This window comes from Pleuronectes platessa, chromosome 5 (genome assembly GCF_947347685.1).
Source record: "Pleuronectes platessa chromosome 5, fPlePla1.1, whole genome shotgun sequence".
Classification (NCBI taxonomy): Eukaryota; Metazoa; Chordata; class Actinopteri; order Pleuronectiformes; family Pleuronectidae; genus Pleuronectes; species Pleuronectes platessa.
Genome location: NC_070630.1, coordinates 12,386,815 through 12,457,281, shown reverse-complemented (window position 1 = coordinate 12,457,281; position 70,467 = coordinate 12,386,815). Strand labels below are relative to the sequence as shown.

Sequence of the window (70,467 nt, the reverse complement as noted above, 5' to 3'; positions counted from 1 at the left end):
ATAACATCTTTTATGAATTAAAATGATATAAGAAGAAGATTGGAATTAGGCAGCTCTTGTATAGCCAGCTATGGGATTTAATAACTACATGGGGGGAAAAAAAGTAAATAAATAAGCATGCACTCAAATATGCACCTTAAGTTTTCATGTAAGTTGTTATTCCTAGTTGTTGTTTTTTTGTGAAAAACACAAGGTTTATTAGAATCAACAGTGTTTGACCATGGCTGGTTGGACCTGTTTTGCTCTGACAGCACAAACACTGTGTAAACTGTTGATTATCAAGCATCCAAAACAAGCAATGACAATCAAAGCTGGATAAGATGATGTAAGTCTGAATACATTGAATTCTTGCACAATTCAAACCCCACTTCACATCTTGCACAATGTAATAAATAGCCACAACAGTGATCAAGTGACCCAACTATAAAAAAAAAGAAATCGGATTATTGTGGTGCCGGGAAAAGTTGGGCTTTGACGGAGAAAGGCCAGCATCCAAATGCCAAATGTCTTATCTGACATTGTGAGCATACAAACTTGGACATGTTGAACTCTTCTGGGTCGCTCGAAAAAACGTAACTGCATTTCTTGTGCAGAAAGAAAAAAGGTCTGAGTCGGCTGCAGTTGCTATCTCTTAAAACAGTATTCTCTTCTATTTGCAGCATTTTTTTTTTTTTACTGTTGGTCTATGACACTCGTTATCACTGTACTTTATCTTAAAGTGGTGTATTACTATTGACATGTCCTTTAATCAGTAAAAAAAATGCTGGTACATTTTACGAGTGTACAGCAGTTTGTGTGTGTATGTGTGTGTTGTGTCCTGTCATCACTGTGACCCTCCACGTGTTGACTGTTGACACAGGCAGAGTTTGGGCAGCCGCTCTGATAACAAGGACCTTTATAAGTCAGACGAGAGGAGACGTCTCCCTGCAGATCTCTGATTGTCAGTTGCCGACCAGACACTCGCTCGCGTATTGATCTTCTCGTCTGAGGCTGACAAGGGATTTTTAGGTTTCCAGTACCTTGTTCCTTCTAGTGGGAAAATTCTTGTGTATTTCTCTCCATAGACATATAAAAATGCATCGAAAAGCCGTGATCTTCGCCCTGTCATTCTTGACAATTTCAGGTATATATTACTCCACAAATGTTATGTATTTGCTTTATTTTTAAGTGATCATTTTTTTTTTAAATGGCTTATTCTTTGTTTATAGCGTACCCACTGCACCGTGACACCAGGGAAGCAACCTGGACTGATTCAAAAGCAAACCAGGCTCATGGCAAGACAGACCTCACAAAGGATGTGGAGTAAGTTGACCATATGTAGCATTTAGAATTCTGAAGTGAATGTCTGACATCTTTATAAAGGAGTGTTTCTCTCTGTCTTTACAAAGTAACCTCTACAAAAGTCACCTGGACAGCAGCAGCCTTTACAACAAGGAGGATGACCACAACACAAACCCTATGGTAGAAGAGATGCAGCGCAAACTCATCATGGAGTCAGAGCGTCTGCGTACTCGTCTGCGCCAGGAGCTGGCCGAGCTGCATGTCAGGTTGTCCCCATCTCCAGCCCAGCTCAGCTCCACCCTGGCCAGCCTCAGGGAGCTCTTGGCTCCCTTCAGCCAGCAGCTTCAGAGCTCCCTCAGTAGCATCACCCAAGAGCTGTGCGGCCAGCTGAGCCTCTACCTGCAGGACCTGGATACAGCAGATGCCCGGGCAGAGACAGGCAGTGCGGCTCGCCACCAGGAGACCTTCCACTGGATGACACAAGCCCTGGACGGAAGCAGTTCCAAGCTGGCCAACATCATCACTGACTTCCATGGTAAAACTGCCGGGGTGATTGAACGTTTCACAGAGACCAGTGCTAACGAGGAGGAGGCAGCCAGGTCAGACGTCTGGCAGGTGATGAGCTCCAGGCTGGGACAGGAAGTGAGTTCACTGAGGGTGGAGACACAGAACATGGCGGGGGCTCTGAAAGTAGGGCTCGCTGCTCTGCTGGAAACCTCAGTACCTTCTGAAGCTGAAGTGACAGCGAGTGTGGAGCGGTTCTGCCGGAAGGCTGCCTCACTGAGCCAAGTGTTTCAGATCCAGATGGAGAAGTTGTTTCAGGAGCCGGAGGAGCAGAGAGCCTCCAGCCTGTCTCCCTCCTCTTCCTCCTCTTCATCCACGCAGCCTGCAGGCTCTCTGCAGGAGGACTTTTCAGTTAAACTCTCAGCTCTGATCCACGACATTCTGCACTCAGTGTAGAGACAGTCCCCTGAGCATTATTATTTAAATATGACTTAACACGGTCCATTTAAAATGAATCTTGTACATGATTTTTTATTAGTTGCCACTGTAACAGCCAAGTAAGTAGCATGTAAATATTTTTGAATGTATGGATGTGATTGATGTATATGTTTCATTTTGTATTTGAAGGAGTGTGTCAATATGTGTTTACTGTACCATGTGAGAAGATGCTGCCTGTGAAGAGTAAAGTTATTGCTGAAATAAATTACATGTTATCTTTTTAATTAAAAAATCAGCCACAGTGTCAAACCAACTGTGTATAAACTTTATTTTAAATCTGCACAAATTATCTATTTCATCATCAATTTTGCAAGTAAGCAATTAAGTCAAAATCCTGACACTTATACAGTTGTAGAAAAAACTCAAAGATATTATCAAAACTATACTTGTATAAAATATCAAAATAACTGTTCTTCCATTGTAAAGTTTAAGGTTTTTATGCATATTTCAGGCTAAACTCTTCATTAATTATGAGTGAACAACTATTGAGTTTAGATGACTATAGGCTAAAAAGAAATATTATACAAAATACCTGAGTCATAAATTGTTTTGCATATTTATCTGACGAGAACATGTGGTTATTACTGAAAAATCACAATCAGCGCTTTAAGAGGTTTGAGGTGAAAAGGCAAAGACAATTTGCCGCTCGATCTGTCAATCAAAGGCACGAAATCCTCCCGCCCAGTAAAACTTCTTCAGGACAAACCAGCCGCCCAGAACCAGTAAGGCAGCAGCCGCTGAGCCAAACACCACCCCGACCGCCAGGCCCGTCATGTCCACCGCCTCCTTCTCTGGTGCCAAGTCATTACCTGATGCAGACAGGGAGGGAGAATGGAGAGTCAACCATATCTTTCAATGATGGTTTATTTCTGGATATATGATGTGAATCAAGTGTACTCACTGTAGGCCGCTGCATATGGCCTGCCTTGGGTGAGGGAAGAGGAGAGAGTCATGGGAAATGTTTATCTTTGTGCTGTTCTTCAATAATCGTAGAATATTTTTAAATAATACATAATATATATAAACAGCTCATACTTTCAGGAGCAGTGTAAAGAGGTCCGACTGAAACAGTGGCGGATTCTCTGCTTTCTTCACCGAAAGGAGTCACAGATCTTTTTCTTCTGTTGTTGCAGGCCTGAAAAACAACAAGCTATGTTGATCAATGTCACATAGTTTAACATAATGGTTTTCGAATGCACATTTTAAGTTTAAAGCAATCCCTCCATCCATCCACTATCTATACCGTTCATCCTTTGAGGGTTGAGGGAGCTGGAGCCGAGATTTCTAGTCTTGATTATCACTCAAAGCGCTTTACGGTACTTTTTTGCCAATAAACCATTAACACGCATTCTATGTGCAGCACTTTCTCTATCACACATCACAGCAGAGCGGTCAGGGGCAATTTGGGGTTCAGAGTCTTGCCCAAGGACACTTCAGCCAGGCATCAAATCACTGTTAATCCGGTTATTGGATGAACCGTTCTACCTTCTGAGCCATAGCCACTGGGTCAACATGCAGAGACAAACAACCATCCACACTCAGCTTTGAGTTTCTAATCAAGCCAAGCACATCATGCATGTCTTTGGGCTGTGGGAGGGAGCAAGAACATACGGAGAACTCCCCCCCACACACACAGAGGGAGAAAATGTCGGGATTTGAACTGGGACCCCTAAAATCTCAAAATCTAAATAAATAAATAGTTTCCTTGAGTCAACTTACAGACACCAGCTCTTGACATTTGTTGGGCTCACAGAGTCTCAGTATGCAGTGCAGATAGCTGCTGGACTTTTCCTGTTCACGGTGCTGTACGAAGCGGAAAGCCTCATAGTCGAACCTGGCGACCATGGAAAGGCCATTGCTTGTCACCTTTGACCTCTGGTCCACTGAACAGCTGGTGGAGGGAAGAGTTATTTAGTTTATAAGTCAAAACAGCCGTCCCAAAGCCGTATTTGTACTGAAGGTGTGTACTTCCGTACCCGACGAAGAAGTTGTGCTGCTCGTTGAGCGACATGTTGAAAGCAGTGGGAGTGCTGAAGCAGTGATCCAGCAGGACATGGAAACTGAAAACAGGACAGTGTTGTACAATGATTGTACTTTTTGCCACAAGAATACGCTGTGCTCACTTTGACATCAATATTTGTTTTCTGATAAACTTGTTGACCAGCAGCATCCCCTCATCCAAATGGACTTCACTTACTTTCCTGTGAGGTTGACGGCCTTGACCTCCACATAGATCCTGGTTCGCAGCTGGAGACCTGCTGAAGGCAACACTAACGGGTGGAGGTAGTCTGAGTCCTGGAGGAAATAAGTTGTACATTAAAAAAAATGAAGACAGACAGCTCTTGAATGTATAAGTTGAAATCAACTCATCTACTTACATTAAAAACAGCCATTTGCAATGCATTAATGAACGTTCCATTGTTATCGTTGGTCGCCACCGAGACAGAGGAGCTGGAAATTCATGGAAAAGGTGAAAATGGCATTTAAGATCTTCTTGTCTAAACAATCGCACAAAGTACTTGTTCCTATAATTACTCACGCCACAATCTGTGTGTTGTTGATGAGGTACTCCAGCGGGTAGTTGCAGGAGAAGTGATAGTAGAGATCGGTGGAGTAGCTGATCAGCCCCTGGTCAGATCTGGGTGTGTCAATGAAGCCTGTGATGACAACTGCCTGGATGTTTTGGAAGCTGGCGAAGGGGCCTGTGGGATCCGGGGTCTTGTCCACAATCTGGACGAGTAGGAAAAAAGACACACGCATCGAATGGTTTCTTTTTACGGAGCCAAATACATCCGTATACCGTCATTTTCCTCCTTCATCTCTGTCAGCATCATATAGCGTCTTCCTGACCTGCAGAGACTGGCGACAGGAGTTATCCAGACTGTGGTTGACAGGGAGAAGGTAACGGATGACTGGGGGGGCCACGCTGGTGTCGACGGAGCCCATGCACGCCATGTTGTTGTGGGCCCCGTTCAGAGCCAGGTTTGTGGTGTTGAAGCCGGCCCACTGAGCCGTGCACAGGTTGATCTCCAGGGTGATCATGTTGGTTCCACAGTCGACCATCAAGTCTGAGCTGTCTGTGAAAGAGAGAGAGAAACCGAGGAGATATAAAGAGTAGAACCGTTTGCTATCATTCAACAGCTGAGATGAAATGAGATTTAAAAAATCTAAATAAAGAAAGTCACTGTTGTTTATACGTTGCTGTTTTGATAACTTTATGCTGATTGTGATATAAATTGAATCTGATAATGTACATCTCCATTGGTTTGTCCTCATAGATACATTTGATGAATTTGTCCAGGATGTTAATATTCAGCAAACGATCGGACAGTGAAAATCCTAGTGAACCCACCTGGTGTCCTGTCATACTCGGAGGAGCAGTTGTAGAGACACAGAGCAGGATGCAGGAGTGCCACCAGCAGAGGGAGACAAAGATAAAGAGCCATGCTGATTCTAGTGAGTCCTGTATTCATATGGAGAGAAAAAAAAACGACATCAACAATAAACAACAATGACATTACGCTAAAACATAATTTATAAGTTAAGCTAAAGCAAATGCACCAAAATACTGACGATTACTTAGGGGGAAAAAACATGATTTGGTGAATGCATGATTTTCTACTATTCAGCATCAAATTGTGTTTTGCAAGTTGTTGTTTTGCAGAGCTGATATAGTTGATCTTTCAATTTTTGCACAAATCCATGAAATAATATGCTTTAAAATCAGCACATCATTTTAGACCTGAGGAGTGACTTACCTTGCTGGCACCTGAGCAGTTCTTTGTCACATCGTGTCATGCAATGTGTCTTATATACTGTTAGACAATCCCGAGATACATAAAACCATAGAGGTGGGACTCTCAAGTCTTCCCTGTAGCTAAATATAGACACCAACACACACACAAACACACACACACAAATACGCACACACATACGCACACAATTACTCACTTCTCCATTAGACAGCAGCAGCTCCTGGCAGGGTTCAATGTCAAATCTTTACCTTCTTAATGTGTCAGTGGGTTTTGGCACAGACCTTGATGGTTACTAATAACTGCAGTCTCACAATTTCTTTATTTAAAATAATTATCATTAAAGATGGTTGAGGCAAAAAAGCATCAAACTTGGAATTTAGGTTTATATTTATTTTTTATTTACATTTATATTTATTTACATTTTGCAAATTGATGTCAGACACTGTACTTTCTAATTAATGTTGCAGATATTGTCACACCTTGAACAGAATGTAAGGCCCTATGAGACTAATTGTATTTTGTGAATATGGGCCATACGGTTAAAATTAGCTGTGCAGGTCGTTGATGATCTCGAGTAAATGTGAGAAAAACAATCAGAGAAAGAGAGTTGACGGAAAACGTGCAGGATAAAAATCAGTTTATATGCTAATCTGAAGTAAACTGTATTAACCACCACTTTTATCCAAGGCCCTGTAAATCAGACCGAATTTATTTCAAATCATTCTTCAAAACCAAACCCTTAAAAACGTTTCAGTCTAATACCAGATGTGTATTTGTGTGTGTGTTGCATTGAATAGTGGTGTCATGTCTCGAGAGCGATCCACCTTGAATAGATGAAAGGTGACCGTGCTGGCCACAAGCTATGAAGCGCCCAGCCAACCAGGGGAAACCTTTGTTAATTTCCCTTGCATGACAAACTTCCCCTCTATTTTCTCAGCATGGCGGCATCACAGGTAGTCTACATAGCTAAAGGCCACGACTGTTACCACTCAACTGACAAGTCCCCATTGTCCCTCAGAGCTGCAGAAAGAAAAGAAGCGTCAGTGATGCTCTCAAAGTGCCTGTGGTGAGAGAGGACATTTGTCACACTATCCAAGAATATGATCTTTTCAATCCTGACATGCATCTGAGGATTTAAGCAGGGCGCCTGTTTGGAAACATGCTGTTGGCCTTTTTTAACTCTGTAATCACGGCCATTTTGTTTTCCGGTTATCCTATTTCTCTGCAGGGACAGAGATAAATGGAAGTTATGTAAGAGTGGCTGGACATGATGTTCATATGTCCAATGGGTGATGGATCAGAATGAACATCGAATAACCCTTAAATAATCCTGTTAACCGTTGATAGCACATAAAATACATATAATGCATTTATAAAACGTAAATGTTATCATTTGCCTGCAGTCATAGGGATTTCAAAATACAAACACAAATGGGTTCCTTCAAGTGGTGGCAAATTGTCCTGATAAGCTAGAGAACGTTTTTTTTTACCTCCAAACGGTAGGTTATATGTTCATCTACGTTTCTTTTTTGATAGTTAGCAAGATTATGCAAAAACTACTGGACCCATTACAAACTTGGCAGGATGCGGTGTAGGTCAGGATGGAAATGTAAAACATTTTAGAGTTTTTGTGACATTTCTACTGATTTCAAAGGGAATATTTAAAGGATCTTGATTACAACAATCTCTCAATATCTATGAGGGTGTGCAATTCGGTGAAGTTTCATTGAATTTAAGGGGAGTGTTGGTCCTGGGCGGCGTAATGCGGTCCACTCAGTGCCATTCTAGATTTTAAATGCACTGTCATGAATCTAAAAACATGGCAGGTATTTCTGATATGCATGGTTGTGATTGGAAAGCATTTAGCACATGATGGCTACATGGCCATACTTTAAATACAATAGTACAGACCATGATATACATTACTCATAGAATCACCATTTAGAAGATAATTGAAGATATTACTATCATTATCATGACAGTGTCCTGTTGTATGTAATGATTAGAAAAAATCTTTGCTGGTTCCTTTCAATAGCTACTGACACACAATGACATTAGAAAACAATGAAGACAAGGCCCAGGGGAGGACACAGATTAAGTATTGGAGGAAAGAGGATACACTGGGAAGCTGGTGAGGAGACGGAACTGTACTCTGGGCATGTACAGTGAAGCAGATCATCAGCTAATGACCCCTCAGAGTGTGAAGATCTCATAAACTCTGGTAAATATGTTTCATGCAACAAATTCAAAGATGCTGAGTTATTGTCTGTTCCGTACAAGAAACTATTCGCATACTAGTTTCAGTATTTTAATTTGTGCAGCAGTGATGAGCCAATCACGTTTGCTCTCATGACATAAGGCTGTTAAATTCTTGCTCAACAAATTTAAATAAACTTTGCAGATAATATATTATCAGTTTCTGTATTATTAAAGAAAAAACATTCAGATGCTTAATTAAAAGTGCCAGCAATATTGTTAAATAAAACTTTATTTTTAGCAAAAGTTGCTTGGGGAAATCTAATATTAAGTCTTAAAAGCAAAAGTACTCATACAGATTAATGTCCAGTTTGACTGATACATAGGGAGAGCGGGGTAATGTGGGAATTTTTTTACATTTGCTCCCCTCTAGGCGAGCTAAAATGATATATCAGTAAAATGTACACATTTCCCATTAATTCAGGATGTTTTCTAGCAATGGAAATGATCAGAATGTCTTCAGGACAAAGGGCAGTGAAAATATGATTGTTTTAAAAAAAGTGGTCTTGTGTCCCACTTTACCCCAGCTACGGGGTAAAGTGGTCCACTTACTTTTTCCGCTTTAAAACTACCATAACGACACATGCTGTAATAGATAAAATCCTGACAGCTAGATTGACAACCACTAATATCGGACTAGTAACAGAATCATGGGGATTGGTCAATTAAGCACATTTATGATTATTATGATTCATGTGATCTCTTGCACACCCTAGCTTACCTGCACAGGGACAGGGATATTGTTTTTCTCTGCGTATTCAAATGCCAGTTCACGGAACTTAACTGGAGCAAGGCCATGGAACTGGTCAGCTAGTTGTTTCAAGTGTTTGTCAAGCTCCTCCTCCATCTCATCTGTGAATATTCTCTTTGCCTCAGCTACTGCACCCCAGGCTACTGATTTTACTTTCCCTTTCTCTTTTTTATTTATGAATCTTTTGAGGGTTGTCTTGTCAATATTTCTATCCCTTCCAGCTTTTCTTAAGGACTTCTTTCCTTGCATGACCTCAGCGGCTGCACTCTCTGTGGGGTGTTTGGCCCCAGGTTGTCTTCCTGGTGTATAGTTTGTTGGCATGATGGCTTTTCTACAATGTTTATGACATTAAAAATAAAACATATATAATGTAATATAACACTAAAATATGTTTAAGACTAAACTTAACTTGTGCTTCATGGTGGGGTAAAGTGAGACACTGTCCCACTTTACCCCAAAGCATTTGTCCCACTTTACCCCGAAGCCACAATTTTAGAAAAACAACATCTTTGAGCAATTCAGGCTAATCTTCAGCTAGCATCAATCACATGGTTTTATATTTTGGAAGTTCATCAACATTTATGATTTAAGTTTTTCTACCTGATTCTATTTGTTTTGACACAACAGTTGATTAAGTTCAAAGCAGGAAAATTTGCTTTTACATGCAAAAAACACATTTTTGTGAAAAAACATACAGCACCAGCACCAACTTCTCCTTCATGGCAAGGGGGGAATGGGAGGGGCTTGAAAACATAATAGTCACATGACCACAAATGTGTTCCGTTGCCTAGATACAGGGGGTGTTTCACATATCCCGATGTCCCACATTACCCCGCTCTCCCTATCACCTTGGCTTTTTCACTTGCATCCTCATTGCTATTATTCCTGTGCTGACCCGTTCCTCTTGTCCATCCCTTCTCATTTTGCAGTTGACCCTGCGTTAACTCACATATAATAAATAAAACTTGAACATCAACTTGAACTTCATATGTCAATGGGGCTAGGCCCCTTGAAACCAGATTCCTTTCGAATGAATCCCTTATGGTGGGGATGGTTAAGGAGAAAAACCTGTATTCTGCTACCCTAATTTTTTTAAATGTCAGGACATTTCTTTATTTCCTGCATTATGTCAAAACATGCAGAATGTTCTGAGAGGAAACGTCTCATTTGTGGAAATGTTATAAACTTCAAACAGGAGAAGTTTAAACTAAAATCTACAGTTTTATAAGCAGTCACCAAAGTCACACAGTTCGGGAATAATCTCAAATATGTTGTATTTTATGAAACATGTTTTTAAAGTCTTAATATCAAGATAAAATCTAAATAACTACAGATTCCTGTAAGTTCACTGTAGCACAGTAAAAGCACAATATTTCCCACTGAATTATAATTGAGTAGAAGACTAGGGCAACATAAAGCAGAGGAACTGATACAGATTATATTACATCAGAGTTATATTAAGTACAGTTCTTGTTTCATGAGTCGTTTGGTGTCATCTGCTGGACAAACTCAGACCAGGCCTAGTTCTCTCAGTGTAATAGACTCGTGATTCCCAAAGCAAGATACACCCCCTCCCCTGCAGTGAACACACAGCACAGTCAAAGTCTTTGTATGTTGTGGTTTCAATAAAAAAAGGCATCAATTCTAATGGAAATTTGTTTCTTCTGAGTAAACTAAGACACAAAATCTTGCACCTCGTGCCACTAAATGGATCAATGCTGCATCACCAACTGCTCCAAGGATCCTGTTTTACTCAATAATGCTTTTATTGTCTTACATTTTTGTTAAATTAAATGACAAAGAGTGGGAAAAGAAGATCCTGTATTGTCCCTAGGCCAACCCTCTGGTTACTCTTGCAGTGTGTCTTCCCTAATCCTGAGGGAGATGTGTTTATATGTTAGAAGGGATGTAAAAAGTCTGCAGCAGTTTATACAATTTTTCAAATGCTTATGAAACATTAGAAGATCCGTTATAACAGAACAGCTGTATAAACAGGCCAGCATTAAAATCCTTCTGTGAAATGATCTGTGGTGCATTTCTGTTTGTCGCACACACAATCTCTGAGCCTGTTGCCCTGCAATAAAGATACTGATGATAGGATAAAAGTTCAACAAGGGCAGTGTTCTGAACACACACAGTCACACCTCGTCATCACATGACAGACGTCTGCGCGCACCGGCCAATAATCAAATTAATTATGGAGGCTTTCCAAAGGAAAAAAATCATTCAAGGTTACACATGACAAGCTTCCAAAGGCGCCGTCTAACAACTAGACGCCTGCACGACAAACACACTTATGTTACCACTGGAGACAGAAGCAGACAACAGAGCTACACACAGAGAAAACCCCAACAGCCTGTCTTCTCTCAGCTCCCCAGAGAGGAGCGGGTGTTCATTATTCTGCTTCCAAGGTCATCTGTTGACGGCTGTCGTCAAAATCATGCAACACAAGAGAAAGATAAACTGCAGATTAAGCAACACCATGTTTCTTTTTTTTTACTGTAAAACAGCAGCTTCAAACGGTGATGCCTTCATTCCCACTCATCACCCTGATAGTCGCTCCTTAAATTGTTAGAATTATTCCCGGAAAGTTCAAGTGCAATGTTGAACTGTTGATCGGTTAAAAGGACTCAGAGGGTCATTCAAAATTCAGCGTGTGTTTCCAACGTTCAGCCAGGAAACATTTGAAAAATTAAGAATTCCCAACAGAGTTTGGTGAAGTTGGCACATTAGGAGCTCTCTGAAAAACCTGTAATCACTCACACATGGAGCCCAAAATAATGAATGTCATCTCATCCTTCCTGCAAATCTTTTATTATTTTGCTACATACTTTCTTTTTTTCTTCCTCATTATTTTTCTATATTTATACAAATGTTGCCATTTTACTTTAAATTGTTCAGTGCTGTTTTTACCCATTGTGTTTTGATGTGTGTTTTATCTAGGAGGTTTGTGAGGTTTAGTGGTAGTTTACTCGTCTGGTATGTGTGTGTTAGGTTGTGTCCTATATGTTTACTTCAATCTTTTCTGTTTTAACCGCTGTTTGTTTGTTGGTCGGTCGGTTGTTGGTCTGTCAGTTGTCGGTTGTTGTTTGATTGGTTGTTTGCCTGTTTGCCTGGTAGGTTGGTCGGTCGGTTGGTCAGTGGGTTGTTGGTCAGTCTGTTGGTCGGCTGGTTGATCGGTCAGTTGGTTGTTAGTCCGTCGGTCGTTAGTTGGTTGGTCGGTTGTCGGTCAGTCGGTCGGTTGGTTGGTAAGTTAGTTGTTTATTTTGCAGCAGGATTAAACCAAAACTACTGAACTGATTTTCACTGTGAACATTGCGAGATAGGGAGTTTTTCATGGATCTTGTTACGGAAAACATTTTGGCAGGTCAAGGTTACTAATATTAATGAGGGTATGAAATTCGGTGCAGATCCTCAAAAAATCATCAGGGCACTGATGGGCCTTGGTGGAGGTGCACTCTTTTAGTGCCATGTAATTTAAAAAGATACGTTCATCATTTTTTCTATTTTGATGAGAGTCTAAAGTACTGTATTGAAACCTCTACATCACTTTGTTGGGGAAACGTGAGGTGTAGTGGAATAGGTAGAGAGTTTGGTGAAATGTTTGTAGGGGAGAGCGAGGGGTAATGTGGGACATCGGGTGATGAGAAACACCCCCTGTATCTAGGCAACATAACACATTTGTGGTCATGTGACCATTATGTTTTCAAGCCCCTCCCATTCCCCCCTTGCCATGAAGGAGAAGTTGGTGCTGGTACTGTGGTAAGTATGTTTTTTCACAAAAATGTGTTTTTTGCATGTAAAAGTAAATTTTCTTGCTTTGAACTTAATCAACTGTTGTGTCAAAACAAATTGATTCAGGTAGAAAAAATGATATCATACATGTTGATGAACTTCCAACATATAAAACCATGTGATTGATGCTAGCTGAAGATTAGCCTGAATTGCTAAGAGATGTTGTTTTTCTAAAATTGTGGCTTCGGGGTAAAGTGGGACAAATGCTTTGGGGTAAAGTGGGACAGTGTCTCACTTTACCGCACCATGAAGCACAAGTTAAGTTTAGTCTTAAACATATTCTAGTGTTATATTACATTATATATGTTTTATTTTTAATGTCATAAACATTGTAGAAAAGCCATCAAGCCAACAAACTATACACCATGAAGACAACCTGGGGCCAAACACCCCTCGCAGAGATGGAGAGTGCAGCCACTGAGGTCATGCAAGGAAAGAAGTCCTTAAGAAAAGCTGGAAGGGATAGAAATATTGACAAGACAACCCTCAAAAGATTCATAAAGAAAAAAGAGAAAGGGAAAGTAAAACCAGTAGCCTGGGTTGCAGTACCTGAGGTAAAGAGAATATTCACAGATGAGATGGAGGAGGAGCCAAACACTTGAAACAACTAGCTGACCAGTTCCTTGGCCTTGCTCCAGTTAAGTGCCATGAACTGGCTTTTGAATACGCAGAGAAAATCAATATCCCTGTCCCTACCAATTAGACAGAGAAACAATGTGCAGGTAAGCTAGGGTGTGCAAGAGATCACATGAATCATAATAATCATGAATGGGTTTAATTGACCAATCCCCATGATTCTGTTACTAGTCCGATATTAGTGGTTGTCAATCTAGCTGTCTGGATTTTAACTATGGTAGTTTTAAAGTGGAAAAAGTAAGTGGACCCAAGACCACATTTTTTAAAACAATCATATTTTCCCTGCCCTTTGTCCTGAAGACATTCGGATCATTTCCATTGCTAGAAAACATCCTGAATTAATGGGAAATGTGTAAATTTTACTGATATATCAGTATAGCTCGCCTAGAGGAGGGTAAATGTAAAAAATGTCCCACATTACCCCGCTCTCCCCTACTGTGGGTGAACTTCATGTTTACTTTAAAAAGGGGTGTGCTGGAACGATGTCCAATAAACTTACCACGTGAATAACACAGACACGGTTAATATTACAATCAACCTCATTTAAAACGTATGAAGCCCTCCTTGAATTCAAACACGGTTGTTCTTCCACAGCACTTTAACAGCCCTGGAGTGCTGAGGTCATTATTTTCTAAGGCAACAACAACAACAAACAGAACTTTTATTTAGCCGCAAGTTAAGCGGGCCTCCACTCAACCTGTCAGTGTCTCAGTCTCCTGTTGGAAAAGTTTCATTCTGCCGATTTTGCTGGATTGGGCCGCGTAAAATTAATTGTTTTTGTTGCAAGGCACGTCAAGTTAATTTATGCAGCACCATTCAGACACAAGGAGACTCAAAGTGATATTGGAATTACATAAAAAACAAGACATTAAAGTTGCATTTAAAAAAGTTAAATACGTAATTAGTCTCTATTCTTTAGGGCCAAAAACAATTATTTCAGTTGCGTAATGTGTACGAGTGCTTCAAACTGTCACCATCACTAGTTTTCTGGAAATTGAGCTACAGTGCCTGGAAACCAACCCAGAGCAATGAACAGGAAGTATGCTTCTAAGGGAAAGAATCGTTTTCCCCTTCCTCCCCCTGCATGTCTCTCCCTCTCTCTCTCCCTCTCTCTCCCTCTCTCTCTCCCACTCTGTCCCTATCTCTGCGTTGCCCTCGCCGGGCCTGTCATGGTGTTTTCACAGGGGCCTGAGTCAGTTTCCTTTCACAGACTCCTGCTTGTTTTTTAATGAGATTCGAATAAAGACACCAGACATGTGGTCAGTAAACTCAAGCTGCATCACATCACAGGAGCAGACAGAGAAAAGAGAAAAGAGAAAAGCTGACACGGGGCCGTTTAGAGTTTCTGCTCTCTCCTGCTTGGTTTTCTCCTCTGAGCCATTTTCCTCCCCAATCACCACCATTCTTCACTTTATTGCAGGGAGCATGATGCATTAGTGTACGCACAAAGCACTCCATTGAGCCCATTATAATGACATTACTGGATGTGAATGGGATTAAATGGGGAAAGGCTGCAAATTGACTGCACAAAATCATACTCAAGTTGCTGTTTATTTTTGCCTCTTGAAGGAATAGATTCACTGAAAAGCAACTTTCTCTTTTCGTTAACAAAATAAAAATCTCACTCTAGATTCTTTTTCCTTTCTCATCTAGATTCCATGTGCACGCCTTCCACCAGTTGACCCCCCCCCCCCCCCCCCCCCCCCCCCCCTCTCCTCTTCTCTGCTGCCTCTGCTGGTTGTGATTTGCTTCTTTTTTTTTTCGTCTCCGGGCTGAAAAAGAAAAACTCTTGAAGTCCAGCTCCTGAAGAAGCAGCTCGCTCCCTCCGTTACTTCAACATCTCACCAGTGGCCGTGCAGCTCATGTAGGGAACATGTAGAGATGGATTTGATGAAGCTGTTTGCCACCGTCGTCTTCGTTTTGTTCCAGCCTGGATCCGCTTCTAAAGTAAATGGTAAGCAGGAATGTGCGGTTTCAGACCGTTTCCTGTGTGTGTGTGTGTGTGTGTGTGTGTGCGTGTGTGTGCGTTTTTGTGTTTGTTTTGTTTTTGTTTTTTACCGAGAACGTTTCTCCACTGTGTGTTTGTGAAATAGCTGATGTTATTTACAGGTTTTCCTCTGAGGGTTGACAGGGCTGTGACCAGACTCATGAGGAAGAGGCTTGATAATGATAAACAGACACAGACACGTGATGTGCTGCAAACTGATTCACTTCCCACTGGTTTCAAATCAGGAGGTTTTCCAACAACTGTTCTAACTACAAACTCCTCTTATGCAACTTATCCTGTATCCTAATGTAAGGCTGATACAAAAGCAGCTGTAGCCCTGATAACAACAGCATCTGTGTTCCTATTGACTAGACTGCAGACGCCCATGTCTCATTGTCTGTGAGGGAAAGATGTCAGCAACGCATCACAGTGAAACTGGATTCAAGATTCTATAATTTATTGCCACACAACTCCAGTTGTTTGGAATTTGCCTCAGTGTGCCCACTGCGAGACAACAATCACAGAATAACACATAACAAGAAAATAACCACAACACACAACCCCCTCCCCATAAAAACATTACATACAACTGTTGATGTTAAATCACCAGTAGGTGGTTAAATAAAGTGGTCAGACCTCAGGGCAATGAGATCTACCTGAGGAATCATAACATCCCTAGATCATTACAGAAGAGTAAATAAAAATATTTATAATAATAATAAACAAAAAGGTTTTAAATGGGCAATGCTATTTACAATGTATATGTTTTTATATTTCCTTCATCCCCTTTGTTCCCCATCGTCAGACTAATCAAGGATAATCCTATGCTTTTATGAAAAAGGTAAATCTCATGTTCTTTACTACTGGGAATGCAGTGCAGCTTCCTGAGCGTCCAGCAAATGGACAATTTTTTTTAGTGTTTTTTCCAGTTCTGCAAAACTATTTACATTCTCACGAACAAACACTGAACTGGAACACTGGGATTATTTTTTTTACCTTAAGACCAAGAATAAAGCCATAATTAACTAACTTCAGTCAATAACAAACATACACATTGCGTTGCCTCAGCAAACCACTGCATTTTTCAGACGTGCATATTTAAACAGTTTTTTCACTGTTTCACAAAGCACCACAGCATCAAAACTATTCTAACTGGTTTACTCTGCCCATGTTGTGGTAAATTGTGAAATGACTTTTGCAAAGCAATGTGACCCCAACATTTCTAGTTCCTAATGTGTCCGTGGTACTGTAGTTTCTTTCTGCTATGTGCCGCAGGAAGTCTTTACAAACCAAACCTGAACTCATCATCTTGTTATCTCCCTGATGCTTGACTGCAGGCCAAATGATCTGTCGGCGTGGGACAGAGCGGCCGTGCTACAAGGTGTCCAGCATCCAGGACAGCAGACGGAGAGTGACCTTCGAAGATGCCAGGCAGACCTGCAGGTCGGACGGGGGCGAGTTGCTCAGCATTGAAACAGAGAGCGAGCAGCGACTGGTCGAGAGGTTCATACAACAGATGCAGGCCGGAGATGGAGACTTCTGGATCGTTCTCCGCCAAAGCCCCCAGCGCTACAGGGCAGGGGCCACAATCCCAGGTTGCCCCTCACAGTACTATTGGCTGGATGGAAGCAAGGCCAAGTTCAGGTCTGTGTCTTTTTCTTGTGTTGCTACTGCATCAGTGAAAACCATTTAAAGAGAGGGGATAAAAAAAAGAAAATGTCAATGGAAAACCCCTGTTTTCAGTTATGATTTAGAAGAGATAATTGGGTTAAATTAAGTTTGCTTGGGAGTTATGGAATTTGTAAAATCCCTTAAGTGGAAAACCGCATGCGATGACGAAAACTGTCAAATGATTCAATAAGAAATGTAATAAGAGGCTGAAACTTGAATTATTTTGCTGCAGGAACTGGCACTGGGATGAGCCATCGTGTCGTGGTGAAATGTGCGTGATTCTGTATGATCAGTCGCCTGCTCCGCCTGGCAGAGATGGTCGTTTCCTGTTCCAGTGGAGTGACGTCAACTGCTACTCTAAGAACAGTGTTATTTGCAAATACCCAGAAAGTGAGTGAGCAGATTACTGACACTGGGGTGTTTTGATTCTTAAATCTGTGTCTCACCATGACTGAAATGTGGCCAATGCTAACAACAGCTAGAACTAAACATTCAGTGTACAATTATGTTGTTGGTTGCTTGGTTTACTGTAATGCTTTGCTCTCTGGAAACCTGAAAATATATATCTGCTCATGTTTAAAAGAAACTACCTTAAATATGACCTAAAAAGGACCCAGGAATTGGTTTTCATTGGTTTTAGTATCGCAACATTTCCGTTGACTTCTCGTTTCTCAGAGACTTATTCCTGAATCTTGGTTTCAAAATCACACATTCGTTGGGGTTGATATTTATGAGTACGTGCAATTCGGTGTATATACAAATAAAAATGCTGATCAAGTGAATTTCCAGGTGTCATAAGGGAACTTTAGGCCCTTGGCCGTGCGTTAGTTACAGTAAGTGTGGACCTTCTTGTACTCTTTTAGGGGAACTAAAACTGTAAAACAACCCTTGACAGAATCGATGTGCACATTTCATGTTATTACAGTTAGCATATCTTACTGTAAGCATTCTCTTATTTATGACCCGTTTTATTTGTGGATTCATTTTACAGCATTTTCTGTTGTTTCTTCTTCTGTCTGTTTCTGATTTCAAATGTTTTTTTGAGCATGTCTCTATGGACTGAATCTCTTTATTTGGATTAATCATTGTATGTTAAAGAGAAAATCTGTCTGAATGACGTGATCTTCTTTTCTCTGTCCTCTGCAGAAAAAGCACCAGTTTTTGCTGATGAACGGAACATGACACATACAGGTACAATGTGCACTTGTCTACCCCACACATACTGTCCCTGTGTGCTTTATGTTCCGGTGAGATAAAGATAACAAGTGGCCGCAGGTGTGTTTATACATGGATCAAGAAACGTTAGACTACAAAAATGACCAAATCACTTTTTTTTCACTTTAATGTCGAATTTGTCCGTTTCCTTTTGTGGAATGAAGACATCTAGTGGTAATAATGTACTAATGATTAGGTTGTAATTTCAATTATCTGCAGGTTACATGAACATGTTTTCAGCCTTGATTAAGAATAAATACGTTGTTAAAAACATATGCAAAACTTATAACATTTACATATATTCACATATGTTCTGAATTGTGGTAAAATCTCTTCAAATCTGCAATGGTTAGATAAGCAATGACTCATATTGAACTGTTTCTGATTTCTCCAGTTCCATCCCTGAGGCCCAAACTACTCTCAACTACAGAAAGTGACGACAAGACAAAAATAGTTCTACCTGAGTCTTCAGGTAAGAAAATAATTGAATTAGTAAATGCCCTTTATGTTTTTAAGAAATCTTTGTTACGTGGTAACAGAATCGTGCCCTAAATAATCAAACACAGAGGCCATGTTTTGAAGTATTTTATGGCAAGTTCTGTGTTTTTCTTTGCAGTGTCTCTCTCAGACAACACCCTGTATGTTTCCTACATCCTCTATGCAACTGTTCCTGCTGTCCTGCTGCTGCTGTCTGCGGCTGCTGGCTTCTTCTGTTACAGAAAGCATGCGAAGAGGTAAAAGCAGAAAAGTGACATATAAAGAATCCTGTTTCTGAAAGCAGATTTATCAAATAGCATATTAAGGGCCATTTTAGAAGAGAAATAATGTTCTTTTTGCAGAGGTAGTTAATAAATTTGGGCCCAATGCTCTTGTTGAATATGAATTTATCAATATGGCACATTAATGCAGGTCTTTAATATCCGGCCGATGTAAGCACCCATTTCAAAAGGATATACTGTGTGTGACTTGTATACCTCTTAAATCATTACAGCTTGCAGTTAGAAACATGTCGTCCAAATGTGGATAACAAATTCTGATTTCTCACTTTATTTGGCTTGTGAAGTGGTAATTCAGTCATGTTGTAATGATGCTGCCATGCTCCTTAATGTCATTTCTCTCATATCCAGGAGGAAGACAGAAACAGAGAGCTGCCCCAGCAGATCGCAACCATGGAAGTCAACCACAGCTTCACTTTGTCCCATTCAAGGACCTTACGCCTTCAGTGACGTCACCAAACTGCCTCACACTGCCCTCGACGCCAGCGCCACCGCAGACATCTTGACAAAGTTATCGTGCGGCCCCTCCCCGGACTCCCAGTGTGACGATTATGAGAACGTGTCCTGCACGTACAAGGCGAGCGGCTTTGTGACCAACGACATCTATGAGACCTGCAAAGCTCAGAGTCGGCGCAGCCGCGGTCAGACTGGTTGGGTGGAAAACGAGATCTACGGATAACGCTGTCGATGCCTATCTGCTCTCTGCCAAGTCTCCGTCATACTTCACTGCAGCAACAGAAAAAGATCCAGCCAGAGACAAGAACCCCATGTTCTCCATCCCTGTTTCCTCCTGTGCACCATACTGGCTGCTTGTGTGGTGTAGGGTTACTAAACAGGTGGCTGTGTCAGCCTGGTTATTTCAGGATAGATCTGTTTCCTGTGTGTATCTGCAGCGCTGCCTCCTCTGCATCCAGCGTTCAAGTCTCATTACTCACTATTGCAGGGTTTCCCAAAGTTTGGTCAACTGTGACTCTGCAGTATATTTAGATCCAGAACTTCCAGAGAGTTCTCTTGCTCAGATTGTCAAACAAATTGTGAATTTGACCATGCGAAGAGAACCAGATATGTTTAAAAGTCCCATTACCACATTTAATTATGTAAGAAGACAAGCCTGTGGTTATGGTAGCAGCTTTGTGATGTGAATCTATGCAGAGCTGTGTTTTGAGCTAACAACCTGCAGATATTTAACTGGTCTATTGTTTACCAAGTTCCCCATCTTAGCTTGATTTGTTGTCATGCTAACATTTGCTAATTAACACCAAAACCTAAGTATAGTTGAGGCCAATGGGAATGTTATCAGTCTTGAAGGTATATTTAGTTATAAACCAAAGCAGAGGGAAAGTATATATGTATGCATCGGAATCAGGTCAGGTTGGGACACACACAAAAAAGGATCCCTGTTGAGTTCAGGTCGTGTTTGGTTAGTTTTCCTATTAGCTTGGACGTTGTTTGGACAGTTAAATGAGACTTGAGCTGTTCTTCATTGTGATGGTGTATATGTCACTAAGATCGATCGTCTAGACTCTGTGAATTTCAAAGATGTTATACCAATCAGTGTATAAACGTTGAGAATTTCTAGAGGAAATGTGGAAAGACATGCAGCTGCTGGAAGCAACAGAGAAAAATCAGACCCAAATCATAGAATTCATCATCTTGGGACAATGAAAATGCATCTATATGTTGGTGAACAATTTAATGGTAGACCAGACTGGTGGACAGATGGAATGAGATAATTTATTCAAACTTCTTTTATATATAGAATTATTAAATAGCCATCAAACACATTCAGTCAGTGGAGGAAATCTGATCTGAATCATGAATGAGTCAGGTCGGTTTAGCGGCGCAGCAAGTGCTGCTATTTACGGCATGGTGGATTACACATGTAACCCTGGGAATAACTGCAAGTTTTGAGCCCTCGCGCAGGGTTACTCATCTTGTAAACAATCCCAAATTAAACTACTCAACCATTTTCCCAAGAACTCTAGATATTACTGTAGGAGGCACAATGACCGAGAAATTGCGTGGGCTCTCCACTGATGCACACGTCCTATTTAGGGACTATTCTGACCTTTTCTCTAAACCCGAAGAGCGGTGTGTTTGTGTGTGTGTGTGTGTGTGTGTGTGTGTGTGTGTGTGTGTGTGTGTGTGTGTGTGTGTGTGTGTGTGTGTGTGTGTGTGTGTGTGTGTGTGTGTGTGTGTGTGTGTGTGTGTGTGTGTGTGTGTGTGTGTGTGTCCCGATTTAAGGCTTCCTGTTTGGACTGTGATGTCAGGGAACAGGACAGGGCATGTGGAAACACTGATGACAGAACTCTGCTGACCCCAGTAAACTTCAAGTACCCCCCCCCCCCCTCCTCCACTTGATTGTGTGAGAAACTAAACCACTGATTGTGACATAGACACCAGTGAGGACTGACCAGTTTCGATCAGGTCATGGACTCCCTCATCGTTGTTTGTCTGTGAAAGAACGTAACTGTGTCATGAACATAAAGATATCATGGTTGTGTCTCAGTGTGCACTGAGTGAGCACTGAGTGGGCTGTTGGGTCGGTGTCTCGGAAAGATGTAGTAAGCCAGGAGAGGCTGAGTGTGTTCTTGGAGAATGTTAGACAGGAAATGCCAAAAGCACATCTGGAACTCCTACATCCAGGAAGTCTATGCGTGACAGCAGAGGCCTTCGGGGCGCTGCTCGGCTCGGCCTGCTTAGCAAACCACGGTTTTGTGTCAGAACGACCACTGGGTGGGAATGTGCCCCGCGTCCTGGGAACATGACTTGATTGTTAGGTGTGAAATAAAGTTTGGTTGCACAATATTGTGGTTGCATTCCTTATTGAATAGGAGTACGGGAATACTCAAGTGTCATGTGTGTTTGTCGCGGAGTGACGTCAGATGTGTGTGAATGCTGTCTAAGTACTGCACTGAGAAAAATTTCGAAAGGAAATGGTAAACATCAGAAACCAATGCTCGAGTTTTGGCAGAGACAATTTATTGGGGCAAGGGATTAGATCGGGGTCATGTTCATCATGATAACACACGACTGGTTCGGGTTATAGGTTCATGTTAGGCAACACAGATAAACTGGGAAACAGAGCCTCCCAGAATCCGAGCCTTTGGAATCCAACACTGGTCTAGAAGGAAATGCGGGGCCTTGCATCAATTTACAGTTTCTGCCAACAGGTGGTGCTGGTGTGTAGCTGGACGAGCCTTTGTTGCTGATAAAATGTCTGGTCTCACACGAGGGCCTGCAGGTTACATTATATAAGGGTATATGTAAGGTTCTATATCAGATTTGTACACGGTTAATGCAATTTTTTTGGTATGGATTATTTAATGTAGCAATGAAGAGCAACGGTTTATTTGTTTAACGTGATTATTGCAGGCGTTGAGAGATGCATGTTTTTTTTCATTCATACTTGCAGAGAGCTGGGATAATAGCAGGAGCGGATAGAATGAACGTAATCCTTTTTGTCCACATCTTCCTCCTCCTCCTCATCATCATCATCGTCCTCATCATCAAAGCACGATAAACACCTGCAGGGCGACACTTCAAAGTTTTACCCCCGCGCCGCGATCAGGGAGGCGCAGGCCAGCAGACCGATTTCCAGAATAGCAATTTCACCGGTTGACGTAAGAGATGGGTCCGGTCGTCCTGGCAACCAATTGGCACTGGAGTGTGGAGCGGCTCCGTGGCCCCGCCCCCTGTACAAATACCCCCATGGCTTTGACGTCAATACACGTCAACCGGAGAACATGATGCCTCCTCTGCGAGTCCGCCCGTGCACTCCGCGGCTGACAGAGGCTCCGCGCAGCTGAGACGTGACCGCGGTATTGTCGCGGAGGGGAACGCGGTGTGACGGCTCAGCTCATGGCCTGCTCCGGGCAGCGTCGCCACACGGGCTCCGGCAGAAAGCAACTTTGTTTTTAATGGACGCGCGTCGAGCGGCGGCGGCAGGGGGAGCGGCAGCGGCGGCGGCAGCAGAGGCGGCGGCCGGCTTGTTCTACTTTCGTCTTTATCTGTAGCGGCCCGAGCGAGCAGCAGCAGAAGCGAGCCCCGTGCAAGAGCCCCCCTCCTCCGGGCAGCGTGTCCCCCTTCACCCGCTCGTCTGGCTACCTCCTCCTCCGCCTCCTCTTCCTACTCCTCGTCCACAAACAGTCACATTTAGAACAGCATGGTCATGGCTGACAGTGTCCAGAAACCGCTGATCCGGGGTCCGGTCCGAGTGGGCTTCTACGACATCGAGCGCACTTTAGGGAAAGGCAATTTCGCCGTGGTGAAGCTGGCGAGACACCGCATTACGAAGACCGAGGTGAGTGAGAGAGTGTGTGTGAGTGTGTCAGTGTGTGTCTGTATGTGTGTGTTTGGTGAACTAGTTAGCCCCAAAGCTAACTTGGGCTACTGTTCAGCCCGAGTTACATAACTTTTCTCATGTTGTGGCGGACACCCCACCTATTCACAGCGGCATGCGCGACGCCGCGTCCACCTCGGGCACGAACACAAACTTGGACCGGGTGACGGCCCGGTCACTCCACTCGGCCGCTCCGGTGCTTTCACTGCTGCAGGTTCAGGAGCAATGACTGAGAGCACGTTCACCCCCCCCACCCACCCCCACGTCAGCTGCACATCTATGCCAGGAAGAGCCCTGACCACCGGTGCTGCTGGGAAACACGAACTGTAAACATGCGTGCGTTTTATTTCCCCTACTTCCAGGCCCATCAGCAGCATACACCTGCACTCCCTCCCCGCTAATGACCCAGACAGTGCAGCGACTCAGAACGAGTATGGCGGGTGTAAACATGCCGTAACTGGGGCGTACATGCATGCAGCATGGGGTCGGTGGTCCCATTATGCAATCTCAATAATGATGTGATTTACCGGTGTCTTGTGCCAGCAGTGCCCGAAGAGCTTTCCGAGGAGCAGGGGCATGGCATGGCAGAGCTGTGTGATTGGAAAGCAGCAAGTGTTCTGCAGACCGCAATCCACTGACACAGCTCTCTGGGTCTCCATGTAGTTCGGAGAGGGTTTGATGGTCACACTGAACGCTCTCAGGTGATGCAGCATTAACGGGGTTTGGATTGAGTTAACTTAAAGCTTTATGTCATCTCTGTGCAGAGAGACATTTCGTGAACGGTACCCCCGAGTGCCATGAATTTTTATGGTACTGACAGAGGGACTGAGATTCAGTGTGAGGAGTGTCTGGCCTGTGTGAAGAAGCTGTGTTGTGAAAGGCAGAGTGGGGGGCTGTAAGAAAAATAGGCCATGAGACTTAAAACACAGTCGCAAACTTTGATCTTTGATCCTCAGGACCTCCCAACTGTTTGTTGTGGAACATGAGCAATCATACTCTACAGAAAAACCTAGATCTACGTCACCCAGATAAGACTCTTGGTAGGTTTAATGAAAAGCATGGCGAGAGAGTGGCTCTTACCGTGTTAATCTTTTCATTCAAGCCTAGTCAGGTAATCTGCGACCGTGTGAGATGAGGTTTTCATTTCAGGTAAACACTGCACCAGGGGATTTCACTGAGTGCCTCCAGCCAGCAGGGCATTAGGGCCTACTGAGAACATAGGTGGTGGTTTTCAGGCCACTGGTTTGCCGACGCTTGACTTGACCAGAGCCAAACTGTCTAGTCAGAGTGGCCAAAGCAAAGCTGGAAAGGGAGGCTATCAACTTTATGTGATGCCATCTGCCTTGAGAAGATGCCAGTGTAACAGAGATGTTTGCCTGGTAAGAGAAACCAGAGTCTAATGACACATTAAACAGAAGATCTGATGCGTGTGTGTGTATTTAGGATTGTGTACATTTCCAGATAAGTGTACCTGTGTTTGCATAACCTACTTTTCCTACTCAGGGCCCCTGCGTGCTATACTGAACCATTCACACCATTATGTACATTTTGCAGCTTGTGGGTTCACATCGTGTAGACCAGTTCCCATGTGGTCCCTTGCGTTTATCCATCCTCCGAAAGAGGCTAAATGCGTTTTTTAACTCTTTGTCCTCAAATGACCTTGTGCTAAGTGAGTTCCTAAGAAGTTGTATGTTTGTGTAGGTATTGTTGACAAGAGCTCTGATCCTGTCACGTATCCCTCACTACTAGATCAGTGGTTTTAATAGAGCTACTGACTTGGAGCTGATGTGCTGTCAAATGACTCGGATTCCTCCATAGGATTTAACGTCAACTATACGCTGTCGGTACTGTGGGTAGGAAGATAATACCGGGAAGTGTTCAACATCAAAAAAGCACTTACCTCACATCTCTAAGTGCGAACTACAAGTATATGAAAGAAGATCAAAACGAGCGCCTGTAGGATGGAGGTATCAGACTTCCCCTGACGACTAAAAACAAACTGTGTCCTGACGACTATGATCACACCATGAAACAAATGACTCCATATCTATTTCAATGATGCCACTGCAGTCATACAGCGGGGATGCTTAGGCAAAAACAATTCAGAGTAATGTACCGGAAAATGTTACACCTTGCTCAACTTTTGCCCCGACACTGGGTGACATCAGCTGGCAACGCACCGCGAAAGCAAGCCAAATACATGCACTTGCACATTCCTGGTAAAATACTTTTACAGTGTGAACAGGGCGGTTCGACTGTTTATGTGATGGCTGCCAAGATGGAGGATAACACGATCGTCAGTGTGATAAAAGACTGTAATATAAACTGCTGTGCAATGTTTTGGCATCTGGTCATTCTTCAGTCTCATGGATCTGTTTTATTCATCTCATCTAAAGCTGCATCAGTGATTACTTGTGTGATTGATTGCTGTAGATAATTTGTTATTGATTAATCATCCCTAAAGCTAAAATTTTCAAATTGCCTGTCACTGAAAGCCAAGGCCAAATAGTCCCCTTATGATATCTCATAAAATTCAATAGATCTGGATTTTTATTTGGATCAAGACCAAATTGCACACACACTTCATCTGGTTCCATTAATACATATTTTTAAGAAATTAAGGCAAATGTTGTAAACCCCCTTTATTACCATGTTAAAGAAAGCGTGAAAAGAAAATCCTGAATCTGCCCCCTTTTTCTGGATCCGCACCAATATTGAATAGCTTCTTCCCTGACCCATACAGCCCCGTTCCACCAAGTTTCGTAGAAATCGGTTGAGTAGTTTCTGCGTATTCCTGCTGACAACCAAACGGACAGGGGTGAAACTATTTCCTCCTTGGCAAAAGTCAGTTTACTATCTGAGAAGACAGGGATAACAAATTCTCACCCTTTTGCCGTTTTTACTTAAACAATGACTCAAACTGTTTATCTAATCGATTCAGCCCGAGTCACGCAAGTACCTGAAACAACGCACTAATGTCTGCAGGCCCCTAACGTAGTCTGGGGTCTCCTGTTGTTTACTCGTCCAGCTCGACTTGGAACACTTGAGATCACACTGACTAAGTGTTGTTTATGAGGCCATGTGAAGCAGAGATGTTAATGTTGCCATGCTACGTACCAGGCGTCGTTACTCAAACCCAAGAGTGTTGAGGTTGTGAGACTGCGATTTACACCAACACGTCATTTTGTGGTTGTGTGTGTGTGTGAGTTTGTGTGTATCCAGCGAGACATGTGCTTGCTGTACTTTCCTATCATATTTCATCATGGCTCAATTATTAAAACTTGTTTATGAAGGATTCCGCACAAGCTGTTTGTTTATCTTTTGTCTCAGAACCAACTCTCCACTTTCACAGCTGAAAAGAACACACTGTGTCCTTCTGTTATTTGGAGAGTATTAAAATGCTTTGTGTAGTACTGTTTGTGTAAGTGTGTGTGCGTGTGTGGTCTTTCTAATTGCTCATTAATTCTGATTACGGGTGATTATAGTTGTATTTTTGATGCTCCATCATTCTGCAGGTGGCCATCAAGATCATCGACAAGACCCAACTGGATGCTGTGAACCTGGAGAAGATCTACAGAGAAGTTCAGATAATGAAGATGCTGGACCACCCCCACATAATCAAGCTCTACCAGGTGAGGCATCCACACCCTTTAACTGCCTGAATAAAAATAATCTAGAGCTGCTTTCCAGGCGGCATCTATTGCGCTTTTGTCTCTCCTGGGAGAAGGATCTCTCACTTGCTGTATTGGGTAATTTTTTCAAAAGGACAGAGGATGTTTGTGAATATGGGCTATGATTATGATTTGTGATTTAATGTGGGCTCTTGTCTCTTTTGTCTATCTGTAATGGAAATCTCTTTGTAAGTTGTTACTCCACATTTAATAATGATATGTGGGAATAAACGGTTTCACCTTGTTTATTATTGTTACAAGTATTTTAGCTTTTTATTGAATTTTTTTCTCTCTTTTTAAGCTGTGTCAATCAAAACATTTCCTGGTGATTTGTTGTTGTCTTGGTTGTTTAGATCTTACTTTCTTTGACACCTCATCACAGCCCTGTGCACTGATGATAGAAGAATGTCACTATTATTGTTTCCCCCATGTTTGCATACAAAACACAAAGAAGTTAAAAAAAATGTCATTTGAGAACCGGTTTTCCATTGTCCGAACCATCTTAATTGCTTGCCTGGCAGCTTATTAATTCCATGCATCAATGCCGTCGTTTTTTCTTACTGTTACCCATTGAAAGGCATTGATTTCAAACTCAAGTGTTCACCCTGATGGAAGCATGCAACAAGGAGAATTCATGGCGTAGAGTAAGAAGTGATCACTTCAGAAAGAAAGATGACGCACGTTCTATTGTCTGTAATTTCAAGTAAGGGTGTCAACTCCAGCAGTATGCTGAAACCTCTGTCTATGCAACAATGGCTTAGCTTTCAGTAATGCCATGTATTTGACTCTCTACGCACGAGTGCCACTGCCTCCCAACCGAGAAGAATGTGTTTACCGAGGGTAAATATCTTATGTGATAATGACATTTGTGCCACGTCGACAGGCTTAGCAGGTCTTTTCTTTGACTAAGAAAACCTAATTAAAATCAGTGGTTAACCAGTGGAGCTTCAGAGCACCTGAGTCACACTCTCGCAGACTCTGGGGGAAAAAAAAAAATAAGGGCCTTTATTTCTCATAGAAAACTTATCAGAAATCGATAAAGGAATCAGTGAAGAATCAGACAAATGAGCAGAATTGTTAATGGTATTTTTATCTAAATCTAATCAATTCCCAGACTTAAAAATGTCCAACCGAACCTACACAAATTCACAGACATATTTGTTTTATTGTTTTGTTGTCCTGTTATTGTCTTAGTTATTCTAAGGGGCACTGTTATCATGTAATTATGCATTCTGCTGTGGGTCCAGTGTAGCATCTGCTGAGAAAGCCCGGAATTAACTTTGCCTCCGACTAATCTGTGATCAAATCAGTTTTGCGGAGCAGAATTCGCTGTCGCACTCTGTTGATCTTCACTCCAGGTACTTTAGCAGTCGTGGTGTTGAAGCACAGCACTAATCCAGGTCATTCTCTGATGCATTAGCAAACAACTGCTGCCAAGCAGAACCTGCCACCACTGGATAGTTTAAGATATGAGAGCTGAGTCTCAGTTAATGACTGACTGACTCTACACTCTGCTGTGTGTTTGTTCTACACACTTTGTGAAGGTGCGACTGGCCTAATTCAAACCACTTAATGTTAGTAGCTTTATATGAATTAAATGTTTGCAGTGTCATTTTCTATTTAGGCTAGGTTTGGAAATCTGCACCTTTTTAATCACAATTACATGTATCACCTGAAAAATAGGCCCTGATTTGTTCATAGCTCCTGTCTAATTGCCCAAGCATGTAATGTACTTTGAACTTATGGTTGATATATTTGTGTCTGGACAACAACTGCCAGAAGAAATGCTACAGCAGGACGAGTGCCGTTTAGTATTACTTTGTCTATCATGTATGACAAAAGCTGAAAGACAGAGCTGCAACAAGATGGGAGTTTCATGAAGAGTTGTTCACTGACACATGTTGAGAATTGGTGTCTGAGGACTAGAAAAGCTTCGCTACAGCATCATCAAGCTGATGAGTGGAGGGTTAGGTTAAGTTAACACAGTCGAGTAACCAGTTACTGCAGAATAAAGTGCTGCTGAACGCACAACAAAGTGGGAGCTTGAAACTCTTTGGTTTGTGCACATCATCCTCTGGACATATAGATATTTCACATTTCAGTTCACGGTTTCAGTTCTTGGTTCCATTTAGATCTGGTTCACAGAAAATATTTTGAAATGTCACAGTTGAAAAAGACAAACACTTGATGAACAGCAAAACATTTCACAAATCTGAGGTAGATCAATTAAGTGTCGTATTTCCTCACTGTGCTTACACAATGCAAAAGAATGTGTTATTGCCCTAGTCTATTCTATTCAGAAAAGCATCATACACAATGGCTTAACTGTAAACTGAAATGTTCTGCGTCATTGTTGATTCTTGAAACACATTCGTAATTGTAACAGGATTTCTTGCTGCCGAAATTTGCTGTATTTTTTTTAGGTCAAGAACAATTTAGCTTGATGTTCTCTGCAATGGTTCTATTAAAATGACGCCATCTCACTCTCAGTAGTGAGAAGTGTGCTAAAGGGATTTTTTTATAGAAGTAAATAACATAAATGTCACTTCTCTTGTCATTTTTATAGTAATTGGTGTGAGGAAGTTAACATGACCCAAAGTTTATATTGTGAAACGATTGTGTTTTGGTTGTTGCACTTTAAACAACTAAAGGAAACTTGTTTCCGACAGCTACTGTGATGTCCACTGTCTGGCTCAAAGAGCCCGACCACCAATGACTCAATCTGTTTTTGGTGATGCCATTATGTTACATAAGACGGGTCCTGTTACTTTGTTTAGGGGAAATAAATGAGTGTTCATTATCATTACACAACCATGTGGCACTGCTCCAACTTTTTGCTGTGTTATTTTAGTATGTATCATTATCCTCAACAGCCCCTCCGTCCGATCAGCACAGGTCAATTAGCGATTTCCTTTTCAGTCTCATAAACTGGGATTGGCCCCCGAGGGAAGCCCTAGCAAATGAAGACACACAGAGACACAGACAACCCAACTGTGGACCCAAGTCTAGTTTACCGCTTTTCCGCTGACCCCGCTCTTCACTTCCTTTCTCCCGCTCATATCTCACCATCATCGGATTCTCTTGAGTTCACCACTCTCAATTATTCTCGACCAACAAGAGTCTCCTTCTCTCCAAGTAAAAATACTTTAAAGTGTCAAAATTATCATTGGATGTTTTTTTTGAAACTACAAAAACATGTCTTTCAGTACTTTTTCACAGGGATACCTTTACAAAATGAATGCTTCATTTTAAAATCAATCAGTTACAGGAAATCCTTGAATAAATGAGGATATTGAGTGGATCCTGACACCAAGTCAATATCCTCTATTTTATAATTAATGTCCACATTCTTAAAAGCATTAAAATAATTAAATTTATGATTCATTGACAGCCTTCTATTAAACAATCTAAAAGCATAGCCTGTATGCAGCATGTGAATAAGCACAGAGACGACTCACATTCAGATGGGATCAGTCAAGCACAGATTTAAATGGTCTTCAAACTTAATTACTATTATTTTTATGCTTGGACTGGCCAATCAAACTCAAAACACATAAAATTATAACTTGGCCAGTTTCCTGGAACAAGCGGCATACTGTTTAACATGTTGAATATCACCTCCAGCAATAGGCAGTGTCAGACCATGTGACATGAAGCTAAACACCAAGAGCAGTTTGCATTTCTTGGCACATGGAATTTGAACTATGAATCATCCACTTGCATTAGGAGTTATGACATGACAGATATATGGATTAATGTATTGCGCCTATAGTCGTTACAACAGTTCCTAAAAATGCTCCACACTGTGTACCTAATGTATTATCTTCACTGAATTGAAGTGGGACCGTAATTATTTTCAGTACAGGTAGGTTTTTATGTAGCTGCAGGCTTGTTATATAAATGGTAGTGAGGTACAGTAGTCACTTTGTATTTACTGTCTCTTACACAAATCCTGTGTAACTTCATTCATTTCTAAGAGAAGCATGCGTCATTGTATTGGCCTGAGATGTGACCTCTGAGACAAACATCAGTAATCCAAAATGATCTAGAAATTCATAATTTAGAGTGAAAATAGTAACAAATAAATACATGTTATAATGTATTTTGTCAAAAAACTTCGGGAGCTTCTGAATCGATATAAACATTTAAAGGAGACACAGAATAGTTTCTTGCTTATGTGAAGGTTTGTAAAGTTCAAAAGGCCAAAGTCCACAGTAAAGGTGTGGAGCCATAGCTCAATCCCACAGGAAAATGCTCCTGAAGCTCCTGAAACACCTGATCAGTTGTCGAGCTTCTGGGGAATCTTGATGTCATGAGTCATCACAATTGACCAGCTTTGCATAATACACACCTAGTGGCTAGTCTGACGTGCCCCCAAACAAAGCCAGGTAATGTGAGAGCAGAGGCCGAAATCTCCTACACATACTGGAAGCGGTTGACCAATCACAACAGAATCTGCCAACTGGCCAATCAGCGCAGACTGGGCTGTATCAGTAGGGGGCCCTTTGCGAGACAGGAACTTAAACCAAAGCGTTTCAGACAGAGGGTGAAAAGAGAAGCAGCAGCTTTGGATATTCTGAGGAAAGTGAAAGTATTTCTGAACATTTGGACATGTTAACCTTTATGAAGTCAAAATAATAAAGAATCTTTATGTATTGTATTGAACACACTTGCCCTAGTCTCAGATCACAGATGATATTTTATCTTGTCAAGCACAGATATAACTTATAATTCAAATAAAGGCTGCATTCCACTTATGTTAACTGGTGCCAGGGCCCTGCTTCTGTACTGGCTCACTGGCAAACCTAAATGAAACGGATTCAGTTTTATTACCTTTAGTTAAACCTGGCCCAATGTCTCAAGTCATAATGTCCGCCATGAGAATAGTTTAATATCCCAAAGTTGATGCTGTGCCATATTTATCAATCGGTTGTTTTCCACAATACACAACAACCAAGGCCGAACAAAGGGAGAGAAAAAAACTGGCTTTCATTTCCTAAATCCATGAATCGGTCAGTGTAACAGATGGAAAATTGATCATAAACAATGAGCGTGGGATCTCTGGTGTGAATGTCTGGCTCGCTGTGTCTGATTCATCCTCCCTCTCCATCTGATTCTCCCGTCCGTGTTTCACTCTATTCATCTCCCGAGTGTTTCTGTTTCTAAATCCGTTCTCCTCCTCCTCCTACACAACACGGCACCATGTGAGGGCTGAAAGGTTTAAGTACCATTCAAATATGCTCGGCAGCACCAACTGTCCACCTCCATTGTCTTACATGGTTACCATATTTAGACCCTGTGCCATTCATACATTTTGTTTTGCTCATGACTGTGTGGAAGCCAGAAGCTGTGGTTTAACCACAGAGTGTGAGGCTTGTGGAGAGTTGTGTAATATATTGGTGATTTGTATCTGTTGTTGTAAATCTTGTTTTCTAATTTGCTCTTGTTGCAGGAGAGCATTCATTTTGATTATCTGATGATAATGTTGAAAAGTGGTCTTCTGTGTGCATTCACGTTCACTCTCCCACTCTTTCTCTCCCCTCCCTCGGCCCCCGCTCCTTCGTTCTCTCCCTCACAGGTGATGGAGACAAAGAACATGCTTTACTTAGTCACGGAGTACGCCAAGAATGGGGAGATCTTCGGTGAGTGATCTTTTCAAGACCAAGATCAGTCTGAACTCAGTTTCTTACACACGTTGCCCCACCCAGTTCATGTACGTCCTCCCCATATCAGTTGCACACCAAAAAAAATCTGCTCTGTTGCGTCAATCATGTTTTGACAAACAAGGAAGTATCAAAGTCTCGTTGAGTTTGCAGCGCTCTTACAGTTATGCTGGCCTCTATCTCAAAGGTCACAGATGGAAAACTGCGAACACTGTCCTAATATGGTCCTTGTCATTAGCTGCAAGTAAATGCCGTGCTAAATGTGCTGACATCGTTTCCTGTCGTGTAAATGACATCACTGGCGGCCTTTGAAGGCCACAGAGAGGCAGCCTCAAAGAGAAAAGAGACAGATTTATTACTGTTTGTGGTGCAGAATCACATGCTGCTCGCTGCTTTACTGCTTAGATGTTCAGATTATGCAAGATATAAAGATTAGTTTCTACCTGCTGACGAGCAGTGGCGTCATCCTCCACGTTCATTAGTTCATGGTACTGAGATTAAATTCTACTTTAGTTTCTGCTTTCGACTCAAACTGTTAGGACCAAATGAGCGAATCTGCAAAAAGAAGCAACAAAAAAGGACCATCTTTACGAGACATGATTTTATAAATAATTTGTAATTTATGTGGACAGATTACAAGCTTACATTTACTTGTTTTGTGTACTTTTATTTGCACGATAGAAAGTGTTATAACCAAAGTGAAACATGTGACAGGAAATGTTAAAACACTGCAGGCTAATACTGTAAACTGGGCCTTTCCTAATTCAGGAGTTTTTTGTTTTTTCATTTAAAAAGGGTCAAGAGGAAAATGCCTTAAAACAAGCTGTATGAAAATCTTCAGAAATTTACAGAATTAACCAAAAACCATTAATAGACCAGTTAAAACCAGTGTGCCCCATATACACCAATATACAATGCCATTTTGGACATTTAGGGCAGATAGAAAAAAAATATTGTTCCTTTGCAATAGACAACAATTTCCACTCAGTCACTTGCCAGTTATTTAGAGGCAAAAATGCCCTAAAAAGGGAAGTGGGCAAAAATTTACTAAATGAGTTCCAAGTGGAACAGTTTGATCATACAAGATACAATAATGATTTTTTTATTATATATGGTACGTCGGTTGAACTGTTTAACTTTAATAATCTAAAGTTCAAATAAAGAGACTCGTGCACGAGGGGGACAGACAAGTCAGAACTTGGCAAGAATAGTACATGACGATAACGCATTATCTCAGTCTGCCATAGAACGACATGCACTCTATCGCTGCTGCACACGCACTTCACACAGACTCAATTTGTACAATGTGTATGCACTTCAACCAGTACACTAGACCCAGATAAACAGCACCTTTTATATTTTTATTTAAAAAAATGTTTGTCTCTGAGTATTTATTTGATGAGAAATATTGGAATCCTCTCTTGCAAACATGAAATACTTTACCTTAAAAAATATCAAGAATTACAACACAAGTTTCGACCTGTCTGAGGTGGACAAGGGGTAAGTGGCTCATGATCCACAAAAATTATTGGCCTCACCTATAAGACTGTCTGAGAATATTAGCACTCTAACCTACTTCCAGACACAGTAGCAGACAGACTTACTCCAGCAATAGTCTACGGTAAACGTATTGGTCTTGTCTGCCTGCCGGCCTGTGTGTCTGTGCCTGTGTGTGTGTGTGTGTGTGTGTCTTTGTAATTCTGAGGCCAGTGTTCCACTTGTGATGTTGACTCAGCAGCAGCAACTCCTGCTCCTGTGACCTAGTGAGAGCTGGGAAGCAGACACAAGAAAAAATGAATGAGAAAACGGGAAGGAAGTGCAGACGTGCGGAGAGATTCATCTGCATCAGAACATATGTCATTGCCATTTCAACTCAACCAAGCAGCATCTTCTATTAGCCCAGACTACAGGAGTTCCAATGTACAGTGTACTCGTAATGGAAATTTGCTTTCATTCAGTGTGATGAGAAGATCGATTCCACTCTCAAAGCTCTCGTAGTGCTAAATACGAAGTTACTGCCAGGAGAAGGTTAGCTTGGCTTGGCACAAAGACCGGAAGCTCAGGGAGCTAGCTCGCCATGTTAATCGTATTACTACATGTTGTACTACAAGTGTTATGTTAATTTGTTTTACAGGTGCTGGTCTTTTTCGTTTTTAACCTAGGAAAGACCCAGGTATCTGTTTGCAGTCTTTATGCTAAGCTAAGCTAAGCTAACCCTCTCCTAGCATTTTTGAATGCGAATAAAAACCAGCTATTAAAAGGTGATTGAATCCTTAACCATTGCCAGTATAGTTCGCCGTTCATTTCTTTTTTCAGTGTTGTGTTTGCACGAAACGAAAAATGCTTGCCATAATGTTCGACCTACAAACTAATTTGACCCGGGAGTGAATGCCGATTGTATCCATCCCCAAAACCAGATATTAGTGGGTCTAAGTGTTTTTTTTTGGTCAGTGGAAAGGGGACTATATATTGACCCTACAGACATTAGAGTGGCGTCAGTCTTCTCATCTAACTCCTGGCAAGACTGTTCCTTTAAACAACCGATAACAATTGGGTTAACCTCATTTTCTATAAACCGTAGATTTTCTCATGGATCATCTCAGGATATTACAAAACCATTATGTCCTGATTCCTCAGACCCCTCTGACCTGATTGCACAATGTACTATAGTTATATAAGACATTAATTTGTCAAGCCAGGCCATCAGCCAGGCAGACAGCAACTGGTCGCTGTAGAGGCAGACTAGTATTACAGTATTCAATCTCACCATATCGAACAATCGTTACTGATTTCCAAATGTGCTTCGTGGAGAATGGCTCGAGTCATCCAGTCATGCTGCACTCAGACAAATGGATAAACTGCCAGGTCTGATCTCCAACCTCGTCCTCCGCTATCGCCCTCCTGAGAGTTGCATCGTATTTTTTCCGACATGACGGATTTCTCAGGGCTGCTCCTCGCAATAGGTTACACAGAGGAAGATGGGAAGTTGTGGATGCTGAACAGCCCAGCCTGTTAAAGTGAATCAGTGAAAGTGTGTATGTGTGTGTGTGGAACTGTGAAGACAAAGAACCTGGGTGGGTGGGCACAGCATAGGAATCCATGCCAGTTCGTGTATGTGCCTTTGTGTCTGTAAGTCTGTCTGCCGCTCCATAGGCTGCCTCACCACCGCAGGATGGATCAAACCTGGAAATTGGGTCAACCACAAATAAAGAGGAATTGCAGAGAGCAGACGCAGGAGGAGAGAGGAGGTAGAAGAGAATAGAGAGGCGAGAGCAGGGGACATCCATTTGAATTTGGAAGGTGGTGGGGAAATGTAGGGCACGCATATTTAAGAAAGCACTGCTGGAGAGAGGGGAGTATAATAGCTAGTAGTGATAAGAATCACTCATGCAGATCTCGTGTCTGACTGATGGGAAGGGAATGAGACGGCCAAACTGGTTGATTCCAAAGGAATACTTAGGCTATTTTTTTGATTTTTGATTTTCTTATCTATTTCACCACAAACCTTCACATCTGGGTCAGTTCTCTGCATCTGTAAGCTGACAGGCTGTGGCAGCTTTCACTTTGATGACCAGAGGAGAACAACTTAAATTAATAAAAGAAAGGCTGCTCAAATTAAGACCTGCTGTTTGGTATCGAATAACATGAAAAGTTAAAAATGTCTTCAAAAATAAGTTTCCAAGTGACTCCAATATTTGGGTAAACCTGAGGCATATATGCCACAAAATGTTTTCACTAGTTCACCAATTTTAGCAATTAATTTGTAAATGTATAAAACCTGAAATCTGGATGTTTTATTGTTTAATATTTTCCAGTTTGAAAAAATGATGATATTCACTTCTAACCTTTCACAAGGTTGCCTCATCGGTTCAGGCATCTAACAGCAGTCATATGACTCAACCCATTTCACATGATGTGCAAAATATAGTTGAAGGACAACAGCCGATGTAGAGAATATGCATACATGAAACTTAGGTTTACTTGCCTCAATGATGTCAGATATGTGACAGTCCTGACCAACAACATAATTGTCCATCAAATGCATGTGCATACACACAGTTCATTAGTCAATTATGTACTTTTATATCAGGGTTACAACAATTCGTCAATTAATTTGTCAGGCTTTCGATATTAAGTTTCTCAAATTTGTAGATTTGCTGCTTTTCATTGGTATAAAATAAATTCTTAGGATTTGTCAGCGTTTTTTAATGAATATATCAAGCCGTCTGAATACATTTCCTGGAGCAGTGGACATTTTTTGTTTTCACTTTTTCATAAAGACAAACAAATCTAATATGTTTGGCAGATTAATTAGTAATAAAAACAATTTGTGTTGGTATTGCAGAGTAAGGTATTGTCAAAGTGGTTTACACCGGTAAAAGTCCAAAGGATGTAGCAGAAGAAGTAAAAAAAAAAAAAAACACAGTTAAACATATCGAAATTCAAAAGGCTAATAACTAGATGTCAATAGTAATGAAACCACCAAGACAACACAAAATCAAGCCTATGAGAATACATTTTATTGTTCAGTCTGAAGGTATCCTAATGCTCTGATGCCCTGACCTCCTCTGATAGGCCTACAACACAAAGTCTTAGTTCTGGTTGGGTGAGGTTCAGGATCTCAAGGGATAAGAAGTATGTTATACTAATTGGTCATTACCTCAACCAGATAGGTCTGTTTTATAGTAGGAATAAACAAAATCTACTGAACCGATATCTTCCAAAATCATTCTTTCACCTGCTTAACTTTAAGACAGATAAATGATTTGTAATTGGACCATTTCCTTAGGTGTTTCCAGTTGACAGTGTTTCCAGTTGCAGCTTTTAAAAAAATGTAAGAAGAAAAATGATGTGCCACAATAAGCCTGACAAGTTATTCTACATTTGAGCTGAGGCAATTTGTTTGTTTCCTTCAGTGATTGCAAACATTTGGAAACCCAGTAGAGTTTTAGTGATCAATAAATCAAACAAATCTTATTTATACATGTTCTGTTTTTTACATGTCTGCATTCATACAAAATATCTTCTCTACAAAAGTTAAACTAAACTAAATAGATAAACAGAGGTAGTGCAATTATCACATTTTTGCTGTAAGATTTCATTTCATTCTTAATTGTTGTCTCTTAATCCCTGGTTGCTGTACTGACTCACAGTCATCTGCATTCACCTCATTTTATGTGAAGCAGAAAACCAAAGAATATTTATCAGTGGTGATGGCATTAATCAGCTAGTATGAGAAAGTCAACAAGGGTTATGTCCTTCAGATTTTAATCAAGTGTTTGTATGATGATGATATGATAATTTCCCCTAGTTGAGCCTTATATTTCACAAAGAAAAACAATGTTCACACACCTCTACATAATCAGAAGCTGAACCTGTGGAATCCTTTTTGATCCTGCACCAGCCTTGACATCCCCTATAAAAAGCATTCCCTTCCAAAGTGCAAGATGGTTAAATCATGCTGTGCTCAAAATTTATTTTACGGGTTATGTTTATGTCTGACTTCTCGAGTGCAGTCAGCATCAGGCAGAATGCAAATTATACAGTCTAAATATCAGACTTTTCCCTCGTAGGCTAAGAAAGAACTGAAAAATGCACTGAGAGGTTGCCTGATATGTGTCATTCCTAATTTCTGAACATGCACTGTTTTTATTTGCCAGGCAGTCACATACCTTTTAGTGTTTTGAGTTGCAACAAACCTCCTTTTTTTTCGGGTCTGAAAAAGCTCAGACTCTCTGATTCCATCAGGAAGCAGCTGCTCCTCAGACTAAAGGAGTGGACGACATGAAATGTAATCCGAATTTTTTAGGAGATTAAAAAACACCCTGACTCAATCTAACTGAACAAACCTGTATGATCACAGCAAACACTTTCTCCAATCTAGGAATTTAGATGCACAAAAACCAGGCAGGTGCTGAGCTGAAATGAATAAATAATAAAATAAACGCAATGATTAAGTGAAAATTGGAGCCCTGCAGTGTGAGTCATTAGTTGTTTTTTTGTTTTTTTAATTACTAAATCATCTCCCCCCCCCCCCCCCCCCCCCCCCCCCCCCCATCTCTCAGTTTAAATTGCACACTTACATATTAATGTAATACAGCTTTGACTTCCAGAAGGAGCACGAAGTATAAGTGACAGTTGTTTTTCTATAAATCTGCAACACATGATTATTTCCCTTTTATGGAGTTATTTGACAAAAAAGAATTCTCCATTTCTCTTTTTCAATTTTTTTGAATTTCTTTTTGTGTGTGTTTGCCCTTTGTCCTTTGCTCACACACGCACAGATGTTGTCACAGGTCTTTTTTATAGACTTGCAGTCATGCACTCATTTCCTGGAGATTTACTCTAACCATGGCTAACTCTTAACCTAACCTAATTCAAATTTGGAACACGTCATAGCATTTGTCTTCAATTGTATAAGCCGTGTCTATGAAGATAAGGCTATGAAAGACGCGCCCACACACCCACACCCACATACATTCCAGTCTTGCCCCATGGTGTTATATGAAGTCTAGCCAGAGGTCTGTCCAACAAGCCAGTCCGTACCCAAACCTGAGCAGCTGTTTTGAGACTTAGCTCCTCCAACAGCTCTCATCAGAAGTGGAACACAGTAGTTGTTGAGCTGTTCTTTAATACCCCTATGATTCATATTTGTTCTTTTCACTTTCCCAGAATGCATCTCTGCATGCCTCACTGTACTGAGGTCCTTGCCCTGGCCAACATTGTATCAGTGGATTACTCATCCTTCCACTGGGGCAACGCGCGCGCGCTTGTGTGCGTGTTGATTACTCAAACAGTAATGACTTGTTTTTCAAGTGCTACTGTAGTGCAGTGCTCATGTTCATTGTTTAGCCTAAAGTGCATTTCAGTGTTTAAACAGTGAAGAAAGATTCTTCGCAGGCTTGAAATAATCCGTTGATTACTCAGTTTGCAACAGTTTTGAGAACTGATCATGTTTTTAAGCTGAGAGGCTACAACATCAGTCTAATTCTTACTCCTCCATAGTAAATATTTGCTTTCTTTTTATACTTGAATAGTGTTGTTTAGAACTACAAGGCAATATGAATGTAATCATCTGAGCTGGACCAGTCATGGAGGATTTATAGACAAAACAATTGACTGAAAAAAAAATATCACTTTAAATTGATAGTACAGATAGTTTTTTGTTGCAGCTCAAGATTTCTTAATCAAGTAAAAGACTAGGGAGAATAACTGTGCAAGGCTGCAAATAATCTTGAACTTGGAACCACTCGCTGCCTTGTGTACTGTGTCCATTTGGATCATTGGTTGTGCAAATCCTTAGATATTTAAACTTTGCATTCACAAGATTTACATTCTCCGTCTTTTTGCAACTTTGGAAAATGTGACTCTTCTGTCAGTCGTCTGACTCAATCTGCTTCAGTCTGTTTGTGCTGTCTCACCACCAAGACCACCACCAGGTTTTCTTTGCTATTTGTCTGAGGTAAACATATTTGCCATTGGCATGATGTGATAGAATTTCCTGGAAGGCTTAGCTACAATTTTTTCTGCCATGAATTAACAAAATGGTAACCTTGAGTATCGCCATTTTTATTGTTTACATCATCCAGCAAATCAGGTTAATCTCTACGGTATGAGCCCTCTGGTGTTGCCCCAACACACGCATCACGATAACCATACTGTTGTCTGTCTACGCAAATGTGTTGTTGGAAACCAAGTGCGCTTCCAGCCTGACAGTGTGTGCGGTTATTACTTTGGAGTCCTGTTCTCTTCATGTGCGCATATTCTGACCCCTTCGACACATTCCCCTCCCCTGTGTGTTTTTTGATTAGCAGCATAGCATGAAAGCTGCCCCAGTCACTGAACGGCTTCCTCTATGGAATTTGCCAGCTTCTGTCTAATCAGGTTCTCACTGACAGAAGTTGGCCATTCATCAGACACACTGGGTGTTGGAGCAGCATCATCTCCCTGACGCTCAGTCCTGCAACGTAAAAATTGAAGTCTTTTCTTTTTTTTTATTGTGCAGTCTTTGTCCCAAAACACTGCTGACCTTTTAGTCAACTCTGTACTGAGACTTTACCAAGTTGTTAGGATGAGGTGATTACAGTGTGATGCTTGTTCCTGGCCTGGGGACATAGGTTGCTCTACTTTAAATAACTCATGTTTGGTTGATGGCACAAGGTTTCTGATGTTAATGGGCTGTGAAATTGGCTTAGTTTGACATCTTTGTGCATTTTGACAGAGACCTAGTTTCAATACTCTCGGCAGTGATGTTATCTTCGCACAACTGTGTGTGCACACCAGGGAAATCACAGCAGTATAACTTATATTTAAAAGGAAAGAAGTAAAGCTGTGATGTTTTTAGAACAGATGCAAAGACCAAGCAAAAAGTTGGTTTTAATACTAACCTGCAAGTGGATATCTTGCTTTGGGATTGATCTGCTGGATCTTCTGGTAATTGCATGTCATGTATTTGGCTGTGTTTGTCGTGGTTGTTCTTGTGCATTGTTGTCAGGTTTGGTTGGTGGTCTGTATCCTTGCCAGCTGGAAAGAAAGCCAACAGAATGTCCTATCTTGTTGCCACAAAGTGTGAATTGAAGAGTTAGCAAGCTATCTGCACAGAGAGGTGTGAAGAAGAACCCTGCCGGCAGCAACAAGCACTCTCCAAAGTTCATGGGACTGAGAAAACAACAACAACATGCGTCCTATAAAATTGTCTGTCGCACTGACAAGAATAATTAGTGAACGCTGAGTGTGAAAGGTTGGAAAAACAAAAAGGTGTGTTGTAAAAGCAGACGATGGTAGAAAGGTCAGTGATCTGGATGCTTGGAGAATGAAGACCGTAAAAATGAATGACTTGGAGGCAGCATAGAGACTTTGGCTTTGTATGTTTTTCTAAACAACCACAAAGTTGCTCTGTCTTCTGTCTCAGCTTGTGCTCACTGTGTGTGTTTGTGTGTGCACTGCAACTATACACCGACAAACACTGCATCACCATTAAACCTCCCACAGCTCACACCCTGTTCCAACTTGTACCAGTGTGGACACTATGTAGCAGAACAACAGTTCTCAGTACTCATCCTCCCTTTTCCTCTTCCAACTATGACAACACATTCACTCTCCGTGTCATCTGTCATCCACTGCCTATACTCTCACACATAAATGCACACACACACACTCACACACACACACACACACACGCAAACAAGTTAGCTTTAAATAGGGGTTTCTGAAGAACAAATTACATTGTTTATCTTTAAATGAATATGCTGTAAACAAGAGCTGGTAAACTACTACCGTCACCAGGACTACACCTTACAAAAAATAAATCATCATTTCAACACAACCACTGAAACTCCACCCCAAAAATCTACACAATCCTTTATTTTTAATTGCTGTGTAATAACCTTATACTGTGTTGAAAAGTGCCAATTCTTGAAATCTAAGTTGATGCTAAACATCTGCATACTTCTCTCTCTGTGGCTGTAGACTACCTGGCAAAGCACGGCCGTCTCAGTGAGCCGGAGGCAAGGAGGAAGTTCTGGCAGATCCTGTCGGCGGTGGAGTACTGTCACAACCGCAACATCGTCCACAGGGACCTGAAGGCGGAGAATCTGCTGCTGGATGGCCACATGAACATCAAGATTGCAGGTACCCTTAAACGAATAGTGCAGGGACGACCCGTAAGCTCACCGCTGGTCGAGAATTGTAAGACGTCTCCATGGAATCATGAAGTTTTGATCCATCGCCTGCAATGATTTGTGCCATTTTAGTTCAGAAATGTCTTAAGTACCTGCCCAGGCCATTTGCATAGTGTTGATAGGTGGACTGAGATTGATAACGAGGTAACAGTTGGCTGAAGGATGCCAGGACAGACATCTTAAAATCTCAGTGAGGCTTGTGCCACCTTTTAAAATCCGATGAACAGAGGCGGTCAGAATTCCCCTCCACCAGCTTTATTATGGAGGTGGAAACATTAAAGATAATAGACAAAAATAGGAATGGGCCCTGAGGCAGGTATTTGAAACTAAGCTGGATGTCTGTCGTACAAGCTTCAATGTGTGATTATTAAGCAAGTGGCATTAAGAGCTAGCAAGTGAGAATGTCACCCTACCGCTGCGTCCCAGAGTAGTGGGGGTGACGGAGGCAAGAATTGGGGTTTAATTGGTAGCGGAGAGGAGGTGATGACATGGATTGGCTACTTGGCGGGGAGATGGAATATCAGATGAGAGGATGGAGGAAGAATGAGGACGAGTGGTGCAGTGCAGGGTGGTCAGGGTGCAGTTGCTGCAATACTCTGAAAGAGGCCAGGGTTTATCTTAGGCTTTATTCCGAGCTGATTCTGACATCCATCTGAGGTGACCTCATCACACGAGGTTGGCTATAAATACAGGTGTGAATGGATACCAGACTGGGAAAATGCCCTCTTGTCCTCAAAGGACTTCAAAAGGTTGAATAAAGTCACTGTTTATTGGTTTTATAAATGTTTCTTCACGAGGGGAAATGACAGACAAGCTCCTCAGTTGACCTTCACTCCCAGTTTTCAGTGGCTTGTATTTGTTCTATGAGGTAAAGTCAGATAAAGACAGGACTGCACAATGACTGAGAGAGAACCGAAGGTTAAACCTGCATCATTACTCGTCCTCTCCACTGTTTCTCAGAATGGTCCAAGATGATCACCTGGAGATGTTATTAGCCCAACAGTAATTTTCACAAACATGTCTGACTCACAGCCGATTGTCCGCACGGCAGATTTGATTTGAAGCAGGAAAAACAATGAACAGAACATTACCTGGCGTGTGATTAGAGAAAACATCCCTGGGGTGGACATCAGCGGCAAAGTACATTCTGTACTTCTCTTACCCACAATTTGCTCCGACATGTTTTGTAAATGGTACATGAAGGGAAGATGTCATTTTCGCACTGTACATGAGAAGGAAAGCCCTCGCTTCAATTCTCCCATCTGTATTAGTCACATTGATGCCAGTTTACCGTAGATCAGCCATCCCTTCAACAGGACGTTTAAAGACGTACGTTTCCTGTTTGTGTTAATGCAACTAGAGCTGCATCTACTTGTTGTTTTCATTATCACTTCATCTGTTGATTATTTATAGACTTTAAATGCAAATGGATGGCCCCTGAAATTAACTGCAAGAAATGATGGATTGAATTGCACAATAGTTTTGTCCTGTCCTGCAGGATAAACAGACTTTATTTAGTGCATCGCCTAAGGACAAATTAAACTATGGAAAAAAATGTTTTAAGATTAGTTTTATCATCATCCTATCAACTTTTCAGCGTGCTTTGGATTGATGTGTATCATATCTTTTACTTAATATGTTTTAGACTATTTTATTTTATATAATTCATTCAGCTTTATTTTCAACTAGAGGGGCACTCAGTAAAGGGCATCCCAATGAGTTTTTCATCAAGATCCATTAATTAATAAAGAATGTTGAAAAACTCCCTATTTTGCAATTTTAAAGAAAACAAAAACAAATTCCTGATCCAGATCCACACCAAAGTGTAGAAGATGAAGAAGAAGAAGAAAAGTGCAATGAGTTCTCCCCCAGCCCATACCACACCCTTCCACCAAGTTTGTGCTAAACTATCCAGGACTTTTTGTAGAATCCTGCCAACTAGCAGACAGATGAAAAAAAAGAAAACAAATTCAGACAAGAACAACCTTTGGCTGTGGTAATTATATTCATATTATTCTTCACCATTTTATATATATATTTTTTTATATTTGCCTTCTTTTGATTTTAAACTATGAGCTCTAAAGATATTCAGGTTGCAATTATATAAAACAAGGACTATGCATGTAGAAACAGATTATACCTCTGATTCTGCGGTTTCCCTGCACTCCAGTATTGCCTCCCTGCTTCCTAAAGGCCACCACTGGTCAGTCTCTGTGAAGCTTAACCAGGCAGTGGTCAGTCAAAGAAAGGTCAGGCTCACGGTGGCTGCAGAGGAGAGGGGAGCGGCGGCAGCGGGGGGTGCCCTTCATGTTTTCTCTTCAAACAGCTCCTTTACGTTCGAGTTGACAGTCTGAGGGGAACAGAATGTGCAGAAGAGGAATGACAATAACAAAAGCGAGGTGCTGTATCAGAGTAGGTGGGCCTTTCTGACTTAAAGAAAATACATGTCTGTATTCCATGTTTCCAGTTGAGTTTCTCTCGGAGGATGACTTTCAAGGCATTTATAGCTTCATTAACCATTATTTCAGGTTCTCAAGGTTGAATCCATCTGCTGAGTGGTGTGTCATTTAAAATGCAACAAACCTGAAAGGTATTTCATGCTCAATTAAACCATGTGGCGAGAACAAACAATCTCCAGATCGGGAGCAGCTGTTGCAGCTTTCTTTAACTTGTCGGCATATTGGATTCTTTTGTAAAGACCAAAAGCTAAACCCTCACGGGTTGACCCATATGACAACGTACAGTATACCATACAATAATAGATGTAAAGATGGAGTCGTGTCTACTGGTCTGTCTTCTTCGTCGTTGTTGTTCTTGTATCATCTCAGATTATATTGTATCTTTGTCGTTTGTGTTGCAGATCAGAACAGAGCTGCTTTCTGTTTGTATCTGTTTGTATATGTGATAAAGTCACAGATGACATTTATTAAATTATCTATAATCGAGCATTCCCATTGACCTTCTACGTCAATTCTTGACCATGGAAGCAGCAGCTCATCCATTAGTACCATTTATCATTCGATTTCAACACGTGATCTTTAAAGCCACAAAAGAAGATTTCTCTGTGACATTATATGTTAGTGATTAAAAATTGTGGTTAAAAGTAAATATAACTGTTTAATCAGCATAGTGTAAATATTCTGTATATGGTTTGGGGTCATAATTGGTTGACAGTAATAAAATAACCCTTCGACTGGGATCAGATTCTGAGAGTTAATGAATCCTACTATGTGCTGAGAGGTACATGACCTCAACTATGTCCAACTTAGCAGAGTAGCACAGACAAAAATAAAAATGTAGAAATCTGTATGTATCAAATAACAAAGGTATTTTTAACTTTGGGACACATCTTTACATTCACATGTGACCCCCATCACTCCTGGTAGGATAAAGATTTGGATCCTTTAAAGCAATAAATAATTATAGCTTAAACTGTTCAATACAGTCAAGCATGCAGTGATATGTAGGGTGTATCAACTAGATGTCTACTACATTCAAGCTGCCCTGGATAGCATTAATGTACCAGGTTTAACAGTTAAAGCAGAATTTAACATTTAATGAACAGCTGCCATTGTGGTAACATATGACAAGAGATTTTCTACGGAGAAAGCCTGTATAAATAAATTGAACAATGTATATTTATACAGGTGTTTATTTGAATTGCATGTCAATTGCCAGACACAAAGCGGCTTCTAGTGAAGGATTACACTCGAGCATTACTACAGTATAGGAGACCTTGGAGTAGGAACTAAGAGCTAAACCTGCTCAAGATGATGGAGTGCAAGGAGATGAAGCAAAGAAGTGCACAGTAATTGTGAGTTGGGCGTGTTATGGTTTTAGAGGTGCTAAAGAGGAGTTGCATACCGAAGAGTTTTCAAGAGCTTGTTGAAGATGGAGAGTGACTCTGCTTCTCTGATATGATGTGGGCGCACGTTCCACCTCGTCTGGAGCAAGACTGCCTTGTGTGCGGCTATGGCACTGCCAGACATCCTCCTCAGAGGAACGGACTGGCCAAGAAGTAGCATAAGCCTGTGTGGTTGAGTTCAACTAGATGGGGCGCAGACCCAGAAGTAACTGTAGTGACTTGAGTTTGATTTTGTAGCCTGTGGAGGTTGATGAGCGGTGCACTGGCATGTGCCCTTTTCAGACTGATCCAGAAGAAGACACAACGCACCATCCTGGACCATCTGTAAGAGTTTCCCTCTGTGTATGATGGGAATCCCACCAGAAGGACTTTTCTTTCAATGCCAACATATGAGCTACTCATGGTCGTAACAGACCAATTAAGATTCTACTGGCAAAACCCCTGAGTATAGTGAATTAAGAAGGTTTGGACTACTGGACGTATTACGACGAAATTGGGTGGAAAGATGTGGTATGGGTCAGGGGAGACCCATTCAATTTTGTTGCTAGTCAGGGGGTGGATCTGGGAATTGTTTTCAGTTTGTTTAATAATGTGAGATAGGTTGTTTTTTTTAACCTTATTGTGAAAGTCTCAAGAAATAATGAGAGATCATTATAGAAACAAATCAGATATATTTAGATTGCCAAAATCTATGAACTGGTGGTGAACTGGTGGTGACCTGGATAATGGTCAGGATTTTGGAAATCAAAATAGGTATTTTTAGTGGGGTGATCTTTTCTCGGTTATTGTACGGTAATAGATATTCAATTGAACGATATCAGAAAATCTCTAATTTACCTTTTTTAAAAACCGTTTGGGAAACGTTTGTGTGTATGGTATGTGCATCTGATGCAATACATGTACATGCATATATATCCTTTTAGTTGCTGATGATTTCAGCTTTTCATTTGTTAGAGGAAGATTTTCTTCTGTCAAAAAGCTACATGGTTTCACCTGACATGACCTTCGCAATAAGAGTGAAAGAGGCTGAGGTGTTTTGGAACTTGAAGAATACAAGAATGAAGACCAAGAGAGAGAAACATTTCCAGGTTATAAAAAAGTAGAGAAGAGATGGGAAGGGAAGGGAAGGTACAAGAAGAGAGAGGAAGAGTGACTTCAGTGTCATGCACCTCCAGCTGCTGCCATAACCGCATCAATGCTCACACCTCGTTATTAGAAACACTATTTTAACTGCTGGTTGTAGTCATTTCTATTCATACACTTGTCATATCCACACACACAATTTTATAAGCCGATAGCTGGAGAGCATTCCTGTGTGACATGTTTAGGCTAATATTATGCTAATGCTGTTGTGCGTGACACACACTCCCCCCCCCGCCCTTCCTGTTGAGCTGTGAGTGCCGTTCGTAGCCTGCAGCGTGCTGGAGCGTTTGACGTCAACCAGTCTGCTCAGTATTCAGCTGCATGAAATGGGTCACAGCTTCTGACGATCTGCTCGGCTTGGCTGTGCCTGCATCTCGCTCACCTTCACAGCAGCATCAGACGGCAAACATACTTGTATTAAAACCCTACTGTGGTGGACTGCTTTACCCTCGGCTTTATATCAGCCATACCTGCTGCTACCTGCACTGGTAGAGAGAGCTAAATGCATGGATTCACAACCTGCCAAATTATTTGTATTTGCAGATAGAACTGCATTTGTGTCTCATACCTGATTCCTATTGATCTGTTTCCATTGTGGGTGTTGTACATGCAGATAAAGACAGAACCTAAGACCTAAGGACACTCAGAGAGCGCGTACCAAGATTTTTATCTGGATGGGCAACAATTGGCAAACAAAAACTCATAATTATCAGTCCCCTATACATGCTTGATTTTTTTTTTTACCAACAAGATCTATTTATTATTCTCTGGAAAAAAAATATTAAAAGGTCCTTCCCCTGATACGGATCCGGACCCAAATTTAATGGATTCCCTCCTGACCTATACCACATCCTTACACCAAGTTTCATGGAAGTCCTTCCAGTAGTTTTTGTGTAATCCTGCTGACCAACAGACAGACAGACAGAGAAACATATTCAAAATAACCTCATTGGCAAAGGCAATAAGGATAGCTATGCAAACCTGTGTGTGTCTGTGTGTGTATGACAGATTTAATAGGACTGTGGGTTTATTGTGAAGGATCTTGATATAGAGCAGCAAACAAAAAGGATATTGTTACACATTTGGTCCCGCTTGCTCACACTGTGTCCTTGTGAGTGTGTATATGTGTAAACCCACATCACCTCCAGCCCCATTATGTAAGAACGTTTTTTTTGTTTTTGTTTTATCAGTGTTATTTATTGTTTTGCAAGGCATTTCTCTATTTATGCAACTGTTTTGAATCATGGAAAAGGGGCAGGGGTGGAGGGTTAAGTAAGTCTGATTGTCTGCTCTTTTAGCTCTCAGGTCCCATGAGACCATCACAGGGTCCTACTGATAATATAAATCAGCGTGGAGGTATTTCCCTTATCAATTTAAAAAGATTATCCAGGGTTCAAAGTGTTCAAAGATGAAAGATCAGTGCTCCTCACAAGTTGAAATCCTATTTACAATTATTTAATAAAAAAAACATTAGCGAAGCTCTAACCAGCAGCTTAAAAGACAACAGATTATTAATCAGTTATCCAATCCAGTTATTTATTTTCTGCTGATGAATCATTTCAGCATGAGGAGTGGAGACAAAGGATCATTTATTTGTAAGGGGTTTTGGGAAAGAGGGAGTTGGGATGAGAAGGCGGGAGAATGATATGAACTAACAAGAAAAAAGGGGTGTGTGGGCTGAGTGATTGCAGGCACACAACTTGACTGTGATTTGGCAGATATTACTGCAACTTGTAGTTGGATTTTAATGAAAGGCAGACGGGAATGTGTGTGTGCGCGTGCGTGCATGTGTGTGTGTGTGTGTGTGTGTGTGTGTGTGTCTCTCTTACTCCTCTGAAGACTTAAAATCAGAGGTTTAGTGGTTTCTGCAGGGAGCCAATCAGAATCAGCATTAATGACCTCATGTCAGTCTCCAGGGGAGGTTACCTCATGCTAAGGCCTAATTCCTCAACGTAAAAATATGCGGCTCACATGTTGCGTTATGTGAAACCAGCGACCCCGTGGAGAAACTATTGGTCATGGGGTGACCTGATAGCTGAATGTTCAGGATACACACACCACATGGGCGCTAAATGCCCTGAGCAGCATGTCCGTGGTCCGATTCCCAGTTTACTGCATGTCATGCACCTAGTCTCTTTCCTTCATTTCCTGTCTGTCTCCACTGTTGCTGTAGACTTGAGGCATAAAATGCCCCAAATAATTTAAGCCGGCGTTACTCTTCTACAACTATACTATAACTGTAACCTCTTCTTCCCCTTTTTTACAGTCACAAGAGATGTTTACAGTTAGAGGTTTGGTCTTTGCAGGAACTGCTGTGGTCACTTCATCAGACTCTGGAAGGGCCTTTACAGTTTCAACACACTTCCCATTAACCGACTTACATCTGGTGTTTTCTTTTGTCTCATGTAGATTTTGGGTTCGGGAACTTCTTCCAGCCCGGTGAGCCTCTAGCCACGTGGTGCGGCAGCCCGCCATACGCTGCTCCAGAGGTTTTCGAAGGACAACAGTATGAGGGCCCGCAACTTGATATATGGGTAAGATGAGTGTTTGCATAAAGTAGAAAACTTTTCACATTAGGATTTAAACATCTGTACTGATACATGTATTGAATTTATGTCAGAGCCTGTCTCCTTCCTTGAGATCTTAATATATTTTTTTATATTTATTCTATGTATTTAGTAAGGAGTCACTAGATGTTCTTCCTTCCATATGGTGCTGTTAGGATGTAAAGTGTATTCTCCCAACCACAGCTCACTGCCTGCTGTATATTGCAATCATGTACTACATTTATTTCTGTATGAAAGGCCGTGTATTTGTGAGTACAATCTGTGAGTGATTGATTCATTGATCTAAGATTCATCTCAGCTCCTGCCCTGACCTTGATATATTCACAGAGTATGGGGGTGGTGCTGTACGTGCTGGTCTGTGGTGCATTGCCCTTCGACGGGCCCACGCTGCCTGTGCTCAGACAGCGAGTCCTAGAAGGAAGGTTTCGCATCCCCTACTTCATGACCGAAGGTAAAACGAGATGAGCTAATTCTTTCTGGGAAACTGGAGACAAAATAATACGAGGAGACGGTGCCCTCTCCCACTCCTTCGTTCTTCACATTCCTGTAAACGCACACGCATGCAGTCTGTGAGACTTCCTCCACTTTCTTTCCTTATGTTATGTAGACAAACTGAGGCATTAATTACATTAAGCATTCCTGGGAGAGATATTGCGGCACTGAGGAATAGATCTCACTTTTCCTTTTTCAGTAACCATAATGTTGAATGTTCACTGGCAGCCTCTCTTGTGGCTGCCATCAGTTGAGGGGTCATTTCATTAATGAGAGAGCATTATGCTGATTTGCAGGGGATACAGGAAGAGACACGCTGCCATTGTCCTGTGTAATCAGTGTGTGTGTGTGTGTGCGTGCATTCTGCAAAGTTAGTCAGGTTGGCTAACTTGTCTCAAAAGCAGCCCTGCTGTTTCGCGACTGTGCAAGCTAGCTGGCAGCAGAATAAGTCCAGAGCTGAAGCTGTTTATGTAACCTGGGGAAGAGCCAGTGGAGCCTTCCAGCAGATCGCCTGTCTGTCTCTGTCCGTCTTTCTGTCTGTCTGACTCATGCTCTTTCTGTAAAGACATCTTCCTGTCAGTCTGTGGTCCTGTCTGTTCCTCTTGTCTTGTTTCTCCGTATCCAAACTGCAAGTCTGTGGCACTTTCTCCACAGGGGTTGTGGTGAGCAAGTCGACCTGATTTCTTTATTTTCTCGTTTTTCCTCTGTTCAGGACCTTGAAACAATTAAGACATAAGGGGAATGTAGGAGTGTAATGTCAGCTACTTGGCCAGACTGACACCCCCCCCCCCCCCCCCTGTCCAGTCCCTTTTCCCTGAACAAGGAGAACAGAGTGTGCTGATATCTTCTTTCTCCTGGAACTCTTGTACTTCTTACAGGACACACACATTGCACTGGCCTGGTAGGCAGAAGTAGAGAATAGCCTAGAGGCAGTAATCATTTTCATGTTCTCTCGAACAACAAACAACCAAATCCCTGAGTCTGAATCCTCTATCTGTGTGTGTAGCTCTGTGTGCATGACATCTGTAGCTGAAACTCTCTCTAAACATCAGGTCAGAGCAAAAACCAGTCTCCTCTTGATTAATCAAATATTGTTCAGTTCCAATCTCAGTCACTGGAACAACACCCAGGAGTTTTTTCTAATATTCAGTTGAAAGCTTTGAGTAGCAGATTGTGTTGCTTTAACTTAATGATGGTGCCTTTTTTACGATGGAGTATTAGGGTAAGTGAAAGAGGGGGAAAAAATCTGTGATCTCAAGAATTAAGTCTTAATATTGCTACTGAATAATGTCGCAATTAACATGAATGTATTCCTAGTATTGTGACAATAGAATCGTAATTATAGGATTTGTTTCATTTTAGAGGGGAAATATAAGTAGATCAGCGTGTCGCCCGCATTGGAGGAGCGAATTGTTGGTAATGGCCAACTGTATGGTTTGCATTGGTTACACCTGCATGATATTTAAAGAGGTCGAGAAACTATGAGATTGGTTCCAGTTTTTGGATCGAGAAGGAGTGGAACTCCAGCGAACACAGGTTCTCCTTGCTACTTAATTTCAAAACGATGTATTTTTAAGTTCCCATGATAAAATCAGTGTAATGGATAACATGAAGTCAGCCTCAACTTCATAGAACTGTTCTCCTACACCGGCGAACTGAGTGCAACTCTACACCACTTGGACAAGTGTTAACTGGGATGGTTCTGTGGTTGAGTCATGGTGGTGTAATGTACTGGCTAAGAGCAGTGTGCCAATCAATCAGCCAGACGGTTATGTAGTGTTGGCCCCATCTACATAGTCCAACCCTCCTCAGTGGTTAGCAACTCTGATAAATGTGCACAGCCTCGGATGTTGCTATAAACACAGCTGCAGCAACGCAGAGCCTGAGTAACGTCTGGGTCAAACAAATTGTAGCGTAATGTACTGTATTGTAATTGAAGCAAGTTGCAGGGTGGAATTGCAGTGAAGGGCAAGCTGGTTATGCTCAATAATCAGGGGGGGAAATGGCCGAACCTCCAGCCACGAGGTAGAAAAATGTGATGTTAGCTGACGTGAGTAGATCATCAGGGCTGCTGGGAAGAATGTGCAGCGGGGAGCTGAGGATGCCAGCCAGGTCGTTTGGAAGACAGGACGTGAAGGTGACCTGCGGAAAGTTGATGTGTGCAGACAATAAACTTAAATACTAGGATACATTAATCGGATACATGGCTTAAAGTTAAATCATAATTCCCAAGGACAACTGTGGTGTCGCAGGTTTATTTGCAAATTAGAAGAACGACAATATGACAGTTGGTTTTTAAAATGTAACAACTAATTTTGTATCTAGTCTTGTTTAATTCAAACATAAAACAACTTAACCCAACATAACATAATCCAGTAAAGAATGCATTGAAGAGCAAGAAAATAATGACCCACTGCACAGCTTATTTGTCGAAAACACATCTGTTTTACTTTAAGACTGCAGCAGCAGGGTATACGGGTAAGGATGCTGTGTGGCAGGCAGGAATGCGGTGCAGGCAGTAGGGGTGCAGGCAGGCCAAAGCGGCACAGCCAGGGGAACTGTAATCCTGTTAAGAACCCAGCTGTGTCTGACGTCAAACTCATCTAACCACGAACTAGAGGTGAGGAGTTCTCATTAGGAGGGGAGCAAAACAGAAAGTAGACATGCCGCTCAGAAAGGGATGACACAACAAACCAAGAAAAGAATTTTAAGGATTTTAAGCTCAAAATTCTGATTTCTGCTCCAGTTCCTCCGGGCTGCTTTGACAAGGACATGGTGGTTTGTGGCTTAATTTGCTTCATCACAGCTTATACAAGTTCTCAGCGTCATCAAACATGAGCTTCCTCTTACGTTTAAAAAAATGTTGGGATCTGAAATATGAGAGGATATAGAAATGTCATCAGGCTTTATATGATTGTATTCTCCAACCCTTGCAGACTGTGAGCACCTGATCCGCAGGATGTTGGTCCTGGACCCATCAAAGCGTCTGTCTGTGGCCCAGATCAAGGAGCAAAAGTGGATGGCTCTGGATATTCCAGTGCAGAGGCCCGTCCTCTACCAGCAGCCCCTGTCTGCCGAGGGCGAGGCAGGTGTGGGAGAGTACAGTGAGCAGGTCCTTCGCCTGATGCACAGCCTCGGCATCGACCAGCACAAGACCATAGAGGTGAGGCAGGAAAGGAAAAATAAGAAGAATAAGAATAATAACTTCTTCACCCACTCCTCCATCTGCATAGTGGTGGGTAGATAATGAGTGAATTTTCATTTACGGGCTGAAGCGTGAAGAAGATGGTGACAGTGGTTTCGGATCAGTCTATATACGCAGAACACAGTGTCCAGCAATGTAATGCAGCAGCATAGCGATGCAAGAAGGACGAACATGTGGAATCATTTTGTCAGTCTTGTGGGGCTCTATAGGTGGATTTAGTAACATTGGGGCCCTGAGCGATGCCAGACATGGTGCCCCCTTGTTCCTTAATCTCACCTTCACTTCAGAATATTATTGACTGCTAACATGACCAGCCTGTGGGGGAAATACCATCCCTCATGGTAGTGTAGTTATAATTTGAGGTACGTGTACTTTACTTGAGTCAACTTTTGCAACTATTACTAAACACTACTGTTTATTCATTTGTTTATTAATGGTTAAAGAAACTACGTCACCCATGAGCCACAAAACAAGATAAGAACAATAAAAAAAGGAAGATAAGAAAATGCAATAACAAAAAGTACAAATAAGCAAACTAATATTTATGACCTAACAGACAATAATATTTTGGCACTAATTGTAAAAAATTGAACTTGTCCATTGACTAAATAAACACCAGTGCATAAAGCTATGTTTAAAGCTCGACCAATAGGGATTTTGTGGGGCAGTACTGTTATTAGGTAGTTAACAATTAGTTAATAAAATGTTAATCTTTTTGCATTGCTTATCCAATACTGCTATGTCTTTTTTCACCACTTGGTTCTTCTCTAGCTCTATATCAGGGAAATGACCAGGCTGATATTTATCTGCACTATCTTCTCTGTACTGCCTTTTTATTTTAAAACCCTGTAATTATTTATTTGTAATTTTTGTGATTTCTGTCACAGTACTCCACTTTCACAGTAATAAATAAAGAATTATCTTGGCATATCGCAAGAGCTGTCACAGTCTTATCACCCAGAATGGAAGGTGTGCCTCTGTAGTCACTTCAGTTACAGACACCGCCATTTATGTCGTCTGTCCTCCTCCAGTCTCTGCAGAACAAGAGCTACAACCACTTTGCTGCTATCTACTACCTGCTGGTGGAGCGGCTCAAGGCCCATCGCTGCAGCTTCCCCGTTGAACAGCGACTCGATGCCCGCCAGCGACGGCCCAGCACCATCGCCGAACAGACCGTCGTCAAGGTAACCGCAGGGCGTCCAGACGTCGAAAGGGGGGTCTGAATAAAGTATTCAGAGATTATCCGCCATGCCTCCCTGATCAAAGCTCGGTTTATTCACACCTGCACCCAGGGACAAACAAATAGACGGACACATTCATTTATTTGTCCAGACGGGTACGGTCTTCACCTGCCTTTTCCGCCCAGCCTTGATCTTAATGCTTCTCCCTCTGTTACATAATTCATCATTTTCTTTTCATTGCCCACCGTCTCTTCTTACCGACTTTGTGCAATTTCTCTTTCATTTCCTTCACCGACTATAGGATTTGGCTTTCTTCTCTTTGGAATTATAAAGCCGAGTTTGGTGCGGCTCAAATTGATCATAATTGTGTTATTGTTGAGCATTGGCCATGAAGTGTCCGACTCCAGTCCTCACAGCCTCTGCTTTTCCCCCTCTCTGCAGTCGACCAGTGCATCAGCCCAGGTGGGTTTGCTCCCGCAGGGTGTTCGTCTGCTGCGCTCCCCCGCTGTACCCCAAGCCTCCTCTGATGCTTTCACCTTCCCCCAGTCTGCCTCACCCCTGGAGCAGAATTTCATGGTGGAGGACATCAACACACCCAAAGTAGGTCCAATAGCAAAGAGTTAAGGAGGAGCCTCAGACACAAGCAAGCTTTTTTTCGTTGGTGTGTCCTCCTCCGACTTCCGGTTATGGAAGTTGTAGTTATTATGCTAGTTATAAGCTTGTGCAAGTATGTCCTGAAGAATTATCCTGATAAGCTTGACAGTGATTCGCTGTGATAAGTGTACCCACTCACTGTGAATCAGGAATGTTTGTGTGCATGCCTGTGTCTGCGCATGCCAGACCCCTCTAAGGTTTCCAGTACTGGCTTGCGCTGTCAACCTGCCATAGTGCAGCTGACTTGCCCTCTTATGTAAGCCCTCAGGCAGCACTCACATCAGACAGGACAGCTGCCCATCCTGCATGGCTCCTAGACACACACACACACACACACACGCACGCAGTGTGCTCTTCCTCTCTCTCTCTCTGTTTATCTATGCCAACCACCGACCTTTTCCTCTAGGCCTGTTGTTGATCTGACCGATTATAAGAGAACACAGACACAGGTCTGAGTTGACGGTCTCACACACCTGCAGGGCTACACAATCAGAAACACACTTGACCAGACACACACATACACACACAAACATGCAGTATACTTCTTAACAGTTTATTTTCCTACCTGCTGTTCAAGCTCCAGTTAAGAGTGCTGTGTATGTTGTTTAGTGTGTGCATGTGTCTGTCTGGTAAGCAGAACCGAACAGAGGCGAGACAGAGTGCTTGTTATCTGCATGAATGGAGCATGGTTATGTAAGCCGGTCCTGTGATGATGATGTGACCTAATGTGGAGCTGAGTGAACACACATGGACGGGAAGCTGTCGCGCTGCTCCAGTGATCTCACCGCCGTGACTTCCTGCCCGTCAGCCAACGGCTCATCTGTGTTTTTTGTTTTGGCCTTTGTCGTTTTCGCTCTCCTGTTCATTTTTCCTTTTCCCCTTCTTCTTCTTTTCTTCATTTCATAACTTTGCTTTCCCCTGATCATCCCATCGATTGTCATCAACTATTTCTCAATGCCGCTTTCCACCCCTTGCCCCCAGTTTGTGTGTGTTGGGGTGTGCGTGCGTGCGCGCGTGCGTGCGTGTGTCAGTTGAGTAACAGCATTCCTATCCCAGCACACTACAGAAAGCAGATGGGGAACTGGGCAAAGCTGCTCTTTCTAGACCAACACCAGGCTTTCCGGTTACTGCAGCAACTCATGCAGATGATCTTTGTGCTTGTATGAATGTGTGTGTTTGTTGTCTTTTGTGTGCGTGCGTGTGTGTGTCAGTCACACGGCACTTTCAGTCAGAGCTCGCTTCCTGGTCCTGCATTCCTACATCCCCACTAATTGAACCCTCATGCTCAGTGTGGAGGTCCCTGTCTTGTGTCCAAGTGGTCAAGTGTGAATGATTGATATTATGTGTTTGTTTGAGTTTGTGCCGTGTGTATGTTGTTAAGATGCCTGATCTGACAACCTTGATTTTTCTCAATGTGCCCTGCTCTCTTTTCTTCCTGACAGTCAATACTGAATAAGAGATTATTGTTCTATCTCTCTCTCTCTCTCTCCCCCCCTATCCAGGTGAATGGCTGCCTGCTGGACCCCCTGCCTCCCCCCACTGTCCTACGCAAGTCCTCCACCTCGTCGCCTAGCAACATGATGGAGACGTCTATCGATGAGGGCATCGAGACTGAGGAGCCCGACACGGAGGAAGATCCGCACCACTTGCTCATGGCCTATCAGACAGCTCGGTTCGGCCAGCGGCGACACACCCTCTCTGAGGTCACCAACCAGCCAAACCAAGGTATAATGTCAGCTGATCAAACACTCACATTTACTCTCTGTCACATGCATCCAGTGCTAACACAAAGCTGCTTTCTGGATCCAAACATTTTCTCCTCTAGGTAAATTATTCACTCTAGGCCACAACCCTTCCATGGGTAGCGTGGAATCAGACATGGGCTACGACATGGGCTCCATGCAAAGTGACCTTGGTCTGCTGGAGGATTCCCCCTCTCTCTGTGAGATGGTGCCGACCAACAGCTCCGCCCCTGGTGTCACTCCTACGCCGTACTTGAGCACTCGGCCCGCCAACCCAGCAATGGCTGCCCTGACTTCCCAGCACAGGGAGGCTCACAACCGCTCCCCTATCAGCTTCAGAGAAGGACGCCGAGCCTCCGACACCTCCCTCACCCAAGGTCAGAACCACCAGGGTTAATTATTTCTGTCTATACCCAAATCATCCCCCTCACTGTAGGCACTCAGACCACACTGACTTCATTATGGGTATCTTCCTCTATAAACCCAGAAACTATAAACCCTCACTCCATGAGGTTCGTCCCTTTTTTCAGTCAACACTATCAGACATGTCACTGCTGTAGTTAATTTAGAAGCTGTTGGTTAATTAACTAGAATGTCACTGAATAGCGTACATACCCCTTATGTCCCATTATTAAATCACATTTAACTCAGTTTAGATCTGCACTAAATTTCCCACACTCATTAATATCAGGGTTTTTTTCATAATACAGCTGAAAGTCGGACAAACAAACTGACGCAGACAAACACATGACCTCCTTGGTGGAGGAAAAACTTACATTAACTATTTTTAATTGGCTAATCCATTTATCATTATACTTCACCTCAGTTCATCACTTATCATTACAAATTATTATTACCAATGTCATATAATATCATCTTATTAAAGTGGTTTTCTAGCTACATTATATTCTTTGTAGCACAGAGAAGGTCTTAAGAATTGACCTGCTCAAGTGCAGAAAGATGAACCTGACTTCTAACATATGGATGTTCAATGGTTGGTGCAGGGCTCTTTAAAAACCCTCAATAAATCATAATGCAAAGCAGTTACAAGATATTTTACATCTGTTATAATAACAATAATATTCCTGATGCTGCATCTACACAGCTGAAGTTCACGTGTGAACCTGAAAGGCTGCTGAAAGACGAAAAGAGAACCGCAGCCAGAGAGATACGCTTTGATATCTCTGATCAGTTGTATATGCAAGCGACGATTTAACCACAGAGCCGAAACACAGATCTCCTTCAGCTCAGTCACCACGCGCTGGTCCACACAGAACCAGAGAAGAAGAAGAGCTCTGTTTCTCATGACACAGACGCAACACCCCTGCTGCAGCTGCTCACACACACACACACACACACACACACACACACACACACACACACACACACACACACACACACACACACACACACACACACACACACACACACACACACACACACACACACACACACACACACACACACACACACACACAACACACACAGACGTATATACTGTCTTCTAGATAAAAGTGCCTTATTCCCACCCTACTATTTGCTCCCCCTCCTCTCTTTCACACACTTTTCCCCCCCTGTCTCTGCCTCCTCTCCCTTCCCGTCTCTCATCCTCCCCTGTGACGGCAGTGATGATTCACGTTATGAATCACATACAGATATTTGAAGGTTTCAGCCCACATATCTCCCCCTCTCCTTATTTCCCTCTTCTTTTCCACACACCCTGCTTCTTTCTCTCTCTCTCTCTAATGCTCATTCTCCGTCTTGCTTTCCTTTCTCTTCCCAAAGTTTCAGTGTGTGGCAGGCCAGATCTGTCTCCGCTCAACATCAAAGGAAGAGGAGCTAAACTATAAGATGAAAATGTAAAACAGCCTCCATCCATCTCCACATTTTCTCCCATCCCCGGCTGCATTACTCTCTACCTGCTGGTTGCAAATCACATGTGCTTTAGCCAAGCAGAGACTATAATTAGGGCTTAAAAACATGCTTTACCTCTCTAGCTCTACATTGACAGCACTGAACTGTGTGTTCCTGGTTGGTATTTGCGGTTACTTATTTATTTATTTTTCCTAATCCTCTTTGGAGAGTGTTGATGCGGTGGATTCTTTTGCGTCAGACTGCTGACTCCGGTTTTAAATAACTCCCACCATCGCAGTGAGTCAGGTCCTATCGTTCACAGATACAGCTCGTCACCACTGGATGGGTCTTATAAGCGCTACTTAGTATTGCACACACACGAACACACACACACACACACACACACAGAGAGGCAGATACTGTCACATGTGCACACACAAACGCCCACAGATGCTTGTATGACGTACATCCAGTCACATTGTCAGATTGGAAAAGTGTTAACCGGTCGACCAGCTCGCTAACATCAATGAGTTTTGGGTCTAACTCTCTGTGAGATCCTCTGACTTCCTGTTGTGAAGAGAAAAATGATTCTATTGATCAGTTGTAATAATCCATAGTGACTCTGTTTTGTGGGGATTTGTTTGTGCTCGCAGGTCTGGTTGCGTTTCGCCAGCATCTCCAGAACTTGGCGAGGACCAAAGGCATCCTGGAGCTGAACAAAGTACAGATGCTGGTGGAGCAGATGGGCTCTGGGGAAGGGTCCATCATGGGGCCCCTGGGACCACAACACCACTTGCACAACCTCCTGGAGGTTAGTCCTACTGCGTAATCACCCATACACACAAATAAAAAGATCTTTCTATTCCCAACCAACCAAATCCCGTTCTCAGCCACAGTCCCTCCACTATCGTCATCCCATGTTGCCCGGGGAAAGAAATGCAAGCACCCAGGCTGTTAAGTAACATCAGGAGAGGCAGCCAATTGTGGCTTGTTTACTGTCTCCCGTCCCCCTGGGGCCTGGAGCCTGGAGCCTAGGCCAAAGTGAATGCAGCCATTGTTGAAGTCAGTCAGACTTACCCATAGTAGTGACTGGCACTCAATGGGCGAAGCTGCAAATCGCACAAAGACGGACCCACATATACACAAAATGATCCACACACTGCAACAGGAACCATTCTAGGAAAGATACGCAGCCCCCCCACCCCCGCAAGAAAAAACGAAACACAACACTATCTTAGAAGCAGACAAGATCAACTTGTTTTTCCTCTTGACCATCTCTTATATTGCTATATCACACAGCTCTTGTTGGTTATGATGCTCAGTCCCCATCAATCCATTTAATTTGCTTCATTTCATTTTACTAATGTCTAATCCCTGCGGTGCATGCCATTTAGAGAAAAGCATCTGGCTGATCAGTCACCACACATGCATTTGGGCAGGAGACGAAAGGGATAATCTAGTTAGACCACACGATGAAGCACCCAGACCCTGACACAGCTTTATTAACCCGCAGGAGATCTGAGATACATGTGCCCTTGAGCATGGGTGCACAGACACACAAATGGGCACTCCCCATGTTCTAATGCTTTATGTGTCTGATCAAAGGGTGAGGCATCCAAGCAGCAGGAGGGCCTAGCTTTATACCAAGGCGCGCCACAGCCGCCTCTCCTGTCCCGCAGACAGAGTTTGGAGACACAATACCTCACTCATAGACTTCAGGTACAGTCCCACACTCACTCTTTATGACTCTACTCAGTGATGCAAATTCAGGCCTGATATAGTCTTGTCTTATCAAGTCTTGATTTGCAAATTATTCAGTGATATCGTTTGGAAATTTAAGGATTATCAGCTCTGCCATGATGCAACAGAAATGACAGCTCATATCCAGTTACCATGGTAGTTATCCTGAGTTCAGTAATAAGTGCCGATCTCTCTTCTGCCCAGAAGGCTAGCGTCCTCGCAAACAGTCCTGCTAGCTGCCAACTTTTCTGTAAGGAGACTCCTCGAAGTTTAGAGCACCAGCTGCAGGAACACAGGTAAACCACACTGTAAACTTCTGCACCGCACATTGTTTCTGAGACTTTCAATACATGATTTTCTCTTGCATTGAGGCAATTTAAAGTCAATCCTAACAAGAAGAGTCATAAACTGTTCTACACCAAGAGTCGAGGATTTTCAAACAGTCAGGGTTGAAACTTGTGTCAGGGCGACAGTTGCCTGGCTTCAGAATCAGACTTGAAATACCATTTTATTTCAAGTAATTCATTCAGAGTTTGTGTTCATTTTTCAATTTTTTTATCAGACTTCGACTTATTTTGTTTGTTTTGATGCATGCATCATAATTCTGCCTCTATATATTATATGGCCGTAGCTCGTTAGCTATCTATCTTTGCAGGTAGACTATCCTCATTTGAAATGCCAAGCTCTAATGGGTCAACTTCTTCTCCAGCCTTCATTGAGCAAACCAGATCACTCGACAAAATTATCGTTGTGGTAGCAATTCTGCGGTTCGATTTCAATTAGTTGGTCTTGGAACCTCGACTATTGCAAAACATGCAGGACATACCATGTTTAAATTCAGCATTTCAGTTTCCCAATCCATTATCATTCTGAATCTTGCCCATGAGTGCTAATGCATTAAGTTTTTAACTGTCTCTTGTTTAGATGTGTCATCTTGATGTTAGTGCAATGTAAAGCTCTATTGATCTCCCCGCAGACTGAACCAGAGGAGGATGTACCTGCAGCAGCCACAGGGCATGGGGCTGCAGACCTATTTCAACCAGATGCAGATAGCTGAAGGGTCGTACCCTGCCCTGGACCTAGCAGCATCTCAGAGTTCTCCACAGGGCCCCGCCATTTCAGCCGCACATCAGCCTCAGCCCCAGCAGCCAGGCAGTCCTCAGACCTCGCCTCCTTTCAGCCACCCCCTCAGCCTGAACCCCTTGATGGATCAGGGTGAGGGCCTGGTTTATGACCCCTACATGAGCCACCACCACTACACCCAGCACCTTCCTGCTGCGTCTCACCTCCACCACCAGCTTCACCAGCCTCATGAAGCCTCTGCCAGTGGCCTGGGCTTCAGCTATACCACATGCTGTGAGCAGCAGGCCATTGGCCCTTCAACTGAGGCTCTTCACCCAGAGCAGTATGATTTCCCGCTGGACCCCACCATGCTGGTCCTTGCTCCAGGAAAGGCTGAGGCTGGAGCTGCTGGTGGGGGTTTTGCTGGTCCGGGGCAGTCAGACGGCCTGAACCTGCCCGAGCTGCAGAGCTCCCTCCTTGACAGTGAGATGATGGAGACTGTGGACTCCCAGCATGGCTTCGTACTGGTTAACTAATGCAAGCTGAGGGGTTTAATACAAAGTGGTGTTAAGCAATGAGAACCTACCTAGCATTGAACCAGACAGAATGGAGATATAAGTGGAGGCCATAAGAGTAGCAACAGGGAAGGAAATGTGTTAATTTTTGTATGACTAATACAAACTTAATTTCTTAGTTGTGATGAACCTCAGACAACATTTCTACCAAATTCCTTCCTTAGCCTACCTCCCTTTCTCCTTCTGCTCCTCTGTTCTCCTTCTCATCAGCCCTGTGAGGCAGGAACAGGTCCGATACTTGGTGCAGCGTGAGATTCGCCAACCTGACTCTGCGACGCCGTTGTTGCCAAGGATGTTGTGCCACCGGCGAGGACTGCGCCGTGCAGCCCGGCGAGGGGGGGGGGGGGGGGGGGGTGCTGCACAACCTGGAGTAAAGCATTTCGCCTACTAATGGGTTGAAAGTGAACTTATTTCAGACTGACTAGCAACCAAAAGCACAATGGCTGGCAGTGCTGTTTGTATTTAAAATAGGACGCCACATCTACACACATCTCAAAACACTTTTGTGCTTTATTTTATTTCAGGAGATTAAGAAAAACAAGTGATGTAGATAAAATCGCCCTCATTTATCATGGTACCATGGATATCTCCACAAATTCAAGTGTTAAAAGTCTGACTTTTAAGAATCATTTTACACTAATGTGAGTGCACAGGCTAACATAACCATCATGCATAGGTTTCAACACTAACATTGAGAGTTTTCCTGCAGAAAACCACAGGTATCTAAGTTTGTTATTCACTTACAGCTCTAATAAACATGCTGAGCGCTGGTGAGGGATGCACCATTGGTTGAGCTTTAGCTATATTTGTGCTTATAACAGTGATAAACTCTCTCCAAGCTATATTTACAGTTAAACTAAACTAATGAAAATAATAGATCTAGCTGCAGGCGTTTGTGTCGGCGATGTGACATAAATAATACAGTTGTTTTCTTGGTTTTCTTTGTGGTTTTTGTAACTTATAACTACTGATCGTGATTTATTTCTTACACTACTGATCTGCGTCTCCTCCTTTCCATCCGACTGCACAAACATGATGCCGGGTCTCATCACGCAAAAACGCGATGAGGATAATTTGACCGGCCTTTAAAAGTGGTCGTGTGCTTGTCTGTTTTAACAGTTGAATTGTGGGTCATGCGCACGCCTGATAAATGAGGGCTGACGTAATCACTCGTGTGTTCGGTTGAGAAGTTGCGGTGTTAGACAGTTGATATTATTCTATTTTTGTGGCAATACTGAAGCAATATTAATCCTTAATGTCAAGGGATTATGAATGGAAGCCTCACCTGTACAGCCAGCTCTGATTGGTTCCCGGGACCTCTGAGTCGTCAGCAGTGACATCACTTGAGCTGATGATGTAACCAGGAGATAATCTGTCACTCGCTCGCCCTGGGGGGACAAGCCTGGAGACAGTTGTATGAATGTGTGTGTGTAATGTGCGTTTGTGTGAGATTATTGTTTGTTTGCACAATTCAGACTTCAAATTTTTCTGCATCCATCACATAATTTGTGGTCATTACTGAAGAAGACGAACACTGTATTGACGCCTCCATTCAAAATAGCACAGACTGTGTTTTTCCCTCAGCGCACAGTTGTAGCTTATGATGAATTCTGGTTTACATCGTCAGTGCTCCAGTCATGCCTCTGTGTTGTTTTAATGATGTAACATGTTTGTAATAATGGAACGACCCCGTAAAGATTCCCTGCATTAGATTTAATGAAAGAATGTCTCCTCTCTGATGTTGTGGTTGCTGTGAGACAAAGACAAGGAGAACATCATCGGTCACCTGACACTGGATTTTGACGATTGTCTCACCACCGCCGCCGCTCTTTGGCTGACAGCAACAAGACGAGAGATTGTTTTTTTGTTTTGTTTTAACGTAGAGTGTGTTCAATCTACTTGAAGTGCACAGATGTATTTTCTCTGACGGATAAAAAACAACCTTTCATTTGAATAACAGGACAGTTAACGTCAGAGAGTGGAGATGAGATTGTTTGACTGTGACCATCTGCCATCAGAGTGCGTGACCTTTAGTGTTCATGGGGTAAACCGTGGAAGCTGTTTGTCGTCATGTGAGCTCCCAGACAACGCGCTCACTCTGTCTGTACTGAGCAAATCTCTCACAGCTCACATCAGACTCTTTAAAAGTACAGATGTGGTTCGACAAGGATTCTTATTAGATTTAATGATGGTTAGAAAATATGGACCAACTGTTGTTGCAGTCCTGTACAAGAATATAAGGAAAAATCCACCCTAAAATGCTTTTAACACTGTTTCACAATAGATCAGGGATGTTTTTGTCTTGATCAAAAAAGATTTCAGAAAACTCAGCTCATAATACAACCTATTCCCAGCAGTTCCTTTGAATTTAGTCAGGCTGCACCAAATTACACATACTAATAGATATTAGTACCTGGAATATGTCTGTTTTTTTTCATCAAGATCCATGATAATTCTAGGAGAGCAGGTTAAATAGTTTAAAGGTTCAGTGTGTAGCATTTAGTGACATCTAGTGGTTAAGTTTCAAGTTGCAGCTGAATACCCCTCATCTCACCCCCCCTTCCAAACATAAGAGTGGTGTGTGGTAGCCTTCAGTTGTCATAAAAACTCAAAAGGTGGTTAGTTTGTCCAGCCTGAGCTACTGTATGGCAGCCTCCGTAGAGAGGACCCACTCCTGATGTGAATATATAGTATTTCAATATAAAGGAGCCATTAAAGGGTGAAGAAAACAATTCGTACAATTTAGTTGAAACACACCAGTGAACACATTACTAGGATTATTTTTATATTAGATTGCTGTGAATGAATCCCTTTCACCTAAATCCTACATACTGAACCTTAAATAAACCCACCATCTCACGATGCCAGTGATGAAAAATACTGTTGGCTTTATTTGAGCAACAGTCTAAACTCAGAACATATTGAGTTTGAGACAAAAACTCAATTCTGGATTCACGTTTTGGTAATAACTCATAACGATAATAACCAATACATTGATTATCAGAGCTGTGTATTAACTCCTGAGGATAACTGATCAATTCATACAGTATCACGTTGAAGTATTTGTGGAATTTTCTTGTCAGGCCTGTAGACTTAAGAGCAGAAGACTTTGTAATTCACCGTGCAGCTCTGACGTTTATCTGTCATAGATGCTAGCAACTCCTGGAACAATGGCCTACATGCACCAGACTGCGGCCACAAGACATGTTGCACAACAGGTCTCATGGCTGCTTTTACATTTCCACTCTGAAATGTACTAACCAGTCGGCTAGACACATGTTTTTATATGATCATATGTGACCAGCTCACACCCAGTCTGTGGGCCAGAGAGAAGGAAGTGAAGAACCGTGTTAGGCAGGTCCAACATAGAAACATGTAAAGACGTGACAGTGTCAGAGAATTAAAGGGTGGATTTTGCCTTTACGTGAATGTTTTTGATGATTGTTTTCTTTTCTTTTTTATTTGTCAATGGTCGGGCTAGAACAGCTACAGGATGATCTGTGGAAGTTGAATACTGCAGCACTTTGACAACGAGGGGGGAGGAGAGATGTAGCGGGGAGAGAGGAGGTGACGGCGTTGGAGATGGAAAAGGTTTGTGTTGCTCTGCCGTTTCCTGGCAGATGAAACGAACCACAATCTGTAGGAAACACCTTTTCCCCTCTCTCTTCCCCACCAATAATGGACACAAAACAGATTTCTTTCAAAGAAAGACCAGACATAGAAACACATCTGATTGTTGATTTTTAATCCAAGAGAGAGAAACGCTTCTCCGTCGACGAGTGTTCTTTGTACATATTTTAGGGATGTAGAGAGTCTTCACTGCAGGTTGCACCGAGGTGAATTTTGTGTTGAACGTGAAGTGTTCAGTGTGCCTTTTACTTTTTCGTATTTTCAATCTAAACTCAAGATTTTGAATAGAACCATTTTTTTCTGCTCGGACCCTTTTATTGTTTATTTTATTATGATTACGTCTTTCTTTTCTGTACTTTTTTTTGTTTTGTTTCTGAAAGTTATTAAGTAGAGCCAGGTTTTACAAAGGTACAAAACCAAAGTCCCTCAGAAGTTTCCCTGTACAACCCACCATGTGGAGTTCTGGAGCTTCTCTGTCAGCGTCTCTACTGTGCTTTTTTTCTCGTTGGTCAATCAGTGTATGCCATTTAAAAGTATTATAGCAATATTTCTCTAGTTGAAGACTAAAGTCATGAAGATTCTAGTGGACGTGTCTCCGAGTATCATAATTTCACCTGCTGATAAAACACAAACATCAATCTATCAATAGAAATCCAGTTTTATATTTACCTTTATTGATGTTGACCACACATAAGCTAACTTGCTGTTGAGATTAAAAAAAAAAGGTTTATTGAACAGAACGGCATTGTGGGTGTTTTATTTCGGGGGATATTGAGTCATAACATCTGTGTGTTTTGACAATGATTTGAAAATGACAGGTTGTTTCAACGTGGTTATGGAGCTGACCCTTTAAGTATTTTTCTATAACACGCTCTGCCATCTTCTCTGCGTAATCCACCTGTCCTGTTACGACAAACTGCAGCCGTCTGATCGCCCCACGGGGCTGCACGGCGTAGGCGTGAGTTAAATACCTGGAAAATGAATCACAGCGAGAGCTTCATATAAACTGTTGAGTCATAGCTGAACCTGAAAGCATTTCAGCCAGAGCTGTAGCACCCGAGGCGGTCAGCGCGGCAGGAGCTACAGAACTGGTTTTGTAGCATTGTTTGAATGTCTAGATTATCTGACGCAAAACTACCAAATACGTCTCCTGCTAACAGGGTTTGATGACGTCATAGAGAAAAATAAAAAATACTCAGGCGACAGTTATGATCGGAGATGTCATAGGACACAGGGGAAAGGTGGTATGTGAATTACCTCAGGCGGTTTACTCTTCCCATCTGCTATGACTAACAGGTGAGAGGACACGGAGGGAAATGGGCTGACTTGTTTTCAAGTGCCTGTTGGTTAGAAGCTTAGTTATTTATATAAAATCAGACAAACTGATGACGCAGACATGTCCAGCCCAGATCCCACAGGAGAGCTCTCACCAAATTTAAACCATTCCCACCTGTAACGTTTTAACTTACTAGGCTAATAAACTCTAAACAAATGTTCGTAGGACATTAAAGGTTTGGTTCAAATCCCAGGAAAATGTATTTTATAAGTGGTATCTAACCACGTAGATTGTTTTATTGGTCATGATGTGATATGAGCATCTGTGAGATGTCTGCCATCACTGCAGAAAAAATCCATCGGCCAAAAACATTGTTGCAAGCAAAAAGGTATAATCAATATCAACAAAACATAATGAGGAGAAGTTTGTTAGATGGTTTTCACAACTAGAATGACACTCAGAGTGTATGTCTGTCCAAACAGAAATCCCCTCATGAATGTGGATTCATGAGGGGATTTTGGTTATATATATATATATATATATATATCTTAAACCTCAACCTTTTTTTCATGGAAGTCCATGAATGATTCTTTGAGAAATCAAGGAAAATGTTGAAAGATTTCACAATGTTAAAGAAAGGGGAAATACATTTCCTGGATCCGCCCACTGATATAGATCCCCACCAACATTTAATGGGTTCTGCTCTGACTCATCCTCTCTCCAAGTTTCATGGTAATCTGTACAGGAGTTTTTGCAAAATCCTGTTTACTGATTTAAAAACAAAGACTAAAACATAAGCTGGAAGAAAATTTACTGGAGACGTAATATTAAATGGTAATGTCTATTACATCCCAATATTGTATCTGCTTCCCTCTTGGCAGTGATCAGAACGCACCCCGTCTCTGGGCTCCTGTTTGGTCCGAGCAGCTGTAAGAACTCTTGTGCTAACAGGCGGCGGGTGAAGGGGGATGGGCTGAATAATTCATCACCACTGATAACAACTGAAGCTGCGACCAGTGATCTGACATCAAGTTTTGCTGGTCGCCATGGCAACCACCTGTCAATATTTATCAAACTACATGAAACTCAAACACCTTTTTTCTGACAGCAAAGTTCAGCTGGGGTGAAGGAAAGGGGGCCTGTCCCACGCCCTGCTCTGATTGGACAACCCATGTGAGAAGACTTCTACAGTCTCTGTAAATACGTTCAGAGCCAGAGAACTTTGCGTGAGAGCAGAGGTCTGTCGCTGTCGTGGGGAAATGATCATGTAGAGAGAGAAGAGGTCAATCCAATCAGCCCACTCAGGCAGAGAACAGCTAATCCCACTAATACACCACCAGAGCTGGGTCAGAGCGAGGGGGGAGGTCACTCTGCTCATGGAAACCAGGGTCTCATTTCTTTTCCTGGGATCAGTCCATGTGCTACGACACACTGTCGATGCTGCTCAGCCAAACTGATAAGTCTGAAACGTGGGGCAGCTCACACTTTAAATAAAACTCTCCACATAAAACCGATCAGATTTCAGTCGACGTTTGCATGCTGTATCTGTTTCCTTTTAGTGCAAAGCTAATTTGATGCTGCAAAAAAGAGCTGAGAGAGACGCTCAGCTTTGGAGTGACACAACGCAAGATTCAGCTGGGGCTCCCCCTACAGGTGAGAGGCCTAACTCGCTGTCGTAAAAGAGTTGTGGTACTAGCCTGAACACTGTGACCCTGATGTGGGAAAAATCTAATTGAAATATTTGGTTAACTTGCCAACTAAATCTCTATGAAAAAGTCTTCTGATGATAAACTAGTGAACACAACACCAACACGAGGGAAACCCTAGCAGCCTCCTCAACTTCTGTAGAAATGTTGTCGGATATAATCTACATGAACAAAAGTCAGAGCTGACTCAGCATTTGTAACCTGTCTTGAACTAAATTACAGATTCATGCTCACACAGTTTTTTGAGTCTGTCAGTAGACATTTGCACATTCCCTGCACTCACCATACAGGCTAACAAGCTAACAAGCTAACACGGCAAGCAAGTAGCCGACGTATGGAGTTTTTCCGTCTTTTATTCAAGAGTCTGGTCTCTTAGTCTGAGAGCACTCACTCAAAGCCCTGCGCTTGCACTCAAATAAACCGAAGTTGACCTTCAATTTTTTTGCAGTCCAGCTTGAGCTCCTCTCCTCGTGGGCACGTAAAATCTCTATTCTCAGATTTTCTTCCTCTACTTTTCCCAACCAATAGAACGCCAGGTTTAGTAATCACAAATGAAACTTTCCAGCCCTCATTTTGGTACTTTTGCTGTCGGTACCATAATGTAAAAACCTCAAAATCTTTGATTTTGCCATATCCATGTTGACCAGTGATCTATCTGCGGGACTCCTGCTCCGTGAAAGTATTGTATATTGGAGAGTGAGTGCAGAGTTTTTAGAGAGAGCATTACAAAATATTGACGCAAATTCAAGAGCAGAGGAAAGAACCGAAAAACAGACGCTTCTCATGGAGGAGAAATTTCACAGATATTCCGCAGCCTCTTACTCGAACGTTTGCGTTCACACATGCACCTCCTCAGGAGAAAGTGTGAAGAATCTCTGGAGTGCAGTGCCTCTCTGAAAGCAGCTTGGTGCAGTTCCAGGTTTCCAGGGGGCGCTGTGGCAATGACAGACATGCCACTCTCCCTATTGTAAGTTTCTGGGCCATCACAATGAAACTGATATTTTAAGATACAGAACTACATAATGTTGCTTTAAATCGGATTCCACCCAGGGGAAAAAATAACTCCCTCCTGCTCGAAGCTCTTTGGTCGAATATGAAACAAACATAACCACAGCAGATGTAAGAGGGGATTTTGACACGCCATAATCTTATATTTGTAAAGTGTGACCTCATGGCAAATTTCCCTGAAACACTGCAGCGTTTCTCAATGTAAATGCAGTTATTTATAGTATGTGTTCTCAGGCACCGTCTGCTGTTGAGACCTCCAGCCTCCTGACTGTCACTGACACTCCTG

At 42.2% G+C, this 70,467-nt stretch overlaps 4 protein-coding genes across 5 annotated transcripts; 3 read left to right on the top strand and 1 right to left on the bottom strand.

Annotated features, from left to right (window-relative positions):
• Positions 1–899: 899 nt before the first annotated feature.
• Positions 900–2,536, top strand: zgc:162608 (uncharacterized protein LOC100037332 homolog). Its single transcript, XM_053422153.1, has 3 exons — positions 900–1,123; positions 1,209–1,302; positions 1,389–2,536. The coding sequence occupies exons 1-3, from the start codon at positions 1,075–1,077 to the stop codon at positions 2,239–2,241; spliced, it is 996 nt and encodes a 331-aa protein (XP_053278128.1). The 5' UTR covers positions 900–1,074; the 3' UTR covers positions 2,242–2,536.
• On the bottom strand, positions 2,018–5,729 carry LOC128439763 (zona pellucida-like domain-containing protein 1). Its single transcript, XM_053422152.1, has 10 exons — positions 5,636–5,729; positions 5,134–5,360; positions 4,823–5,013; positions 4,662–4,734; positions 4,481–4,578; positions 4,260–4,343; positions 4,003–4,174; positions 3,319–3,418; positions 3,185–3,208; positions 2,018–3,092 (listed from the first exon to the last, which is right to left on the bottom strand). The coding sequence occupies exons 1-10, from the start codon at positions 5,727–5,729 to the stop codon at positions 2,938–2,940; spliced, it is 1,218 nt and encodes a 405-aa protein (XP_053278127.1). The 3' UTR covers positions 2,018–2,937.
• A 9,484-nt stretch (positions 5,730–15,213) lies between these two features.
• On the top strand, positions 15,214–21,933 carry laynb (layilin b). Its single transcript, XM_053422366.1, has 7 exons — positions 15,214–15,430; positions 16,801–17,107; positions 17,367–17,524; positions 18,281–18,325; positions 18,744–18,821; positions 18,966–19,083; positions 19,477–21,933. Exons 1-7 carry the CDS (start codon positions 15,358–15,360, stop codon positions 19,802–19,804), a joined length of 1,107 nt encoding a protein of 368 aa, XP_053278341.1. The 5' UTR covers positions 15,214–15,357; the 3' UTR covers positions 19,805–21,933.
• Positions 21,934–23,136: 1,203 nt separating this feature from the next.
• On the top strand, positions 23,137–62,907 carry sik2b (salt-inducible kinase 2b). Of its 2 annotated transcripts, none has more exons than XM_053422365.1 (15): positions 23,137–23,428; positions 26,983–27,099; positions 32,717–32,780; positions 42,270–42,431; positions 49,899–50,023; positions 50,384–50,507; positions 53,485–53,711; positions 54,785–54,937; positions 55,376–55,534; positions 57,091–57,313; positions 57,414–57,707; positions 59,838–59,995; positions 60,790–60,903; positions 61,132–61,220; positions 61,901–62,907. In XM_053422365.1, the coding sequence occupies exons 1-15, from the start codon at positions 23,291–23,293 to the stop codon at positions 62,520–62,522; spliced, it is 2,769 nt and encodes a 922-aa protein (XP_053278340.1). In that variant the 5' UTR covers positions 23,137–23,290; the 3' UTR covers positions 62,523–62,907. The 2 variants fall into 2 exon arrangements, with proteins under 2 accessions (XP_053278340.1, XP_053278339.1); XM_053422364.1 differs by having other exon boundaries at positions 61,129–61,220.
• The last annotated feature ends 7,560 nt before the right edge of the window (positions 62,908–70,467 follow it).

Excerpts from the sequence above, each read along its gene's own strand:
- zgc:162608 (XM_053422153.1), top strand. The coding sequence starts at position 1,075 with ATGCATCGAAAAGCCGTGATCTTCGCCCTGTCATTCTTGACAATTTCA. Across the intron at positions 1,124-1,208 it reads GTCATTCTTGACAATTTCAG|CGTACCCACTGCACCGTGAC; the intron begins GTATATATTACT and ends CTTTGTTTATAG. Across the intron at positions 1,303-1,388 it reads GACCTCACAAAGGATGTGGA|TAACCTCTACAAAAGTCACC; the intron begins GTAAGTTGACCA and ends GTCTTTACAAAG.
- LOC128439763 (XM_053422152.1), bottom strand. The coding sequence starts at position 5,729 with ATGGCTCTTTATCTTTGTCTCCCTCTGCTGGTGGCACTCCTGCATCCT. Across the intron at positions 4,344-4,480 it reads GCCGTCAACCTCACAGGAAA|TTTCCATGTCCTGCTGGATC; the intron begins GTAAGTGAAGTC and ends TCCTGTTTTCAG. Across the intron at positions 3,209-3,318 it reads TCTTTACACTGCTCCTGAAA|GCAGGCCATATGCAGCGGCC; the intron begins GTATGAGCTGTT and ends CCCTCACCCAAG.
- laynb (XM_053422366.1), top strand. The coding sequence starts at position 15,358 with ATGGATTTGATGAAGCTGTTTGCCACCGTCGTCTTCGTTTTGTTCCAG. Across the intron at positions 15,431-16,800 it reads ATCCGCTTCTAAAGTAAATG|GCCAAATGATCTGTCGGCGT; the intron begins GTAAGCAGGAAT and ends GCTTGACTGCAG. Across the intron at positions 18,326-18,743 it reads ACGGAACATGACACATACAG|TTCCATCCCTGAGGCCCAAA; the intron begins GTACAATGTGCA and ends TGATTTCTCCAG.
- sik2b (XM_053422364.1), top strand. The coding sequence starts at position 23,291 with ATGGTCATGGCTGACAGTGTCCAGAAACCGCTGATCCGGGGTCCGGTC. Across the intron at positions 23,429-26,982 it reads ACCGCATTACGAAGACCGAG|GTGGCCATCAAGATCATCGA; the intron begins GTGAGTGAGAGA and ends ATCATTCTGCAG. Across the intron at positions 60,904-61,128 it reads ACCTCACTCATAGACTTCAG|AAGGCTAGCGTCCTCGCAAA; the intron begins GTACAGTCCCAC and ends TCTTCTGCCCAG.